Genomic DNA, 72,089 nt, shown 5'->3' on the forward strand with positions numbered 1-72,089 from the left:
AAAAAAAGAGAAAAATAAAAGAAAAATAAAGCTAATTTCCATTGAATAATTGCAGGGTGTAAGAAGGACATTGCAGGTCAGAAGGATCACTCAAAACAAAGACAAAGAAATTTTTGTGCCTTCTAGAGGAAGTTCTATATTTCTACAGGAAACATCCTGTAGAACCTTCAAGCGAGCCAGATTCGATTTTGGAAGGGGATCTAAAGCTTGGAATCTATTGGTTATGCCTGCAAGCATCCATGTTTCCATCCCTCACCCTTCTCCATCATTTTTTCCACCTCATTGTGCTTCTTTTATGAAAACTGTGTTTTCTACAGGAAGTTCCTGTAGAAATTACAAGAAGCTAAAAATGGATTGCACAAAGGTGGTTTGGCGAACACAATAGCTTCCGCAAGGGTTCAGAAGTCCTCCTGCAATCTTAAAACTCCTCCTCCATCATCTCCATACCTGCATCACAGCCCAAGTTCATTTTTCTTACCATGCAACAAAACTGCAGAATGCCTTGAAGCAAAAATACATAGAACATAATTTGTTTTTGCCCTAACTTGAAAACCATGCATCCATTTGAAAAACCGTTTTACAAGGAATTGTATAGGGATGATGGCAACATGCCCGAGCAGTTTCAGCCCATTCCGATGCACGGTTTCCAAGAAATTTGCCTCCATCACCATCAGCCATTTTTGCATTTTTTCCATATCTGTGCATCCGTTTCAAAACTTTTTTAATGGGGAGATGCATATGGGTGATAGTAACATACCCAAGCAGTTTCAGCCAATTCCGATGCACGGTTTCCGAGAAATTGATCTCTAAAATATTCAGCCATTTTCCATTTTTCTCGAAATTTGTGCATCCATTGATCAAGATTTTGCTATGGGAGGTGCATCATGACGATAGGAACATGCTTAGCAATTTTAAGATCGATCTGATCTATCGTTTGGGAGAAATGGCGAAAACAAGTTTCGGTCCTGTGAAAATTCAGTGGCAGCAGCTTGAGGGTGCAAATCTGAGCGTGGAAATGAACTCCTACAGCATGTATCCGGCCAGAGGACACCTACACAAGGAAAACAACCAAAAATCATCAGCCAAGCCCTCATGCAACCAAAGAAACCAATGCATGCAGAAATTACTAGCCACAGCACCTCCGAGCAGCCATTTGACTTCAGGTACGTGACTGAAACTCATTCTTCTATTGCACAAATCTAATTTAAAAACTGCATGAATGAATGGAATGGTGGAATTGAGCCACGAATATAGTAAGATTAAGCAGATAGTTCCTTGTCTAATTCTCTATCAATCAGCCAGGAATCATGCAACGTATGTGTTAGAAAACTCACGTGAAAATTTAAAAAAAAAAAACAGGAAGTGTTGGCCGTTTAAACTCTAGTTCAACTGATCCAGAAGAGAACATGCAATTCATGATAGCACTACAGTCTGCATGTGGCCACGTATGCCTGGAAACTTCACTCCCTCACCACGAATCATGCCGTAATTAAAAAATGCTCGGCTGACTCTCACCACCCGCTGATTCATTTGCACATGCAACGTTCTAGCTTCAGAGGATGACAGTGTTTGGGTTAGATTCACGCAGGTGACTCGGGTCCGATCCCTGGCAACGGCGCCAAAAAGATGGTGGGCTCCAGTGTTGCAGCAATAATGCTGCAACTCTTGGGACTCCCTTCTTTACTCTTATCAACTCGGTAGTTTGTAACAAACCTGGAAGCGACGGTGCTGTATTAGTGTTTTAATACATCTAGACTGCGCTGACATTATTCATCCCAATAGACTGTAGCATACTTCTTTAATATCTTCTCCACAGCGTGGTAATCTGAGCATAAGACTTGATGAATTTTTTATAATACCCAGTATGGCCTAGCATTGCGCGTAGCTGTTTGACACTCCTCGGGGCCTCCAAATTGACTATCACTATGATCTTGGCAAGGTCAACCATTAGCCCTTGCTTGCACACCACATGACCCAGCAAAATCCCAAAGGGGACGCAGAATAACCACTTTTTCAGGTTTAGTGCGATCTGATACCTTCGGTACATATCCAAATTAATCATAGACTTGCTACATGGCGCTTTACTAACCCAAACACTGTCCAGAAATCAAAATATACCTCCAAGAATTTGTGAATAAACTCCTTAAATGCTGCAATGACTACGCGAGAGAATATCACCAGTGCATTCTTGAGTCCAAATGGCATCACAGTATACTGGAAACAACCCCATTCTATTGTGAAGGTTGTCTTACTCCTATCTTCTGGCGTGATCTTAATCTGATGGTATCCGGAGAACCCATCAGTGAATGAGTAGGCCTCCTACCCTCCCACATTATCCAGTACCTCATCAGTAAATGATGTTGGGAAAGGATCATGGATGCAGGCATCGTTAAGCTTTCTTAGATCTACACAAATCCTTATCTCTCCCTTCTGCTTCTTTTCTTGAACCACCATCAGGCTCACCCAGTCAGATTCTTCAACTAGTTTGATGATGCCTTCATCTAGAATCTTATCCAACTCTAAGCAAACGTTTTCCTTGTATTTGGGATTAAAGCGATATGGCATCTGCATAATAGGCTTCGCATCTTGTTTCAAAGTTATTTTCATCACACCCAAATCGCCTATGATGCCCTTCAGGTCTGAAATTTTTGTAGGAAACAAATCTTGATATTCACGGAGCAATTCAACAACCTTATCCACTATGGCATCATCCCAGTAATCCCCAATCTTTGCAAATTTAGGCTCTACTTCAGTACCAATGTTTACTTGCCTAGTCTTCAACGATGCGGTGATATCCAAGTTCTCTATCTGCGGACCTTCAACCATGTGGTGGCTTTCCGCTTCTAAGATATTGATATTTCTTGGATCCTCATCCTCCGCTTTAGCAGTCATATTATAGCATTCTAACGCATGGCACAACTAGGTTCTCCAATCTGGTTGAACCGATTCCAAAGGATCCTGTAGAATTCTGAAGATCATTGCCTTAACCTCCTGCAGGGCTTCATCAATGCTTTCGAATCCATCTTCGAAACTGAAATCCATCACAAACCCTTCCCTTAAGATATCCCACTCTGTGGTGCCATGGCAGAATTCCATTTCCAGGTACCAATTCATAAGGATTATATCTAGAGTGTGACAGAATAAGTGCACCCACTCTAGCTGAAGCTTTGTTCCGTCGACATTAGTCGGCTTTGCCAAATGATCGCGTGGATCATTTCTCCCATCATATTTCTCGGTTAACCACACGTTAGGATGACCAAATCATAACCTCATCATCCTCCTATAATCACGCCATTCATCAAAGTTTCCCTTATGCACACCCCACCATCATTTAGGTGTAGTGCGAAGTGCCAAATATAGTGCTTGAAAGTGATGATTCTCTACGAATTCTCTTTCAAAGAAATCCAAAAACTTATGTACATCAGTTAAAACACCATAATAAGGTAAATTTCTTACCTCTCATGACACACAGTGTAATGATTTAATCATCATGTTGCAGCGCAATGTAGATACTTCATGCAACAAATTCTACCAATGTTCGAATTCTTCATCTGAATCTGATGTACAGGATATTTCGCAGTCCCATGCAATCTATCCATCAGCTATTGGGTTAATCTAGTCTTGATCTCATGCTGTTATTTTGTAAATCTGATCCAAATCATCATCACTTTCTTCATAGTCGTGGACCAATTCAGTATAGTGCGGTCCTTTTGCAAGGTCCAATGGTACTACAACACGGAGTGATTTCCTTTCAAATGACATTGTCCACTTCTTCAAGTTGATGACCCAATTCATATCAATAGCCCAATCAATTCCAAGGAGCACGGGGTATGGATTGTTGTCATCAACAATTTCTGTTAATTCAAAGTCATCTAGCGCGCTCGCACCTTCTATATCTACAGTGACTCCATGTAATAATCCCATAGGGATAATCTTCTGCTGGTTCCCGATCCTCAATAGAATCAGGGACCACTGCAGTGCAGGTCTCCCCATTCATTCCCATGTCTAATTAGGAAAAACATTTGCATAAAATCCTAAATCCAAAATAACATGGTCCATCTCATAGTCTCCTATCTATGTGGTGAGCCTCATCTCTCACCCTATTCTTACCTTATTCTTGCCAATCTTTCAGACTACGTTGTGTCCCTCAAGATCATTCTCCTTACTAGCACACTCGTTTATCAATTCTTGTAGCCCTTTCATAACCTTGCTATCACGCAGTAGTTTCATATAAGTCTCCAAGAAGGTGGTAAGCACATAAGGGTCAACCTCTGTAGGCGCACCGATTTCTGGCAGTTTGTCCTCACTTCCTGAGGTAGAGGCCTTAGTGAAGATCTTATTTTCCTCTATAAATGTTTCCTTCACGTGCTCCAGATCAAACCCAATCTCCTTTTCCGGGGCCTTGTGGACCCATCCATCCTCTTCATGTCGACTTCCTTTATCATCACCATTCGTGATCCAGCTTCTCAGCATGATATTTACATTTGGATCCTCTTTGCGGGGTTCAAACCTCATCATCTATAAGTTTTGGGTAGGATGCTAAGGCTGCACCTTCTTGTCCTGCATTTTGGCTATCAGCACAGGGCGTTCCTCTGTTGTGTGATCAAATGGGTGCAATACTGACACGATGGGCATGTCTGATTCATACACTCGTGCACGTAGTGTCCTGGTGTTCTGCAATTGTATCAAATGACCTATCCACGACCTCTACCAAGTCCTCCTCCTCCTCGGCCTTGTCCATGCCCCTGATATCATCCGCGTGCTCCACCAATGCACTGATCCCAAGGCCAATTTTTTGCTTGCAATTGATACATAGGTGTCATTTCCATCATCAATTCATAGCTACGACAATGGCGCTCATTGTGGCCCACCTATTTGCAGAAATCGCAGAAAAATTGTTGTGGTGTCTGTGCAAACTTTTGCAGCAAATGACAACTATCAGTTACATGTTTTCCAACCACCTGACAAATATCACACCATAGCATGGGTCCCGCACTTGGTCTTGCTGGAGCTCCCCGCCTTAGGAGCATTGGTCCCCCCTTGTGATATAATTCGTGAAGATAGGGAAGTGATCTTTGTCATGCCCCTCGCTCTTACACTTGAGGCACCACACTTCTTTGCGCACTTCTGGCCTAGCCTCCTTTTCTTTCTTTAAGCTTTGCAATTCCAAGTAGAGGTTTTGCAACTGTGAGTGAATTTGTTGGACTCCCAAAGACACGTCCTGAATAGGCATTTCATGCAATCTCAATACGATTTCCAGAGCTTCCGCCTAAGTTCCTATCTTTTGTTGTGATAAAGAAATCTTTAGGTGGGGCAGGAGAGAGGCTATAAACCAATCGCAGTGCTGAATATCTGTGAGATGCATATTAGCTTCGCGGATCACACACTTCAAACTTTGACCTAACTCCCAGGGCATTTAATCGACCCTCATTGTGATTTCCTTAAATCCATCATACTTAGGCTTAGCGAATTCTTTGTTCAAAGTGGCTTGAGTGTCTACTAATGACACCAACGAATTATCGGTGAAGTACTTAATGTACCATGTCAACACGCGATCCTACAAAGAAGTAACCAACTATGCCTTCTTTATATTATCATTCATTATTTGTTGCACTATCCACATAGTCTTCCTAACAAACCAAAACTGATCTGCATCCTCACTTCCTATGCCCTTGAAAACTCGCAGATTCATGGTATTCAACATGTTGAATGGCGATGGATGTGGTGGTGTGGACGAGGGTGTATGTTGTGGAGGTGAAGATGGAGGTGGTGTGGATGGATGATGTATCCATGGAAAACCCTGCCTTATCAAATAGATAGTGCTCTGTGGTGAGGCCTGTACTGCTCCTTCGTCGTCACTTGAAGGAGGTCCAATCAATGGGCTATATTCAGGACCTGCTTTTCCTTGATTTCTAAAGCTTCATCCACTTCGCATAGATCCAAACATTAAGGCAATGACATAACCCATTTTTCACACAAGAGCATTTTAATCCAGGTATTCAAAGATCTAAAATACTTACCTCGTGGTCCCTTGAAAAAGTGTCGCTCTACTTCATTGTAACTAACTGAGGTGTCAACTGCAAACTCTGTAACAAATCCTCCTATAACCCAATCAAGCCAATGGTCAACAACACACGTGATCTTATCTTTAGAGGCTTCCAACCTCTGCACTAGCTCCAAAGTCCACACTATTGGACCGTTAAGCCTCCACCTTCCTTGGCCATTTGCCAATTTAGCTATCCACTCGTATAGTTCAATCGGGAAGGTGCAGAAGAAAATTTCGTGTATTTCTGTGTACAAATATCAATCCAGCCATTGATTTTTTTTTAGGCACGAATTTTTGTTCTCTTGCGCCACAAATTCGTGGATCTTACTATCCAACCACTTCTCAATTTTCTTTTTGGTTAGATTCCAGTGATGCAACATCGCACATCTCTTTATTCAGATCTCAGTCCCAAAAACGGAACCATTTTTTGGCTTAATGGGTCCTAACCCAGGTTCAAATTTAGTTATGCCAGAAAAAACTCTACACTACTAGCCCTTTCGGCATCAATCCACGTAGCGCAGACTGAAGTCTCACCCGAAGCGGTATGGGGGGATGCTGGAACCAAGTTTCCACATCCAAATATCAGTGCGATGTATTTTTATACCCTATATCAACCTCCACATAGATCTATAATACCTTAGGGCTTGGTACTACAATTCCCTTCAAACGGCCTTTAGACCTTCATGAAGGTCTACGACTGGCTTTTGCAGACCCTGAACAGACAAATTAGCTACTTAAGTGCACCTTAGATTAATCTTAGATCAGTATGTACTCAGATCTACCCAAGTGCCCAATAAACCTAACATAAAGTGTTATGATCTTCGTGTAATAACTTAACATTAATTGCGTTCAATTAATAAGACAAGTACAGTAAATTCGCGTATCAATACATCATTATTTCATAAAGACATTATTCATTACAACATATATCACAAGCATTAATAACAGAACTACGGAGATAAAACACAGGAATTTTTACAACAACCTTCTTTATTCATCTTTATTATAAGTTTACAGACTCAAAAATTTCCTACGCACTCAGCTAAAGTGGTTCACACAAACAACTGCAGACACTACTATAGGCCTCTGCGCACTCAGCTGCAGAGACTTTCCCCCCTCTAAGACTTACTTCCCTGCGCTAACTCTCTAGATTCCTTCTGTCATACCCATAGACAAAGACTTAGATATGCCTTAGACTCTCTAATACATACCTATTTATACAATCCCATGGTCCACGGACCATGGTTAGATCTTAAGAATTGACTCAACTTTACATAAATGAGGGTAAAAACAATTTTTACTTCTAACTAACTACGCGCTCCGCATCCACAATTCACGGAGACTTTACATCTTTTTATCATGCTTTACATCAAAACTTGGGATTTTGCCCCAAAACTGACCTAGGGGACCCCAACACAATAGCAAGTCAAGAAACATGTGACACAATCTATATGAGAAAGATACTTGTGGTACTGTTTGATCAGGAGATTGATTCAACTATGATCTATTGTGATAATCAAAGTTTCCTTAATCTCTCTAAGGATCAAATATTTCAAGATTTATCCAAGTATATAGATATCTGGTATGATCGTTTATGGGACTGTGTGCAGAGGAGGAGTATGTTACTACAATAAATTTTGATTGAGGAACAAGATGTTGAAATCTTGACAAAGGATTTGTCAAGAGGAAGTTTGCATTCCACATGTGCAGGATAGGGGTGGTTGATAATCCCATTCTTAATAAGAAGAAGCGTTGAGAAGAATAGAAAGAAATCCTCAATTTGGCTTAGCCTTGGTCAAATTGAGAAAATTTGAAATTTCCACATCAGCAGACAACTTGGATGTAGTTAACTAAGGTGACATCGCTCTTGTCATTAAATTATCTCAGTAAATTCAAGTTAGAGGGCTTGGAGTTCATTTATGCATGTGTGGTTGCTAATTTGTAGCAATCCGGTTTAGGTATTTCTAGTAGTACTCAGTTAAACTCGTTCTAACAATTAATAGAAATAGTTGGAGGTGAGTTGTGTAGTGGGACAAAATTCTAACTTGAAGATCATCCAATTAACTGATCAATCAACCAAAAATAGTTCATGCATACAACGAACTAAAATTTCTCATTTGTGGTGGAGATTCTAAGGAAATGTAACATCAGTTGTAAACTAGTGTTGAGTGTACAGGTGTTGCATGCAATCAATTTGGAGGAAATTCCAAAATAATAAGGGATAATTTCCTTAGGATTCACGCAAGGAAATAAGGGCCTTGGTGAGAAAATATTTGGCTAAATGTTGGCCAAAGCTTGTTCATTGAGCACGAGAACAATTATTCTTTTGCGCGTTGAGCTCAAAGTTGGAGCCATAAATTTTAATAGTTTCTCAATTCATTGATCAATGTGAAAAGGATTGAAGGGTTTTTTCTAGTTGGGTTCCCCTAGGAATCACTTTGTATTTTTGGTTTTTTTTACTACATGTATATGCATGTTGCTATAAATTGTGAATATCATTCAACATATCAGTAAAGTAGAATTGTGTCTCTTTATTTTAGATTAAATTTCTTGAGCAGTTGCAATTCTATCAAATTTCTATATTTGGTGCTTGATCTAAAGTGGAAGATCCAAAACATATTAGGTATCCTGATGGAGTTACAAGAAGGTTTTTTGGTGCAAGAATATGGCATCAATATTTGCAAGGTAAAGGTAAATGGAAACAAAAAATAACAAGGCCTCTAAACATAGAAGAGAAAGAAAATGTTGCACCATACAAGAAGTTCAACGTAGCTAAACAGTGACATCAGTCACAACATAATAGAGGTGATGGTACAAGATGGTTGCAGTGTTGGACGTGTGGTGAGGAACATCTTAAGAGAGATTTTCCATAGAATCAGGGTGGTAGGCCTCAGATTTCTAGTGAAAAAGAGGCGCAAACTATTGGGAATGTTGGGAAAACAATTCCTCATATCTATGCAGTGTGGGATAACAAGTAGGCATAGCACCAAGAAATTTTTATCGAGATGGAAGATAAGATCTGTGATCAAGTTGTTTCCATTTTTATTGACCCTAGATATAATTATAGTTATGTTACTCCTTACCTGATGGATAAGTGTGGTTTAAATAAAGAAGTGCATGCAGAATCATGGTTAGTATAGTTGGCTACAGGCACAAATAAGAGAGTATAACATTGGGTAAGATCTTGTGAATTTGAGTTGAATGGTATGCCTATAGAAACACATTTTGATGTATTGCCATTGGGGTCATATAGTGTGTTATTTGGTATGGACTGGCTTTATATTCATAGGACCAAAGTGGAGTACTATGAAAAAGACATTGAGTGCTTGGATGAAAATGGAGAACAGAGAATCTTACAGGGTAAGAAGAAGGAAACATCATTTAGAATGGTTACAGTTATGCAGGCAAAGCACAGTTGTAGAAAAGGGTGTGCCTTATTTGCAGTGCATATTTCTAGCCATAAAGGTAAGTATGTTAAGGATGTTGAGGTATTGAGAAGGTACCCAATCTTGCAGCAGTTTCAGGATGTGTTTCCAACAGATATTTCAAAGTTTCTGCCTCACTCAGAAGTAGAATTTTCTATTGAGTTGGTACCAAGGGTAGTACCAGCATCAAAGGCACCATTTAGGATGAGCAATCTAGAGTTAGTAGAGTTAAAGTTGTAGTTGAAGGAAATGCTTGACAAGGGATACATTAGGACAATTGTATCACCTTGGGGTGCACTTGTATTGTTTGTGAAGAAGAAGGACGGTACTCTCAGGTTATGCATTGATTATAGGCAGTTGAAAAAGGTGACCATTAAGAACAAGTATCCATTACCGAGGATTGATGACTTGTTTGATCAGTTGAAGGTAGCAGGAGTGTTCTCAAATATTGATCTAAGATCAGGATGTCATCAGGTACACATTATGGAAGAGGACATATACAAACATCTTTCCAGACCAGGTACAACCATTATGAGTTTGTTGTAGTTCCATTTGGTTTTCCTAATGCTCCAACTACCTTTATATGCTTGATGAATAGTGTGTTGTGTCCTTATCTAGACAAGTATTTTATTTTGTTCATTGATGACATCTTGATCTAGTCTAAAAAGAGGAAGATCATGTTATGCATTTAGTAACAGGGTTGAGATTGCTAAGAGAGAATCAGTTGTATGTCAAGCTTATAAAATGTAGTTTCTTTCATACATAAGTACATTACCTGGGGCTTGTGGTCTCCAAGGAAGGTATAACAGTGGATCCAGAGAAGATAAAGGCTATCATGGAGTGGGTAGCTCCTAGAAATATGGAAGAGGTAAGATCATTTATGGGGTTGGAATGTTACTATAGGACGTTCATTAGGAACTTGTCTCAGATTTCATATCCTATTACGTAATTACAGAGGCAAGGTAAGAAATTTGAATGACAGAGGAATTTGCGAACAGTTTTAAGCAATTAAAGAAGTTGTTAACAAATGATCCAGTGTTAAAGATTACAGATTCTGACAAAGAATTTGTGGTATGCACAGATGCTTGCAAGAGAGGACTAGGTGGATTTCTTATACATGAAGGAAATGTGGTATGCTATGAATCATGAGAATTGAATGACCACAAGCATAATTATCTGACACATGATCTTGAGTTCGCAGTGATCATTCATGCATTGAAGATGTGGAGGCACTATCTTCTTTGCAGGTAGTTTCTATTGATGAGTGATCACAGTGGGTTGAGATACTTGTTTGATCATCTGAATATGAATGCAAGGCAAGCTAGATGGTTGGCCATGATCATTGATTTCAATTTTGAGATCAAGTACATCAAGGGTAAGGAGAACATGGTTGCAGATGCTCTAACTAGAAGGAGGATAGAGGTGAATCATATAGAATCTATGAGTTCTTATCGGACAGACTTACAGGAACGGATCTTACAGGCAGGTTAGTAGGATGACAGGTACATGGAGCTTATGCACAAGTTACAACAAGGTACATGAGTTTAGGATGTGGACTATCATCTTACATCAGATGTCTTGATCATATTTAGGGACGAGATATATGTTCCAGGTAGTGGTGAGCTCAAGAAAACTATCTTGAGAGAGTTTCATGTGAAACCATATTCAAGTCAACTAGGATATCAAAAGACATTGACAATAGTGAAGAAGTCGTATTATCGGCCAAATCTAAAGAAGGAAATGGTAGGTTTTGTGGCTATATGCTCTGACTGTCAGTAGGTAAACACATAATGTAAGCATCCAGGTGGACTACTACAACTGATTGTCATTCCATAGTGGAAATTGGAGGTCATTTCCATGGATTTTATCACACTTTTATCGAGGACATATAGACAGAATGATTCCATCATGGTTGTGGTGGAGATGTTGAGAAAGGTAACACACTTCATTCCAGTGAATTCTACTTATTCAACTAGTGATGTAGCATAGGCCTTCATCATAGATATGGTCATATTACATGGTGTTCCAAAGAAGATTGTGTCAAACAAGGATGCTAATATCACTTCCAAGTTTCGGAAGGAGTTGTTTGCAAGTTTAGGGATAGAGTTGGCCTTCAATATATCTTATCATGCGCAAACATATGGATAGATAGAGAGGTTCAATATGATATTGGAGGATATGTTGAGGATCTATGTGATGCATCAGCAGCAAAAGTGGGAAGAGTATCTTCCACTGGTTGAGTTCACTTACAACAATGGGTATCAGGAATATTTAAGGATGAGTTTATTTAATTCGTTGTATGAGTAGAGTTGTAATACTCCCATCAGTTGTAGTGATCCAGTTAATAGGGTGTTGATTGGACTAGACATGTTGGCAGAATGGAATAGGAAATGCATGTAATAAAGAAGAATGTGAAGATAGCACATGACAGACAGAAAATATGTGCAGACCGAAAAAATTTGTTTAAGGAGTTCTAGGTTGGGGAATAGGTGTAATTGCATGTCAAGTCGAAGAAGAGATCCTTGCTGATTGGATCATGTGCCAGGTTGGAACCTTGATTTTGTGGACGTTTAAAGACTCTTGAAAGTATTGAAACAGTATCCTATTGACTTGCACTGCCCCGAACAATGAAATTCCATGATGCTTTCCATGTGTCGTTGCTTAAGAAATATGTTAAAGATGTTGATTATGTCATTGAATAGTCTGTATTGTAGGTGGATCCATATGGATAATTTCAGTCAAAACCTCATTGTATATTGCATAGAAAAATGCTCATGCTCAAGAACCGAACAATCGAGTAGGTTAGAGTGCAATGGAAGAACTTTGAGCCCGATGAAGTTACATGGAATATGGTGGATCAAATGTGGGCTTGATGCAACCATATGGCTACCACACCCTAAACACCTTTGGGACTATTTCACTGTTATAAGCCTTTAAAGCTCCATGCCCACATATACATATCAGAAGCGTAGTTTGGTGCTTTTCCTTTAAAAATGGGACCACTTAAGCTATTGGAACCCATTACATTATCGGAAGTGTTTTATTCCACTTTAGCCTTAAAACCCCGATCAACACTTTTTATCGCAATACATAGAAACACGGGAAATACATGGGAAACCCCGCTCCACACATATATCCGGATCTCAAATATTTTACATCCATGTTCATATATATTGGAGGTTCCACTCTCGGTTCATTGCCTTCCTATTGCATGCTCCGATCACTGATCCCTGATCAGCTGATCTCCGCCATTCATTCCCTTTTCCAATCCAATGGTTCACAACTGTTTTGGGCAAATAATTAACATGGGGATTAACCACCCGATAAAGTAGTTTCCCTATTCACCCTCACTACTACATGTCGAAGGGTGAATGGGATCGGGTGATCACCATTCAATACCGCTTCCAGTTCTTCAACCACCCGAAATACCATGCACTGTAGAAAACTACTTTCGTAATCCAATGGTCACAGTTCATCGTGATCTAATGGCTATGATTTAATCGCATATCTCATAGTCGCAATCCTCCAATCCAGGCTCTGTCCACCCTAAAGCGTCGATCCGATATTCTTATGGACCCGATATGGATATAAGCCACCCTTTATAAGATTTCAAATCTGGATTTCAGATCCGATTTTGTGTTATGCGACGATTCTTAGTGTAAATGGGATTTTCACTCACGGAACTAAAACTATGTAATAAACTTCGTCGACCCAACATTAAACAAGAATATTTCAAATAAAGCCCCAACTTCTATCAATCATACGATTTATGCGTTAAACATAACAAAACAAAGGGATAATCGCCCGACCCAAATACAAAGAATCTGAATTCATACAAGGGTTTCTACAGGCTCGATAATCAATCATAAACACAACATCATTCATTCACAATAAAATAATTACTGAGTCTCGCCTTGGCCCTATTACACAAATGAAAGATCTTTGTTTTCAAAATACAATCCACACACTATTCTTGCTCTCGCTCTACTCAATCCTCTCCTGAATCTTTCCTCTCTGGCATAATTCTTCAAATTAGTGGCCTCTGTTCCTAATCTGCCTGTAGGCTTACAATTCCATCGTGAATCCTATCTCTCTGTTTCAGAAAAGACAAGGAAATACATATATGTCCTACCCAACAATCTCCTTCCACATATGAAGGAATTCACTATATACTTAGAAATAATATCCTACCCTAACTAATCAATATAACTAATTGGCTTGATCTCCACACAGGGAGGATCACTTGCCACTTATTCCCAATTTTGTTCAAAATTAGGCAACAATTAACTACATACATACTTTGCAATTAATAAAATTAAACAACCAATTCTTCCTCCAAACTTTCATTAGCCACAACATTTGACCACACCATCACATTGTTGGCTAGCCTATATGCTCCTACATCAGACTCCCAAGGTTAAAAATAACCATGATCCCCTGATCATGTGCTTCTGATACGTGTCCTCCTTGATCCCATACTTTGTTCGGTAGTCTGTCCCTGGTTATTGTTGTTGTTTGTTGTTCTCCCGGTCTCGATATTTTATGTTGTATTGCCCCACTAGCTATGCTCTCATTGCCTGTTGTTGTCTCTTCCATATATCTTACTGCTTTTTTCTCATCATCACAATTTATGTCAATCTTCCACACTTTAATTTGAAATTTACCATTACCTTCACCTATACCATTCTTTCCATCCAATCTTCCTTTCTCCTTTTGTCCTCTACTTATTTTATTGGAATGTTGTTATATGAGTCTCCACAACTCATCAATTTCTTTGTCCACTTCACTTTTCATATGATGAATACTATTCTTGTGCAACTGGATGTGTTGTTGCATAAGAACATCATAATCCATGTGCCAATACCTTCTCCATTGATCCCCTGCAACAATTCCAGTTCCTTCTTCTGGTTTCTCATTCATGGCTTCACCACTTCTTACTTCAATTCTCAGTATACCTGCAACTCCACAAATTTCCTGAAAACTAAGAATTCTTCCTGCTTGCTTAGGTACTTGGAATACCTCTTCTTCTAGTAACTTAATTTCTGCACCCTTAAGGATCATGGCATCATATTTGTCTGCTTCTAAAATGTCACCTTCAACCTCTTCTTCATCAATAACTCTTTGTGGTACAATAGTAATCTTGTTACTATCATCTCTTGAACTCATTTCTAGTTCAACAATTCCATACTGCAAATTCAACATCAGTCCATCTTTCTGAGACATTCTGGTCTCACCCTTCCTTACTTCGATCTGATCTTCAGAATCAACTCCTTGTTTCAAATTGACTTCACATTGCCTTGTTCCTACATATAAATATTCACCAGAATCAATTAATTCATTAAACACAAATGCTTTACCCTATTTCCTCATTATGCCAACATTTCTGACAACTTCTTTTCCATATTTGTCATCCATGACAACTTCTTCATTCTTATTCAGTTCTGGTTGTATAATCTGATCACTTATTCTTTTGTTTCCTTGCCTCTTCTCCAAAAGACTAGACTCATGCCACAAATCTACCATCTCATTTGGAATTTCTCCCAAGAGCTCTGCACAATCTTTACTAACTCCATTGTCTGCAACATCTGTCTTTAGTCCTTCTTTACTCTGGCTTTCTTCAAGGTCAATAATCTTCAATAACTGTTTAATATCTACAAAGTATTCTATATCAACCTTCAGTAGTTGTTCTCCTTTGGCTTCAATCTTCAATAGTTGTCTAATATCTGCATAATTCACTACAACTATGTTTAACAACTGCTCTTTCCTCTGCATCACAAGATTATGTGAATTTCCTTCTTCTAACTTCTGAAAAATCATATCTTTGCTTTTCCCTTCACTTATGACAACACTAAACAGTTGCCTTACTTCAGTGTATCCTGTATTTACACAGAAAATATTAGTTTCAAAACTATGAAACACCAAGGTCTCCTCAAATAATTTCATCATAAACTCTTCCAGTTGACTTCCACTTCCTGAATACACCATAAGATTCTCCATTTGCTTTGTGTTAGCTTCATCATTTTTCCTGAGAAAAATCTTTGTTCCATATTCATATGAATGGATCTCTTCCTTTCCAAAGACTTCTTTGATCTCAATAATTCCTTTGCCATCCTCCTTTTGAGTTATCACTTGGATGTCATCTGACTGGACATCTTCCTTCACTTGACTGTAACTTTTCTCCTTATTCTTCCTATGACTATGGGTAGTCATCTTTCCACCTGTTGGTTTGACAATTTCCAATATCTGCTTGTCTTCCCTCAAGTTTACATGACCTACAAACACACAACAATTATCAATTTTTAAAATACAAGATCCTTCATCCTCTTTTGATGCTTCAAGCACCAATATTCCATCATAGATCTTCTGGATTTCAGCAGATCCTATTTATTGTGACTCCATTTCTTTTTGTCTCTCCTTCTCTAACAAATCAATATGAATTTGTTCAAGTTCCCTGAACTCGTTCACCAGCTTTTCATTCCACCTCTGTTGCAATAGCTTCCACTTGACCCATTTCTTCGTTCTCCATTTGTGTCTTTGATCTTCATTTGTCTTTCTTTGTACTGCCAGACTAATCTCTTGTTCTTCATTCTGCTACCAATTGATATACTTCTGCAATCTAATGCCTTCCTCAAATTCGTTCTCATGTTGCTAATCATCTCTTTTAAATTGTTGGTTTCTTCCATCTTTATCTTGCTATATTAATTCTTCTATCTCCTTCATGTCTTTGAGGACATAACTTCCTTGTTGTTCTTGATCTTTCATCTCTCCTTCAAATAATCTCTACTTAATTTATGTGATTTCAGCATCATATTTATTAATGTTGTCTCCCATACCTATAATTACATCATTAACTGAAGAGTCTAAACATTTACTTAACTCTATAAATGTTAAAGAAATTTCATCCTTATCATGCATAGTAACCATTTCTTTTTCTTTATCAAGTTTGGAAAACTTCATTTCTCCTTCAGGTTCCTTGAGCAATCTTTCCAAGAATTCTAATTCCATGTGAAATCTTTCCAACATTTCATCACAACTTTCATTCTCAACTTCATTGTTTTCCTAGCAATCCTCCTGAGTTATCCCGTTTTCTGCACTACCATATTGCAAAGTTATTTCATCAGACAAATTCATTTTCTTACCTTCTTGGAATACCACTATGGCATTTTCACTAGACTTCTGGTCCATATCAACTTCATCTGATTGTCTTACACCAAACAGAAATTCATCTATGGACTCTTTCTGCTACAATAAATCAACACCTTCTTCCTCTAAAAGGCATCCTCCATCATACTTCACCTCAAGAGCTTCATTCCTATTTGTGACAGTTTCACCAGACTGTCCATCATCCTCTGCATATCCTGCAAACATACACAAACTATGAGAATTAAAATCACAAGGCTTCATTGCCTCATCTGCTTCCCTTGTCATCATATCTTCTAATTGTTCTAAACTATTCCAATAGTTCATGAGATCTTCAGCTGATCTCTCATTATCCTCTTCACCCAACATTTCACCCTGTTCTAGTCTACAAATGGAAACTTCCATTTCTGCCTCTGCTTCTCTGAGGTTTTCCATCAACCACTTTACCTGTCTTTGTTGTAGCCTTCTTTGCAACTTAGGCCACTTCACTGGCTTCCTCTTCAAGACCCAACCTTTTCTTTGGTTCTCCTCTAGCAGCATTACTAACACATCGAGTTCTTCTCTTATCTTAGCTATTTCCTTGTCAATCTCTGCTTGACTCATATGTTTCCTATGGATTGTTTGAGCACCCTTCTCATTCATCTTGTAGCCTTCTTCTGAACCTTCCATATGACTTTCCATAGCCATCTTCTCTTTTGTGTGAGCTCTACACCTGCAACCAATCAACTTCCTTCTAAGTTGATCTTCTCACCAAGCTTCTCCTTTGCCTGGTCTCCAAGTCCTCTTTCCTTAGAACTTGCACTGAGAAATCTTGCTCTCTCTCTCTGGTTGCTCCACTCACTTCTCTTAAGGACTCCTCTGTCCCTATCTATTCCAAGCCTTAGCTGGAATGAGGTTCTGCTACAATATCTAAGAACTTCCAAAAGTTCTTCTACAGTCTTACTGTTGTAGTCCTGTGCCCAACATTTCCATTCATTCAATTGCTGCAACTTTCATACCTTTTGTATCATAAATCTTCATAAGCAAGACATCCTTCTCGCAGGAAATTTTCTTCCCTTTTCCTGCTCTGATACCAAAATTGATGCAACCATATGGCTACCACACCCTAAACACCTTCGGGACTATTTCACCCTTATAAGCCTTTAAAGCTCCATGCCCACATATACATATCGGAAGCATAGTTTGGTGCTTTTCCTTTAAAAATGGGACCACTTAAGCTATCAGAACCCATTACATTATTGGAAGTGTTTTATTCCACTTTAGCCTTAAAACCCCGATCAACACTTTTTATTGCAATACATAGAAACGCAGGAAATACACGGGAAACCCCGCTCCACACATATATTCGGATCTCAAATATTTTACATCCGCATTCATATATATCGGTGGGTCCGCTCTCAGTCCATCACCTTCATATTATGCACTCTGATCACTAATCCTCAATCAGCTGATCTCCACCGTTCATTCCCTTTTCCAATCCAATGGTTCACAACTATTTCGGGCGGATAATTAACACTGGGATTAACCACCCGATAAAGCGGTTTCCCTATTCACCCTCGATGCTATGTGTGAAAGGGTGAATGGGATTAGGTGATCACCATTAAATAATGCTTACAGTTCTTCAGCCACTCGAAATACCATGCACTATAGCAAACTACTTTTGCGATCCAATAGTCACAGTTGATCGCGACATAATGGCTACGATTTAATCACATATCGCATAGTCGCAATCCTCCAAGCCAGGCTCTGTCCACTCTAAAGCGCCAATCCAATATTCTTATGGACCCGATATGGATATAAGCCACCCTTTATAAGATTTCAAATCTGGATTTCGGATCTAGTTCTGTGTTATGCAACGATTCTTAGTGTGAATGGATTTTTCGCTCACGGAACTAAAACTATGTAATAAACTTCGCTAACCCAGCATAAAACAAGGATATTTCAAATAAAGCCCCAACTTCTATCAATCATACGATTTAGGCTTTAAACATAACAAAACAAAGTGATAATCACCCAGCCCGAATATAAATAATTTGAAAGCATACAAGGGTTTCCGCAGGCTCGATAATCAATCATAAACACAACATCATTCATTCATAATAAAATAATTATCGAGTCTCACCTTGGCCCAATTACACAAATGAAAGACCTTTGTTTTCAAAATACAATCCACACACTATTCTTGCTCTCGCTCTACTCAATCGTCTTGTGAATCTTTCCTCTCTGGCCTGATTCTTCAAATTAGTGGCCTATGTTCCTAATCTTCCCGTAGGCTTACAATTCCATGATGAATCATATCTCTATGTTTCTCTGTTTAAGAAAAGACATGGAAATACATATATGTCCTATCTAACAATCTCCTTCCACATATGATGGAATTCACTATATACTTAGAAATCATATCCTACCCTAACTAATCAATATAACTAATTGGCTTGATCTCCACGCAGGGAGGATCACTTGCCACTTATTCCCAATTCTGTTCAAAATTAGGAAACAATTAACTACTTACATGCTTTGCAATTAATAAAACTAAACAACCAATTCTTCCTCCAAACTTTCATTAGCCACAACACGTGACCACACCATCACATTGCTGGCTAGGCCTAGATGCTCCTGCATCAGTGTTATAGACATTTTTGTGCCTTACAGCATAGAGCATGAAATGTCAATAATCTAAGGGATCCAAAGTCCCTAAACATGTTGTTCTTACCCTTAGAGGAACAAGGTCAGCAAACCACAGCACTGCAAACCAGTTCTCCACTGAAAAACACTCAAAAACAGGTCAATTTTGGATCAAAGCAGCTGCTCCACTAGGCATCTGCGCTGCATAGCAGGTACAACAAAGGCTACCTGCTATGCATAGCAGGTAGAACAAAGGCTACCTGCGTTGGGCGTACTTGGACATGTGGAGGAATCTTTTTCTCAAAGTGCCAGTGCCCAGGAAGCTTCTAAAAAGGCACTTGATCATAAGATTCGCCTAATGATGAGTTAAGAGCTTCTAAAACTCCAAGTGGAAGGCAGAAACTCTAAGTGAAGGACTGAAGAACAACTGGAGTTGAAGAGGACAACAAGTCACACATCAAGATGACTTACCTTCACTCCAAAACTCTATATAAGGATCTCATCCCATGGGATCTAGAGGCCGGAATTTAGCGCGAAGAATTGCTGTTGGTTTGCAGTTGTGAGCATTGGGTGATCGCTTGAGGGAGGTGAAGAAGAGATTTCTCTCCATTGGGAAGGTGATGCTGGATTGGACCTCTCATGGTTGTATCACCGCCTGAACCTTACTTCCATATATTAATAAAGCATTTGAGGTTCTTCTATTCGCATGTGTTTCAATGATGTATTGTCTTACTTGCGTTTTTGATTTATGCTAATCCTTGAATCATTTATGCATGCATGCTTCTTGTAGTTTCCTTTTCTTGTCTTATTTGCAGGATCTCGTGTAGCTGGGCCCGTAAAAAGACTTGGAGCTGGGAGCAAGCGGCAAACAAAGGAGATAGGATCGACCATTTGCGCAAGACATCGGTAAGTGGATCTATCCCTTTTATCTCTTGCATGTCATAAAGATGAAACTTTAGATAGCTTTGCTTTCAGCTGTTGCTAAGGAACCGTCACCCTTAGAGTGGGTTAGGGTCATTCCGAGTTGGATACTTTCCCCCACAACAGACTGGCGACTCCGCTGGGGATCGTGTCTTGTTGGTAGCTTGTGTTTCTTGCTATTCATTTCTTAAAAAAAAGAGTATGAATCGAACTGCATGCGAGTCCTTCGAATGCAAAGTAGAGGGCAGCTACTCTAGCCCAGTGCTGGGCATGTTTATGATCTGAAGAGCTGATCCACAAGGACTCTTTTAAGCTCTTTGTGATAGTGTTCATCTTCCTTTAATCATCCTCTAGTGTATACTTGACTGACAGCCTCTGATTTGGCCAAAAACCGTTCATTTTTGAGCAAACTATGACCCGGAATCTGAGAGAGACGTAACTTGTCTCATCAGTGCAGCTGCCACAAAGGCTACCTGCACTGCAACGCAGGTCCCGAAGGGGCTACCTGCGTTGATCCAGTTTTGCCTTGTGCAACTTGGATTCTCCACTGTCTGTTGCCCAGTTTTCAGTATTGTTTTTTGCAGCCTGTTGTCAACCTGTATACCCAGCTAAAACCACTTCTCTTTGCCTTCATTCCACCTCAGTTGTATGAAGAAACTGTGATTGTTCTTATTGTATTTCTTGCTGTTATTCACTGTTTCCCGTAGCGAAAGTGAACTAGTTTTGCTATGACCTCTTGGATCTAGACCTGTGAGAAAGTGTCGTTGTGATTCTAAGAGCTAGTTTATTGCTGTTCATAGCTGCTTGAGCATTTACTTTCGTTATATGGTTCGAATTTCAGTATTTCTTGTGTTGAAACGAGTGAATCTTAAGGTGTTCTTTTGATTATTGGACAAACACTTGTTGCTTTCGCTTGAAATAGAATTCGAAATTATACAACAGCTTTCTTTTTGTGATTCACCAACATTAAGAAAGAAGAAAAGAAATACTTGCATTGTGCATGTGCATTTTGACAATTTGCATGTCGATTTAGGGAAAGTGCATCAGTGTGTGATCTATGATCTGTTTGAAAAGATGATGTCTTTCTTTTCCTTCAGTAGTTAAGGTTTTCATAAGTTGAAAGAATTGAAAAAGCTTGCTTATCATTCTTAGACTGCATTTAGGAGTTGTATCATACATCACGTGGTGATCCATAAAGGCAAACTGCTAAACAAGATCAACCTAAAAAGAACTGAATTTATCTAACAACGCTTTGAAACATAACGAAACACAATAGAGGTCTAGGTAGAGACGTGAACCGGCGTCGTTAAACATAGTGACTGTCGATCTCTACGAAGGTGGGTGATTCCTCCTGAGGGACGATAGCACTAATACGGACTTGTGCCCCCGCGTACCGTCGCGTATATTGGGGGACCCCTATAGGAATAAAGCCTTTATCCATAGGAAGCCGTGTCGGCTGCCCTACTGATCGCGATGCAGTGAACACAGCATTCACGAAGATCGACCACTCGTACCGTAAAACGTATTCTGTGGTTTCGCAAAAGGTTTGGCACACCCTTGCCTAGAACTCCAGAGTAGTTTCTTTTGGCCTTTTTCAAACTCTATAACTGAAAAAGTCCATCCGAGCATTTGTCGCTTCGGGCTCGTTAATACATCGAAGGAGACTAGAGTCATCTTTAGCTTTTTCTCGACTCTTAAAACATGAAAAAGCAAGTTGTGTCTTAAAAGCGTCTAAAATTAATTCAGTTCGAAAACACATTTCACCCTGTGCATTGTTGGTTGATCAAGTAATCCACAATCATGGAAGAAAGTCAATCGATGAACCATCGTTCGCGGAGGAATATGAGACAACCGTCTTTGTCTCCGGAATCGAAAACAACCCGGGCAAAGCGATCTCGTTCAACTGGTTCCAAATCTCCTGTCAAAGTTAGAACAAGTGTTCCAACGACATCTGAGGTTCCGATTACTCCAAACATTTCTGGAAACCCTGCCCCTATTGAAGAAGTTCAACAGCCCCAGAGGGACAGTAACACTGATCCTAGTCTGAGAGCAAATACTTGTGTTACTGAATCGGTTCCATCAGTGCTCGGTTCAGAGAGTCTTGCTCTTCAAACAACTGTCGCTGTCGAAACAACCCCTTCTTCGGCACCAGAAATCTTCTACGGACCTGACGGTCTTCCTCTTCCACCCGGTCTGATCGCAATAGAAGAGATTGTAGAAGATCCGCAAGCAACTACTCCAACACATTTTGGAGCAGGGATCACTCTACTTCCTACTACATCAGAAGCTATCCTATCACCTAGAGAAGTTCCTGAAGAATCACTAGGCAATCTACTGGATAGACTAAAAATGTCTGAACAACCGTCGACATCTAGGACTGTGCCAAATGACACAGCGACAGCAGAACTCCCTGCAGTCACTCCGACAATGTTCGTCGGCATACCATCTGTCCCAAACCCTCAACAGCTGGAGGGGGTCCCTTCGGGGGCCATGACGACAATATGTTCCGTTCCTGTTTGTTCTCCCGGGATAATACCCGGTAACTCCTATGTTGGAACTCAACAAATCGATCCTTTCGGGAATCCATTTGGGCAATCCGGTCCTCGAGGTGTAATAAATCCTCTCGGTTCCGGACCACCACCGTATGGGGGGCAATATGCTTTCTCATTACCCCCTCCGGGAGGTTACCCATACGGGAGTTCACAACCATACCCAAGTTATACTAGAATAACTACCAGTGGTTGGATACCTATGCCATCCCAACAACCAAGAGTTGTGTATTCTATGCAACAACAGATGCCTGTGACGAACATCCCGACGACACCAGCAATTGTGACTGTGTCGCAAGTTCAAACGATACCTGTTGCATGTCAACCTCAGTTTTCTCAGGTTGTAATGCAACAACCCTTTGACCCTGCAACCCAACCACAATCGCCGACTGGCGGGGCGACACAAGCACAAATGGGTACCCTTACCCCTCACCTTGGCCCAGTGGTAAGCATCGCACAACAACCAATGGTATCACAACCATGGTTGGTGCAGTATCAACAACCGCAGTTCCAGCAAGTGTACCAAGGTACCGAGCAGCAAATTTTTGCGAACAATGGACAACAGTACCTACAATACGGTCAAAACCAACCACTCTATGGTGGAGTAGTCCATCAACCGTATCAATCATATCAGCATCAATTAAATTATGATGGTATGCAAAGACCAACTGCTCAGGCGATTCTATCGTATCCTGGGTATGCTTCACCTAACTTGAGTCAGCAGCTGCTATTCGTGGCAACTCTGAAGTTACCCGATCTACATCGGTTGACAAACGATCCTATCACCTACGCCCCTTGGTGGCCCATGATTCCTCACAAACTTCCATCGGACATTCCTAAATTCAATGGAAATCCAGGTGAACCCCCGTCGAATCACGTCATGACCTTTCATCTGTGGTGTTCATCAAACACTCTGAACGATGATTCGATAAGACTTCGCCTCTTCCAGAGGACATTGACAGGTCCGGCGGCCAAATGGTATGTAGAATTGCCAAGAACCTCTTTCGACAATTTCAGCTCCTTAGCCACGACTTTCTTAACCCATTTTCAATTACCTATCAGGTAAGAAACAGGAACCGAGATACTGACCAACTTCAAACAGACGACCGCTACTCACATATCTGATCATATACATGAGTGGCGTCGTCGACGTAGGATGGTGAAAACATACGTTCCTGATCAGCTACTAGCTGAATGGTTTATAAAGTCTCTACTTCCGGCTATAACGGAAGATGTGGCCAAGGGGGGAGTCGTAACAGAGGAGCAGGTCATTGCTCGCGCTCAATAATTAGACTTAGTATATACTCAGTCTGGCACGCTCTACGAAAAAATACCTGATGCCCCCAGACCTGAATTTTCAATTCCTCCCCCTCCTAAATCGAATATTGACTCTCATGCCGGAGATGGCGTGATTGGCACTGCAAGCGCGAAGTCGAAAAAGGCTTCACCTCAGAAAGCCCGTAAGACTTCAGATCGAAATGCCCATGAAGAGATTCTTGCTTCGGAAGTAAATTCCATATCAGCAGATAAAGGCAAAGAAACCAATCAACCAGGAAGCAAGAAGAAGCAAAACAAAGGGAAGAAGAAGCAACAGGATGATCCGTCACCTAAAAAAGCTTCTTCAAGCTCTCCTAGGAAAGGGAAACAGAAAGGGAAGCCACCTGGTCCATGTTTTATATGTGACGAGGATCATTGGACACAAGATTATCCATACAAAGCTGAGCTCAAGAGATTCTTTAAAAGTCCAAAGAACCCAACTGTGTTGACTGACCCATTTCCCAACCCAGGTCAAAATATGGTTGATAGTGGAAATGCTTCCCCGTCGCAAGTGCTGATGTTGTCAATCTCTAAGCACCAAAATGATGCTTTGATTTCGACAAGGAGCAAAGATTACGGGAATCCGCAACTGTCGAACGAAAAAGGTAAAGATCAACCTAGTAGTTCGACAACAACTTCGACAGAAGTTGTCCCACCCATAATGCCAGAATTAACGATAAAACCACCTAAGGGCGTAGTACACAAGTCGACGTTTAATCCTCGTGCCAGAGCGGCACAGCATTATAACATAGTGGAAGATTTGGCTCAATCGCCGTCCGCTATGTCGACTCTAGAAGTACTACAAAATTGTCCATCCCAAAGGCAGGCATTGTTATCGGCAATAGGGGGGGTTGATCCTAAGGATTCCAATCTTGTGTCCTTTGATCACAAAGGGTATGACCCTCAGCTACCAGCTCAACTAGCTTTCCTTATTCAGGTAAAGGCCCTCAACAAAACTGTTCATAGAACAATTATTGACGAGGGGGCATCGACATGTATTATGTCGATGAGCTGCTGGAAAACGCTAGGGTCACCAACCTTGTTGAGATATTCGACAACACTAAAGGCTTTCGACGGTAGGACATATACCCCTTACGGTATCCTAAGTAACTTGAAAGTTGAACTAGGAGGAAAAATAGTAGAGATTGATGTTGAAGTCATAGATGGAAATCTGGATTACAACATCCTACTGGGAAGACCATGGATTTATGCCATGGCAGCTGTAGTGTCGACTTATTTTAGGAAGATCACTTTCCCGTTTGAAGGAGGGATTACGGTCGTCGACCAACAGAACTTCCTCCTTAATGGTTCACAAGTTACGGGAAGCATTCCCATGATCCATGAAAGCGACCATTCAATTCAAGATATAGGAGTAGGCCTGTTGAAAGACCCCACAATGATGGGGACTTTCTCGCTACCTAATCATATGTACATAGGAAATGTACCATTGGTGGCTACCTGCAACATGATATCTTCCACGAAGGTCGCAAAAGACAATGTCATCATGGATTGGGCAATGGTGTTACACCCGAGCCCAATCGAAATATTGTAGCAATCAATATTTCAGGCATGGGAGGCGAGCCCAAATCAACGCTCGTCAAGCATGTGGGTAGATAGGTCGGGAGAATGTGGAACCCCTTTGGATCCTTGGTCACGAGTGCATGCAAGTGACGAAGGAATCCTACAGTCAATGATGATTGAGGGCGCACCATGGGATGATAACTACCATCGTTCCCTTCCAAAGGAAGATACTCAAGGCGACCTGTATCACCCTTCAGTATTTGAATTCCTAACAAATACTGTAAATACGGTGGATTCCGAGAGAAACATATCCAATATAGAAGAGACTATAGCCATAGATATCTCGACAAAAACATACATTGTAGAGAATATTTATGTCGGCAAAGGTTGTTCCCCTTCAGAACAAGAAATATATAAAGCTCTTTTCCGCGAATTTAGAGATGTCTTTGCTTGGTCATATGATGAAATGCCAGGCATCGACTCAAGTATCGTTGAACATGAAATTAAGATGTATCTTGATGTCAAACCAGTGAGACAACGGCTTCGGCAGGTGCACCCCAAGAAAGCCGCTGCCATTAAGGCGGAAGTTGAAAAGCTCCTCCATGCTGGTTTCATCTACCCGGTTCCTCTAACCGATTGGGTATCAAATATTGTCCCTGTTATGAAAAAACAAGGAACAATACGAGTGTGCGTCGATTATAGGGATGTAAATCAAGCCTGTCCAGAGGAAAACTACCCTACACCCTTCATCGACCAGATAATTGACGAATGCACCGGATGTGAAATCTTTTCGTTTATGGACGGATTTTCCGGGTATAATCAAATTAATATCCGCCCACAGGACTAGTCAAAGACTGCATTTATCTGTCCATGGGGCACTTTTGCTTATCGAAAATTACCCTTTGGTTTAAAGAACGCAGGGGCGACGTTTCAGAGAGCAATGAATTATGCTTTCCATGACATCAAGAACATCGTTCAACCTTATCTCGACGATCTGCCGGCTCATTCGCAAAAGCGGACTGATCACCCGCATCATTTAAGAGCAATATTTCTACCTTGCCGACACTACAAAATAAGACTCAATCCACACAAATGTGTATTTTGCGTCAGTTCTGGTCGTCTACTTGGCTTTATAGTCTCCAAGGATGGGATTCGTCTCGACCCTTGCAAGGTGCAGGCAATCATTAATTTGCCTCCACCTTCAAACTTGCTTCAGATTCAAAAACTCCAAGGGAAAACAAACTTTTTGAGGAGGTTCATTCCAAATTACGCAGAACTTGCTAAAGGTTATACCCATCTCCTGAAAAAGGATGTACCTTTCGTCTGGGACCAGGTTGCACAAGCTTCCTTTGATGCTTTGAAAGAAGCGCTAATCAAGGCATCATTAATGTATGCCCCAGACTATCTTAGGGATTTTAACCTGTATCTGGCTGCAGCTGATACGACCATTGCAATGGTTTTAGTTCATGAAGTCGATGGAAGTGAACACCCTATATATTATTTAAGTAAAAACTTAAATGATACAGAAAGTAAATATTCTCATGTTGAAAAGCTAGCATTGGCAGCTGTTCAAGCGATACAAAGATTTCGACATTACGTCCTCTTTAGGAAGACCACTGTATTGTCAGATTGCAACCCCATGACTTATATACTGTCGCGACAATTGCTTGGGGGAAAATATTCAAAGTGGATAGCTATCCTTCAAGAGTTTGATCTGGAATTTTTGAAATCCAAATCAAAGAAAGCTTTAGTGTTCGCAGAATTATTATGCGATCTCCCATCATCGTCAAACGATGAAACGTCCAAAGAATCGATCGTGGACGAAAGTTTGTTTCTGATATCAGCAAGTGACGAGTGGTATGGAGATATAATAGTTTATCTCCAAACCCAAAAGTTTAGGCTAGACACCTCTCACTCAGAACAAAAACGCATTCGATACCAAGCAAAAGACTACATGATCGTCGGTGATATGCTTTACCGTCGTGGTGTCGATACGGTCCTGAGAAGGTGTCTAACCCATGAGGAGGCCGAAAAAGCCCTGAATGAATGTCATTCAGGCACCTGTGGGGGGCATCAATCTGGATATGCTACAGCACAAAGAATCTTACGAGCAGGATACTTCTGGCCAACCATGTTCAAAGATTGCATAACCGCAGTTAGAAGTTGCCATGCATGTCAGATGTTTGATAGCAAAACCAGAAGACCCCCCGCTCCTTTACAGCCAATAATAGCTGTGGGGCCTTTCGCCAAGTGGGGCATCGATTTCATGCAATGTAACCCCACCTCGACCGGGGGGCATGGGTATATTATAGTCGCAGTTGACTATTTTACCAAATGGGCCGAGGCGATGCCTACATTGGATAACACTGGTGAAATAGCAACCCTATTCTTTTTTAATCATGTAGTCGCCAAATTCGGCATGCCACAGGCCATAGTAACAGATCATGGATCGCATTTTCGCAATCACATGATGGTTGAATTAACTGCCAAACTAGGATTGTCTCACGACAGCTCTTCTCCGTACTATCCGCAAGCTAACAGACAAGTTGAAGCGATCAACAAAGTCCTGAAGCGCATGCTGCAAAGGATGGTGGGGGTTCACAAAAGAAGATGGCATTTGATCCTGTACTCGGCTTTGTGGGCCTACCGAACATCGGTAAGGAATGCCACTGGGTTCACACCGTTTCAACTGGTGTATGGCCTGGAAGCGATCCTACCAATCCAGTGCGAAATTTCGTCCCTTAAACTCGCAATTGATCTCCTCCCCGAAACCTCAGAAGAAGAAGCTCGTTTCTTAGAGTTAATCCAGTTGGATGAAACTTGTCGTGATGCCGCCTTGGCCAACGAAGCCCATAAGAAATGAGTCAAAACGCAGTTCGACAAAAATGTCAAACCTCGTGTCTTCTTGGAAGGTGATTTGGTCTTGCTTTATGACCAAGAATCCGATAAATTGGGAGCTGGGAAATTCAAGTCCTTATGGATGGGCCCTTATATTGTTAAAAGTGTGTTAGCAAAAGGTGCCTATGAGTTAGTAGATTATGACGGAATCCCACTGGCGCAACCCCGCAACGGGTTGTACCTTAAGCGTTACTATGCCTAATAGTAACCTGTATGCTTTTGTTACATTTTTGTTTTCGCTAAAGCGTTTGTTCCGGTTGAAGTAATCCACCTTTTTACACTTGTTGTAGATGTCAAATCCATTGGAACCATGGGTTGGATATGCTGACGGAGCGAGTCGTAGTTCGAGGAACCTATCCTCAGCAGCATGGGCCATTTTTAACCCAAGCGGCGAGTTAGTGAGTTTCAGGGGGGTGTGTATTGGTCAATCAACAAATAATATCGCTGAGTATAGTGCATTGATAGAACTCCTCTCTGATGCCATCACACATGGCATACGCCGGCTAGTCGTCAAGCTAGACTCACAGCTCGTGGTACTACAGCTCAAAGGTACCTACTCTGTCCGAAATCCAGCTATTTATCGCAAGTTCCTAAGAGTTAAAATCTTGGAAAGACAGTTTGATTTTATCCAATATCAACACATTTCCAGAAACTTAAACACATTAACCGACTCATTAGCAAACTATGTGTTAGACAGACATTTGCAAATTTGATAAAAAGAGAAGCATCATCGATGTTTCATACATGGATCACATAAAAAATGGAATAAACCCCGAAAATCAAAAATATATATAACTGTTTACGGTTTACATATAATGTTCTGTAACCAAGACAAAATCGGTCATATGACCCCCAAACTCAAAAATGGCTGGGGGGCACCCATAGCCTAGTGATGCTCATGAAAACATGCCACGACCTGTGCGATCATGTGCAGAAGACGAGACCATCGTCTAGGAACACCAGCAGTATGTCGCTGCAGTCGCAGAGGCAACTCGTCAATCCGTACATCCGGAATCCCGAAGGTAAGACCCTCGACCTGTTCCTGCACAGCTGCAAGAGTCTCGGCCAAGTCAAGGTCACAGAGAATAGCTCTCCCTGGAGCCTCCCCTGCTGGGGCAGCGGCCGGAACTCCCGGACGAACTGTTGGACGGACGGGGCCCACATCTGCATGCACACATGAGTTTGATTAGAGTCTTGATAGAATAAAGCACAAGGACATTATAAAGGAAAAATAGTAAACAGTGATAAGGTCAAAATATTTACCGAGATCACCCCACTGCTCGCCATCTGGTAGTACCAAATCCGGATCACCTCGGAAATCCATGCCAATATATGGATACTCGGAAGAAGCCATATCCTGCCGCTCGAACCACCTAAAGAAGGCATCAGTGAAAGTAATCTTGGATTGACCTGCATGTCTAGCCATGTGGTCAACCCACCTCTGCATGCGTGGCTCAGTAGGAAATGGCAAGTCAAGGACAATGCACTGAGGTTGCATCAGGGGTATCTTCTCCAAAGCGAAGGCAGTCAAAACTGAACCAAAGCCAAAATTCTTCAGTCTCCTGTCCTTTACTTTGGTCAACTGGTTTTTCATCTGAACCAGTACTGCATCACACCAGTTGAAAACTTTCGGCTGAAGACACTCCAGGGCATGCTGCACATATGACCTGTTGGCAACATGAGGGGATGCACTACCGGCCATCCTACAAATCGTGAATAGAATAGACCTGAGAGACCTGTCAGTAACATCACAGATGGAAATCTTGCCGTCTCTGCTCGGCTGGGATCCCTCCCTGCAATACTGACGGATATAATCTTTCACGGAATCACTCCCTCGGGCCGAACCGGACAAGGAAATGGGGGCACCCCGCCTTGACAACCCAGTCAAGAAGTAAATGTCCACTATGGTCAAAGGGATGGACTTGCCCCTAATCTGGAACACTTGGTTAACAGGATCCCAAGCGTCAAGCAGGTACTGCAGTAAACGTATCTGTGCCCTCATGCTAGATATGCGGAAGAATTTTAGCAAGCCACAGTTCCACAACGCGCTCACAGTAACAAGATCATGGAGGGCAATCATGTCCTCCTCTTCATGCTCTCGTTCTCGCCACGTAAGAGTCATTCTGCTCCAATAAACTCTGCAAAACAAACAAGAGGAGGAGTAAGATCCCTGACTCAGTAAAGAAAATGGCAAAAATCTCATGAAAAATTGTGCAACCAAGAAGTTTTCTACGCCCAACGAAGGTAGAGAAGGGTCTACCTGTGTTGGGAAACAAACTGCCTTTGAAAATGAAGGCCCCAACGCAGGTTTCGATATAGGGCACCTGCGCTGATGGCAGAGCCCCCTAGAGAAACCCCAGGGGCTCATGGGGGCAGGAAAACAGGCATGAAACTGAGAAATAAGACCATGAAAAGATAGAGCTAGGGCTTAGCTCCTACCTGGTGAAAACGGCGCTGAAAATCGTCCACAGAATCTCCCGAAAACAGCTGGTGAAAAATCAAGAGGAAGAGGCACCTCCAAAGCTCCAACAAACCAAATGCACATGAAATGGTAAAATGAGAGGTAAAAACATCTTTTAAATGCTTTTTACGTAGTTCAAAGTAAAATATTAGTATTTTTACTTCATGTTATCCGTTTCTAACAAAGTTTGTTGCAGCAATTGATGATACAGTACTATCTCTGAAAAGAAAAAGCTAGTCATGGTAAAATATGAATTTGATCTTATCAAACGAGCAGTTTTGGCAAAGTTCATGCTCGTTAAAAAATAAACGCAAGAACCGAGCAGTTTTAGCGCATAGTTCATGCTCGTTAAAAAATAAACATAAGATTGAGCAGTGTTTTGGCGCATTCAAGCTCTTTAAAAAATGAACCCAGTACCGGTAAATAACCATCTGAGACCGTAAATTCATCAGCCATAAAAGCCTTGGTCGTGTTTGTGCACCGTCACCTCCACTTGTCATTTGGCCGATCATTCACATCCACTTGATTGTTTACCTATTTTGAGGAACAGCTGCGAAGAGTGATTTCACCTAGCCATCCTTGTGACACTGCCGTGATTGGAAAATTCCAACCTGTACCTGGAATCTGCTGCTATCCCTGTTTATCACTCGTTCCTCAAAAGACGAGTCTTCTTTGAGCTTTTTTCACTGACTCGTAAAATATGAAAAGTTTGCCGAGTTTTGGCCTCCCAGCTCGTTAAAAGGACCGGAAGAGCTATCCCTCCTCTAGATTTTAATCTTTTTGGACCTGAGGGATTATTGCACAAAAAGATCGAGCGCTTGTCTGGTTCGGCTCGATAAAGATATCGAACATTCATCCCTTCTGTATTGTTTTATACTTTTTCGGACTTAATGGATTAGATGACGAAAAAGGACCCCTGGAGTCCACTTTATGTACCCTTTTCAGACTCTCTAAAAATGAAAAGGACCGAGTTGTCTTTGTTGCTGGGCTCGTTAAAAATATTAGATAGCGACAAACTTGTCTTTAGACGAGAACGAGTTTCCCTATCGCTAAGCTCATTAAAAACATAGCGATGGTCTTGCCCGAAGGGCAGGTTATAGATCAAGCATATGTTATCCTCCTCAAGCTTGACAAAAATAAAGAGGTACTGGTCAGAAATGACTGGGGAAAAATTGGGAAGAACCTCAAAGCTTAATGGTAGCAAGTCGCTCTTGAACATGACACTTTTGCCTCCGTAAATATCGGGTTGGGTTATTATCATTCACCGGTCCCTTCACCATGGTCTCGCCATACCATCCATACATGGGGTAATGCTACCGATCCATCACATCAGTGTCATTATATGTTCAAGAGATGTCATTCAGAAAGTTTCAACTGGGTCCCATCCACTACCGTACATCATCTTTCATCCTTCCATGACCGCCACCCTGAATCATATTTCACAGATCGTTTTCACCATCATCACTAGCTCCATTCCATGTCACTGATGTGGGATTCATTAAGGCCCTCCTTTGACGGATCACTTCTTGTCGACATCAGCTCACTATCCAAGAAGTTGATCTAGGAACACCCCCTCAGTACTTTGAAGCTTGCATGCCTCAATGGCAAGTTTCTCACTCCCGGCGATAGGTATACATTAATGAACTTCGACCAGGAGACTTTGCGTGGTGTTCGACGTCAAATCCTATATTCACACCACGTGAATTGTGCTGCAGTACCTTGAGGGTCATCATCATTATCGGTGATTCCTCTCGCGCTTGTTAACAGTTTACATTATTGACTGGTAATCAAGCGATGTCTTTCCATGTTCGACTTCAAGAAATTCTCACATGGATCGACTTGTACTAAAGTGAAGATCGGACAAGTTTGAAGACCCCGGATCTAGTTTCATCCATCCGGGCTGTGATATATATTCAGGAGATAAAAACATAGACATGTGCAGCAGATGATCATCCTACTAAAAAAGGATGATAATTAAAAGCAGAGAATTATCAGTCTATTATCAGACGATCGTCTGTTTATGTACAGCAAATGTATTTATAAAGCTGAGCATGGGAAATGCCTGCCTCAGCTAGATCATGAAAAGAAAGTATGAAAAGATAATGTATTGTATTGTATTTTGTTACAGGTCACCTCCCGACGATTGAATGAACTTCGGATCCTCCTAATAAAGCATTTCACCCGATAAACGACCTCATACTTTAGGGGGCAACTGTTATAGACATTTTTGTGCCTTACAGCATAGAGCATGAAATGTCAATAATCTAAGGGATCCAAAGTCCCTAAACATGTTGTTCTTACCCTTAGAGGAACAAGGTCAGCAAACCACAGCACTGCAAACCAGTTCTCCACTGAAAAACACTCAAAAATAGGTCAATTTTGGATCAAAGCAGCTGCTCCACTAGGCATCTGCGCTGCATAGCAGGTACAACAAAGGCTACCTGCTATGCATAGCAGGTAGAACAAAGGCTACCTGCGTTGGGCGTACTTGGACATGTGGAGGAATCTTTTTCTCAAAGTGCCAGTGCCCAGGAAGCTTCTAAAAAGGCACTTGATCATAAGATTCGCCTAATGATGAGTTAAGAGCTTCTAAAACTCCAAGTGGAAGGCAGAAACTCTGAGTGAAGGACTGAAGAACAACTGGAGTTGAAGAGGACAACAAGTCACACATCAAGACGACTTACCTTCACTCCAAAACTCTATATAAGGATCTCATCCCATGGGATCTAGAGGCCGGAATTTAGCGCGAAGAATTGCTGTTGGTTTGCAGTTGTGAGCATTGGGTGATTGCTTGAGGGAGGTGAAGAAGAGATTTCTCTCCGTCGGGAAGGTGATGCTGGATTGGACCTCTCATGGTTGTATCACTGCCTGAACCTTACTTCCATATATTAATAAAGCATTTGAGGTTCTTCTATTCGCATGTGTTTCAATGATGTATTGTCTTACTTGCGTTTTTTATTTATGCTAATCCTTGAATCATTTATGCATGCATGCTTCTTGTAGTTTCCTTTTCTTGTCTTATTTGCAGGATCTCGTGTAGCTGGGCCCGTAAAAAGACTTGGAGCTGGGAGCAAGTGGCAAACAAAGGAGATAGGATCGACCATTTGCGCAAGACATCGGTAAGTGGATCTATCCCTTTTATCTCTTGCATGTCATAAAGAAGAAACTTTAGATAGCTTTGCTTTCAGCTGTTGCTAAGGAACTGTCACCCTTAGAGTGGGTTAGGGTCATTCCGAGTTGGATACTTTCCCCCACAACAATCAGGGCTATGTATCCTTCCCTATTCATTGGTTGAGTGAATGTTTTTGTTATATGATTTGGTGTGATGTTTTGTTATATGTACATATGTATATGGATGTAAATACCACCATGAGTCGTGTTATAAAGCTCCAATAAGTGTTATTGATATCATTTCATTATTGTTGTCATGTTGTTATGTTGTCATATTGGCTTTCCTTTCAAAAGGTTGATCATAGTAAATATTGCGTCAAGCTAAGTTATAAAGCTCCATGGGCATTATGTTTTTCTTAAAATAGTATTGTTGGTTGTAAGATAGTGTTCCCCCAAGGGGGAGGGTTTTGTAATAATGCCAGTGAAAATTTCATGTAAATAAAAGTTAATAAAGGAAAAATAATAATCACGGTTATGGGACACTTATTCCAAGTTGAATGTTCGGCAACACATCCTAGTATGTATTTTCATTTGGTTTATTATGTCTAAGGAAATTGGCAAAGGCAATGACAAAGGCTTTCGAAAGGCATGAGGAATTAATTGGCATTTTATTTATGAAAATAATGGAAATTAGGAGAAAAGGAAGGTGAAGGGTCTAAGGTTGCATGTGAGGAGGAATATGAAGGAAAATAGTGGAAAATTGGAGAAAAGAGAGGCCTCATTAATAAAAATGCTTCTGAGGATTAGTTGGTGTCTTTTTGTCGGTTCAAGTTTGGAGCTTTCTCTTTAATTCCTCTCTCTCATACTCTTGGACACTTAGAGTTTTCTTCGAGCACTCTAGCATTGGATCAAGACGAGAAAAGAAGGAAAAGGGAAGAAAAGATCAAGTAAGGAAGAGTAGGATCAAGAAACTACAATGGGATTATTTGTAGGTATCAATTTGCATGTATGATCTCCTTGCTAGTTTTGGTAGGCATGGTTATGCATGTGTTTTATTGTTTCCCTTGTTGTCATGGACATGTGTTTTTCAAGGTGTGACAGGGTTCTTCAGTCATGCCTTGCCATTTCCAGATAGCCATGGCGTGATGGGTTCAGATGTTTTTTGTTGAGATGGATTTTTGGATGGACTTGAAACTAAGTGACATGGATCTCTGAAAGAAAGAACACATGGAATAGTGACCCCTGAACTAGACTATGAGTTTCGTAAAGCTAGATTTCTTGCTACCTTGGTGGGCATAGGAATCCTTGAGTGGTGAATGACGGGATATACAGTAAAGCCTAGAGATGGGTGCTCTCCATTAGGCCTAGGAATCCCAGGATGGGATATAAGGTAAAGCCTAGAGGGTGGAGGCTTGATTGGGCCTAAAATCCTGGGATGGGATATATGGTAAATTCTAGAGACTAGAGTCTCGATTAGTGCTTGGTGATCTGCTGTAGATTGAGGTAAAACCTAGAGATAAGGTGACAGGAAAATTCCTCACGGTGTAGGTGGATAAAATCGGTGGCATCCATGATTGTTTTGGCCTAGTGATACAGTGAGGATTGTGGTAAAGACTGGTTATATTAATGAGGGTGAGGTGGTGTAGCTTGGGGAAGCCCTGGTTGAGTTTTAGTTATGAGTTCCACATTCATGCTTGGATTATGGAATGGGGGTAACTGGCTGAAGAAAGATTTGGTTCAGCTAATCTATGGTCGGGTGGTTTATGGAAGTCCCATACCTGGTTGGGTTTTGGATTCATTAATAAGAGTTCCTTTCCTTGGTATTCTATGAGAAAATGTATTGGTTCATATGTGGCATTTATGTTTGACGTTTCCTTATTATTTTTGTTATTTATATGTTGGCTATGAGTATGTTTTATGATAGTAATGATGTATGGATCTCATCATGTTTTGATTTGTAAATGAATGAAAAATGAATATATGACCTAATAGATGATAATGCAGCTAATGTGATAAGGCATCAATTATTCTTAGTGATTATTAGATAAGTATGAGACCCCTATGCTTAGATATGTTTTTATGACTTGTAGATTGCATAATTGTGACGTCTTTGACAAAATGCCTGTCATGGCTAGTAGGGGTCTACTCAAGTATTTTGTTAAGTATTTTTATTTGTATCATTGTCTCTATGTTACTTTTCATTCCTAAAGGTTTCATGGAGTTCTGGACTGTGGCCTAGTCTTGTCCCTGAAAAATAGCACATAATCTAGGGTTGCAAGCTTAGAAATAGCTAAAAATACCTCAGTTGCTTGCATGCCCATGCTATAAGAGCGATTGGAGGGCCCCATCCGCATGCATGCCCATGTCATGTGAGCAACTGAGGCTCTAGGGAAGTGAAGTGTCAAGTTGTCTCAGGGGTTGATCACCTAGAAGGGTTGGTTGGCTCTTGTATCTTATGTGACATGTGTAGAAGGTTAGATTGGTTGTGTTGTGTTGGTTCCACTTCTTTAACTATACATGGGGAGTGTAATCAAATTGTAGTAGCCTCTTGTCACATGTTTACCCTAGCGGACCGATTAAAGTAGGTAACTGTGGGAGGAGGGTGTTACACTATTCTTTAAGAAGGGGTTGTGGAAAAATATTATGTTTGGAAAATATATTAAGTAGTCAAGCATGGATGAGTGGATCGCAATGGGCGTGCCATCGGCATGTAGACCTTTAGAAATATGGAGCAGTCTCAGGCTTTCCATTCCATGGCTTTGCAACAATCTATGATGGAGGGTCAGTGATGGGTTGAGAATTAAAGTGGGTCTGGATGCCATTAAAGGTCTCAATGGAAGTCATCTACTCCCTATTTCTATCATTAATGAACTCAAGTCTCGGCGGTTGGATACTCTTGCTAGCTTATGACAGTGGTCCAGGCAATTCTATGCTTCTCATACTTGGCCACATGCATAACATATTAGTTTATCAGAGGATATGTTGGATGGAATTGGAAATTTATCACAATCTCCTATGCATGGTGGGAATTAGCATCTCACAAAGGTCTGATGTTCTTGTGTGGGGATACACATTGGGAATGATAGGATCCTGGTCAAGGAAGCTTATGATCACATCACATCGACATCCCAATTACTATCTTTCTCAAATACTACCTCTCTACTATGGAAGTGGGAACCTCCCTTGAATATCAAGTGTTTCTCATGGTTTTCCATTCACAACTGTATTATAACGTGGGACAATTTATATAAAAAGCATTTTCTGGGTACTAGCTGGTGTTGTCCATGTAGACGGGAATATGAGAACAACATTCATGTTTTTCTATGTTTCCCCTTCACTATCAAGATATGGGTGGAGATGGCCTCTATATTAGGTGTCCCTCATATCAATGATGCCTCCTCCATCCATCAATGTTTCAGTCTATGGAATACAAGAGTTGAATCCCATAGGACTGTCCCCCTCTATGTCCTTTGGGGATATGGAGAGCCAAGAATGCTTTAATTTTTATGATAAACTCCCTGTGATTAAGGCTATTACTCTTGCCATTGTGGATATTTTCCAAGAAATTGGTCCCTGGATTCAAAATGCATTTCATCGTCCTATCTTAAATGTTGATTTGGCTGGAATTTTTCCTATTTGTTCCTTCAATGGAGCCTCCTTTGAAGGGGTTTTTGGATGTGGTGTCTCGCTTCACTTGGACCCTTCTGTTCATTATCATTTTTTCTGGTATGGTGGTAGGGGGGAAATTGTAGAGCCGAGTTGTTTGCATTGTGGAGTGCTCCTTAGTGCTCTTCTTGGTTGGGCATTGAAAATATTATTATTATTGGTGACTCCCTAGTTATGATAAATTGGATTCAGGGTTGTTTCTCTTGTGGTTCCAGTTCCCTACAATTGGAATTAAGTGATTAGGAATAGTATCCCTTCTTTCTTGGTTGTCTCCTTCCAACATGTCTATCAGGAGTAAAACATGGAGGTTGATGCTCTCTCCAAACTCGGACTCTCCCTCTATCTGGGATTTATGATTTTTGAAAAGTTCACTAATGGAAGTAGTTGTGGAATATGTTTGTTTGAGATTTAATTCTCATATCAGATGTTGTTTTTTTGGTTTAATTTTTTGGTGTTGTTCATTTGGGTTGTGAACCTTGCACATTCCCCCATTTTTCTCGCTTTCTATATCTTCTCCTATAGAGGAATAGTCATGTGGACAAACTTCCATTTTTGATGTGTTGATTTGTAGATTTCAAAGTCAATTACTCATTATGATCTTATAGATTCATGCAAATGTAAACTTTCTTTGTTAAGGAATGTAAATTTGTCAACCAGTGATAAAATATATTCAACTTGGGAAAGGGAATTCTTAAATTCAATCTTGAGATCGAATCTAAACTTAAAATTCACCTTAATTAAATGTATTTTTTGTATTTTACTTCATTGGACAAGGAGGACAATTTATAACATTCCATAGCATTTTTTATCAACTCTAATTAATTTCCATCGTTGTATGGAATTTTCATGCCTAACTATGGAAGGAGGGATGGAATATTTTCATATTCATTAACCCATGACAGAGAGCCAACTTTGAAATGAATGTGGTGAAATTATTGGTTTTTGTACATATTATGAGTATGGTGATGTCAATGATCAAATGGTGGTTTCTTTTTTGGTTTCTCTATTTCAACTTCTATTGTACTTCATATGGATCTTCACCAGCTAACTTGCAACCAAAGAAGACATGAAAAATAACTCTCTAGCCAAAAACACTCCTACCACAATTATCGCCAACCTCTAAGAATTCACCCCAGGAGATTCCACATTAGCTCCTTTCACTTTGATCATATTCAAGCAAGCAATTTGCGATCCAATTTTGTTCCCCCTCATACTGTTCCCACCTACAACCAAGAAAAGAAATTACAAATTAAATCATATTATGTGTCTACTATTCTAATCAAAACCCAAATTGAAATAGACACCCCGACCCAAAGATAGTATTAAAAAAACATTACTGAGTGTAATTTTTCTAATTATCTCAATACAAGGCACTGTGGTTGAAACATGCAGATCCTTTCTAGATGCCTCCATCATTGTAATGTAATGAGAGCTCTCAATGTTCTAGGCAGGATCTTGGCCCGTTAAGGTAAATGCATCAGATACAATATTGGATGCATGGGAATTGAAGCCCCCCATGGCACCGTCCAGTGCATATAAGTTCTTAAGCATGTTCAATTCTAACAAAGCTGGAACAATGATCTTCAAGAATTTTCTAACAACTTCCTCGGTAATGACTACCTCACACATAACTAATTTCTCGTGCCCTTAAATCTTGTTCATAGTTGTGGGTTTCTTGTCTGCACAGAAATTACTTGATGACCGGCCAAAACAAATTTCAATAAAAAATAATAATTTAAACAAAACCACGATAAAAAGGAAATAAAAAAAAAGTGCAATGAACCAAGAGTCCATAGGACTAGTGGAATGGGGGATGGCGCAAAACCCAAATTTCAATCATAATCACTTAGACTTGTGTGGCCTAAAGAGACTCAACAGAAACATTTATAACATCCATATCAGGAAACTCCTTCTAACGGAAATCTAAAACATTATGCACCCCCTTGGACACCATATTCATCCCCATGGCATCTCTAGTGGAACAACAAAACCTCATTTACAGATTGCTTCCTGCAATTGCTCACTTGATTCCTTGCAGCCTGGAAAACTTGTTGGTGTTGTTATTATATGCATAAGAACATCAGATCAATGAGAAAGATTCAGTTTATATTACTCACAAAATGGTTACTTTCTCATATACAACAATCTGATTCTCTTGAATGATTGATCATAGCATTAAGGGATTTTAGAGAGATAAAAATACTAGAGTGTGTACGCATGTGATCTAAGAAAAAAAATTATCACCATACTTAGAGAAGATGAGACAAGCTTTCGCATTTATTGGGACTTTACAAGTAAAACATAAGTTGTGCAGCTCTCCTAATAGTGGGGAATCGAATGACATGAGCCCTGGTCATGCCATCTCTAAGAAGAACGCTTGTAGCACCCCCAGGAATATGAATAACCTTACAATCTTTGTTGGTGCTGACCACCAGGAAACCCTTGGCAGTGGCCATGGAAACCATGTTTTCAATGCCATCAAGTAAAATAGGCCCTGCAATACCCACAAGAATATACACATACCCAACAGGAAGTTCATAACATTGGCCAAGGATGGATCCATAATCAAATCCATCCAAGGGAAACCCATCCATACATCTCCTATTTATCATCTCCAAATTCTTTCTTCTCACCAAAGCAGTTGTCCTACAGTCTCCCCCAAGATCTGATTCCAAGGAATAAGGAGCTAGTTTTCCATAGCTCATAGCAGTTGCAATATCTTCATCCTCATTATCCCCCAGCGATGATGCTAATATCACCCCATTCCCCTTTAGTTGTTGTTTCACTTGAGGCGGAGGAGGTCGGTAAGGCTTCATAATAGGAACACAAATTCTTCATTAGAATTTGGTTGCAAAAAGGGAAGAGGGCTCATCATGAGATCTTCCACCTCCTCCTTCTACAACTGATCAAACTCCTCATCACAAGTAGTTGACCCCTCACCTCCATTTTCCTTGGAGGTGGTGATAAAATTCTAGAAATAGTCAATGGCAAAGAATCCACTCAAGTATATGAAGGAGGCATGTTGAGTGACAATGGCCAACATCTCCCCAAGGCTCATCACATGAAAAGAGGCATCAAAGTTGTTATCTTCTCCATCCATCTCCTCATGAAAAAATAGGAGGGAGTGAAAAACATGAAAAAGAACACCTTATTCATCATTCCCATGGGCAGTAGCAAAGCATCAAATGGCTTTTGCTTTGATTTGGTATAACTATTACCATTCATGAACTTTTTTGTAGGCCCAACTCTAACAAGTTTAGCAGTATTCTAAGTCGATGCATCAATGGAACAATCCATTTCATCTCCAACTTTTTTCTAATTTCTATGCCCATCTTTTCTTTCGCTGAAACCATAGTATCCATTACTCTAAAGTAAAAATTCTCGATCGAGCTATTCAAACATTGGGTCAAGCTCTCAAATGTCCAATACTCTCAGTCAAGCTATTAAAACACTCTCAGTCAAGCTCTAAAATGTCTTGCAGTCTGTGAAAATGTTGCATGTACACCACCAACGAGAAATTTAATAGGAAAAAATAGCTCGATCAATCCATAATTCATGGGCATTAAATAAATACAATAGAGACAATATTAGATGCATGGGTATTGAAGGCCTCCATGGCACTAGCCACTGCAGATCCAATTAAGTTCTTAAGCATGTTTAGTTCTAACAAACCTGGAATAGTGGTCTTCAAGACCTTGCTAACAACTACCTTGATAATGACAACCTTACACATTACTAATTTCACACACCTTTCAATCCAATTCACAATTGTGGGTTTCTTGTCTGCACATAAATTGCACAAAAATTACCCTATGAATAGCCAAAACAAATTTCAATAAACAAAAAAAATGGAAAAAAAAAGGCAATAACAAAAAGTGTTGTGAACTAAGAGTCCATAGAACAAGTGGAAATAGGGATGACCCAAAACCCGAATTTCAATCAGAATCATTGAGACTTGCATGGCCTAGAGAGACTTGCTAGAAACAATGATAACATCCATACAAGAAACTCCTTCTGAAGGAAATCTAAAACATTCTACATGCCCTTGGACACCATATTCATCCCCATGGCATCTCTAGTGGAACAACAAAACCTCATGTTATAATTGCTTCTTACAATTGCTCACTTGATTCATTGCGACCTAGAAAACCTACTGGTGTTGTTATTATATTCATAAGAACATCAGATCAACGAGAAAGATTCAATTTATATTACTCACAAAATGGTTACTTTCTCATATACAACAATATGATTCTCTTGAATAATTGATAGATTAAGCATATGTAGCATTAAGGGATTTTGGAGTGATAAAACTACTAGAGTGTATACACATGTTATCCAAAATGACAAAAAATAAATCTAATCACCATACCTATTGAATATTAGATACAAGAATTTTATTTATTGGGATGTTCCAAGTAAAAATTGAGTTGTGCAGCTCTCCTAGATGTGGGGAATTGAATGACAGGATCCCTAGTCATGCCATTTCTAAGAATAACACTTGTAGCACCACCAAAAAAAGAATGCCCTTACAACCTCTGTTGATGCTCGCCACCAAGTAACCCTCGGTAGTGGCCATGGGAACCATATTTTCAAAGCCATCGAGAATAAGAGGTTGTGCAACACCCACATGAATCTACACATACCCAATAAGTAGTTCATAATATTGGCCAAGGATGGATCCATAATCAAATCCATCCAAGGGAATCCCATCTACACATCTCCTAGTTTCCATCTCCAAATCCCTTCTTCTCACCAAAGCAACTCTCCTACAGTCTCCCCCAAGAGTCAATTCTAGGGAATAAGAAGCCACTTTTCCAGAACTCACAACAACTACAATATCTGTAGAAAATTTGTGATAAGTTAACCCGATAATGCAATATAAATCAAAGCAGAATACTATAACCTACTTCTACTATCATTTTTTGAAAGCTTAAAGATCAATTTAAACAATATAACCAAAAGAAGAAGAATCAATGGCAAAATACACATGAAAATACTTTGTGGAAAGTCTCAGATAAAAACCCCACACTATTGTATTATCATAAATGGTGGAAATACATAGGAATTATACAAAGCCTTAGCTCTCGCAGCTAGCCATCTCTCCGCACAATCCTCATAGATGCTCACAGACAATCTTGGCTTCTCTTCATCCTTCCTCTCTGCCATCCAAGCTCCTATTTCCTTGCGTTGTTCCTTGTGGATGATTAGCCTATTACCAAGTGGAAAAACAAGCCTTCAAAACTATGCAATCCTCAAGGATGAATCCTTGACTACATGCATGAGTTTTCTCCATGAGAAAACACATGCAACTGATAGTACACTATCCTTGAACATTATTCTCAATTGGGTCTTTCTCAGAATAGACATGCATGAGTTTTTGATGAGGGAATCTTCAGTTAACTGGAGTAGCACTAGTTAAGTGCATTAATGCATCAACTGAATGTTAACTCACTATTAGTTCCTCAAACAGTTTGGAACTAATTTAACTAGACTTAACTCAGTAAACTGAGTTAACTAATTACAACTCAAATATAACTCAATATTATCTCCTTAATTTAAGGGATAACTCTTGCATGACTTCAAAAAGACTTCTAACTTGAATTTCTCCAACCAATTAATTTAAAATAACTTAATTAGTTATTTCCAAGTAGTTGTTAAGACTGAATTCGATTTTAATTCACAATTTAATTCAAGGACAAATTAAATTGGAATATTCTTGTTGCCATATTTCAATACTCCCTCTCAACAAGAAATTGATTATCTGCCACCCTGATCCTTTCTCTATGGAACTCGAATTTACACTTTGACAATGCCTTTGTCAAAATGTCAGCATCTTGTTCCTCTGTCGAAATATACTACAGCAACATGATCCTCCTCGCTACACAGTCTTTGAGATGATGATACCGAATGTCGATGTGCTTGGACCTATCATGAAATACTAGATTCTCAGATAGTTTGATACAACTCTGGTTATCACAATAGGTCATAGTTGGATCCATCCTCTGATCAAACAAACCAACTAGGATTTTTCACATCCAGATGGCCTCACATGATGCCTGACTTGCAGCCATGTATTTTTCCTCTGTTGAGCTAAGTGCAACCGACCTCTGTTTCATGTTGTACAAAGAAACCACCACTGACCCAAGGTTGAAAATCCCTCCTGATGTGCTCTTCCGATCTGATGGACTCCCTGCCCAATCTACATCAGTGAAGCCCTATAGCTTCACTCCCTCTGTCCGTCTGTACCATAATCCATACTGAGATGTGCCTCTGACCTATCTCAATACATGCTTTTCCACCTTCCAAAACATCATGGTAGGCTAAACCATCGCTTGACTTAGTTGGTTCACCGCAAAGCACAAATCTAGTCCTGTGTTCATTAAGTACATCAATGAACCCACAAGCTGCCTATACACAGTAGCCTCTACCACTTCTCTTGAAGTAGCAACCTCCTTCCTCCAGTTACCTGCTAGAGGAGTCTGCATGGGCTTGCACTTCTCCATGTGGAATCTCCTGAGTATCTCATTGGCATACTTGCCCTTGAGACACAAACAACTCCCCATGCTTCTGCCACACTTCCATGCCAAGGAAGTAATACATCAGAACATGTCTTTCATCTCGAATTCTCTTGCAAGGTCCTCCTTGCAAGACACAATCAACTGATCATCACCAGTCAATATGAGATCATCAACATAAAGTACGATGATCAACAACTTACCTTTCACCACGATGTGGTACAAGTTCACATCCGCTTCACTCTTTGTGAAGCCCAACCCAGTGAAGTAGTTGTCTATCCTGGTGTACCAAGCACAAGGTGCTTACTTCAGCCCGTACAATGCTCTCTTGAGTCGGCACACATGTGACTCACGATCGAAGGTCTCAAAACCTTCTGGCTACTCTATGTACACCTCTTCCTCAATTCGGCCATTCAAGAATGCAGTCTTCACATCCATCTGATGGATCTTCCAACCCATCTATGCTGATAGTGCCAACATAGATCTGATAGATGAGTACCTTGCGACAGGAGAAAAGTCTCATCATAGTCAATCCCCTCAACCTTTGAAAAGCCATGGGAAATAAATCTTGCCTTATTCTTCTCCACACTACCATTTTCAGCTTGCTTTACCTTGTAAAGCCAACGGGAACTCACAACTGACTTGTTCTCCAATCTCGGAACCATGTCCCAAACACTGTTACGAACTATGGAGTCATACTCCTCCACCATAGCATCAACCTAAATTGGCTGCTGCATTGCTTCCTCAAAGGAAGATGGCTCAGTCTCAACACATTCCCAAGCAAGGGCTATGTATCCAGTGTACTCTCAGGTGACCTCCTCTATTTTTGCTGAGAAGATGGTGCTCCCACATTCTCTCTCGCATCCTCCAACAATTTATCATCTTCTCTTATGTGCTTCCATCCATCTCTGGAAGACTCTTCTTGAGTGCATGTCTCCACTCCTGGAACCTCTGCATGTAGCTACTCTGCATCAATCTGAGGCTCCTCCTCTGTAGGAACCAACAGTTCCTCCACATCCTGTAGTTGGAGCTCCCTCTCAAGGGAAACTCACATGGCCTTCTGCTAATCAAACTTGAGATCTCTGCAAACCACTGTCCTCCGACTGGTAGGCAAGTACACCCGATAGTTGTGAGGTGTATCAGAGTACCCCACAAATATCCCCAACTTTGCTGTCGGCTAAAGCTTCTTCTGTGCATCCTTTGTCACATGGAAATATATGGATGAGCCAAAGATCCTGAATTGACCCACATCTGGACTCTTACCGAAGAAAGATTCCTCTAGTGTCTTCATCCCAACTATGTGATGCAAGCTTCTATTCCGCAAATAGACCGCTATGTTGCATGCCTCAGCCCACAAGTGAAGTGGTAGGCCTTGGTCATGCAACATTTCTGGTGCTGCCCCTACAATAGTTTTGTTCTTCCTCTTGACTAGCCCATTCTGCTGTGGGTTATGAGGTGCCTTCAACTCTCATTTTATTCCTTCTGCTGCACAAAAGTCCTTAAACTCTTGAGAGACATATTCTCCACCATTGTCGCTTCTCAAGGCCTTGATCTTCTTCCCTGACTCTTTCTCGACTAAAGCTTTGAACTTGTGAAAGTTTGGTCCTTCTTCTGCATGAAATAAATCCAGCATTTAAGAGAATAGTCATCAATGAAAATAACATAATACCTTTGCTTCATTGTGGATGTCGTCGAGAATGGTCCACAAAAATCAGTATGAACTCGCTCTAAGATAGCCTCTACTCGACTGTCTCGATCATGAAAGGAAGACTTGGTGTACTTTCTCAAGGTACAACCTTTACATGTGTCAACTTGCTCAAGTTTACCTTTGGGAAGTCCTATAGATATATGTTGCATTATCTTCAAAGCCTCATGATGCAAATAGCCCAACCGCTTGGGCCACAACTTGCCAATGTCTTGGCTTTGCACCAATTCTGCTTTTGTACTCAATGTTGCACAATCATCTACCTCTATTTTATAAAGATTCTTCACCTGAATCCCTAACCTCTTGGTCTGACCCGTGGCTATGTGTCTTAGAAATGCCTTTCCTTTACTGAAGACAACATCATAGCCTTTTTCCTCCAACATTGCGACCGATACCAAGTTCTTCTTCAGTCCAGGCACATACATCACATCTGTCAAGGTGAGAGGAGCTCCATGATCCCACTGAAAAGTAATCGTGCCCACTCCTGAAACACTATACCTTCCGTCATCACCCATCTCTATGCGCATCTTGAGGTCTTTCTCCTCTAAGGCACTGAATAAATTTTTATCATTGGTCATGTGGAATGAGGCTATATTTTCAAGATACCAGACACAACCCATCATCGATGACACCATGCATGCAATGAGGGTAAAATCTATTTTGAACTGAGACCCTAATGTCTCACTTTTTGATCCTTCCGAGGATCCCTTCTTGGACTTATTTGATGGGAAATTATTCACATAATGTCCCATCTTGTGACAATTAAAGCATCTTACTTTAGACATGTCACCCTTCTTCCCTCCATGAGAAGAATTTGATTTGAAATGGGAAGCCTTCCCCTTCCCTTACCTTGCCTTACTTTCTAAGGCTAGATTTTCTTCATCATCATTCTTGGATGAAGAACCATCTCGTGTGCTCCTCCTGATATCCTCCTTTATAAGATCTGACCACAGTCATTCCTTATCCGGTAGTTTCTCCCTTCCATTCACAAATTCCTGATAGCTATTCCAACTCTTTGGAAGGCCAAGGAGAGCGAGGCTCACCATATCATCATTGGCAGTAGTTATTCCCACACTGCCAAGCTCATCTCTGCAAGTGGTGAGCTTGTTCAAAAATGTGGAAATAGTATCGCCCTTCTCCATCTTGATTCTTCGAAGCTTATCCTTGAGCGCCAATTTCCTCTGGTTGCTACTGTTCTGGTAGAGGTTCTTCAATGTCTTCCACATTGAAAATGGAGTATCCTTCCCATGGAGACTCGAGACAATATGGTCTCGAACTCCCTCAAGGATGATCTGTCTCGCCTTAGCCACACACTTATTCCACTCAGCCAACTCTTGTGCATTAGTTGAAGTTGGCTTTGGTATTTCTTGATCAGTGAATTCCTTTAAGCCATTGTCTTCTAATACAACATCCATTCTATCTTTCCATGCTATGTAATTCGAGCTACCTTCCAAGGCATACTCGAGTCTCAAGCCATAGAATGCCATTGGCCAACCTTGAAGTATGATATGAATTTGATTTACACTTGCAACCCCGAACTTCAAACTTCGAATTCTCTTCATAGTATATTGTTCACAACTCTAATACCATGTAGAAAATATGTGATAGGTTAACCCGATAATGCAATATAAATCAAATCGGAATATTATAACCTACTTCTACTATCAGTTTGCAGAATCTTAAAAATCAATATGAACAATATAACCAGAAGAAGAAGAATCAATGGCACAATACACATGAAAATACTTTGGGGAGAGTATCAGATAAAAACCCCACACTATTGTATTATCATACATGGTGGAAATACATAGGAATTATACAAAGCCTTAGCTCTCACAGCTAGCCAGCTCTCAGTACAATCCTCACAGATGCTCACAAACAATATTGGCTTCTCTCCAGCCTTCCTCTCTGCCCTCCAAGCTCCTATTTCCTTGTGATGTTCTTTGTTTTTGATTAGCCTATTACCAAGTCGAAAAACAAGCCTTCAAAATTGCGCAATCCTCAAGGATGAATCCTTGACTGCATGCATGAGTTTTCTCCATGATAAAACACATACAACTGATAGTACAATGTCCTTGAACATTAATCTCAACTGGGTCTTTCTCATAATTGACATGCATGAGTTTCTGATGAGGGAATCTTCAGTTAACTCGAGTAGCACTAGTTGAGTGCATTAATGCATCAACTGACTGTTAACTCACTATTAGTTCCTCAAACAGTTTGGAACTAATTTAACTGGACTTAACTCAGTAAACTGAGTAAACTAATTACAACTCAAATATAACTCAATCTTATCTCCTTAATTTAAGGGATAACTCTTGCATGACTTCAGAAAGACTTTTAACTTGAATTTCTCCAACTAATTAATTTAAAATAAATTAATCAATTATTTCCAAGTAGCTGTTAAGACTAAATTCGATTTTAATTCATAATTTAATTCAAGGACAAATCAAATTAGAATATTCTTGTTGCCATATTTCAACAATATCTTCATCCTCATTATCACCCAACAATGATGTTAATATCGCTCCATCCCCCTTTTGGTTGTTGTTGCACTTGAGAAGGAGGAGACTGGTAAGGCTTCACAACATCAACACCCAGTTCTTCATTAGAAATATGTTGCAGATAGGGAATAGGGCTCATGGGCTCCTCCACCTCCTCCTTCCTCACCTTATCAAACTCCTCATCCCAAATAGTTGAACCCTCATCGTCATTGGTCTTGGAGGTGGTGATAAAATTCTGGACATAATCAATGCCAAAAAATCTGATTAAGTATATGAAGGAGGCAAGTTGAGAAACAATGGCCAGCGTCTCCCCAAGTTGAGCGACAATGGCTAGCATCTCCCCAATGGCATAGAAGTTGTCCTCTTCTCCCTCCATCTCCTCATGAGAAAATAGGAGGCACCGAAAAGCATGATCAAAAACACCTTGTTTATCATTCCCATGGGCAGTAGCAAAGCATTAGATGGCTTTGGGTTTGATTTGGTGTAACTATTACCATTCATGAACTTGTTTGCAAGCCTAACTCCAACAAGTTTAAAAGTTGCACATGTGGATGCATCAATGCAAAAATTCATTTCATCTCCATTATTTTTTCTATTTTCTATGCCCATGTTTACTTTCGTTGAAACCATAGTATCCATTACACTTAAGTGAGAAATAGGGAAGAAGCAACAACAAAACATTTTTGTTTTGAACAAATAAAGATGATCAATATATGCACTCTTCCCTAACTCTCTAGACTCAGAAATAGGAGCGAGGTGGGTAATGTTTATAATCCCAATGCCATAGGAGCAAGGTGGGTAATGTTTATAATCCCAATGCCATATTTAATTATAAGTAGATATCTAGATAAATTATGATAATATTATTTTTTTCACTTGACTTATTAAATTTAGGTCCTATATTTCTGCATTATGGTCAATTCATTGATTCTCCTCTTAATCTATTAAGTTGTTCTCCTCTTAACTATTCCAACCTGCAACAATAAATGTTTTCTACAGTTCAAGGTTTTGTGTGGATTTCATGGCTTCCTGTGACATTTTGTGCGTTTATACTATATAGGTTTTCTTGGGAAAAAAACCTATGAGAAGAGTAATAGTAAATGACTTGAACAAATATCAATCAATATGGAAAACTGAAATAAATATTGTTACGCTTCAATCAGTATGAACAGAAATCAATCACTATGAAAAATTGAAATAAATATTGTGATAAATAACCTATTTATGTTGTGCAAAAACTAAAATAAATATTGTGATAAATAACCTATTTATGTTGTGCAAAAACTAAAATAAATAACCTGAATATAATGTGCACTCTCTCTCATGGTATGTTTCTAGGGTCAATAATAGTTTCAATGTTTAAAATGCAAATTCAACAAAGGTTGAAGTTATTTTATAGTTATTTGCTATTGAATTTGATTTATAACAAGAATTAATATGGATTGTGATCTCTGAAATTTGAATATATGTTCTCGATTGATTTTGATGTGATCTAATAACTAGGAATTTTTTATGATAGACCCTTGTGCTTTGATCTGTTTAATGGATAATTTAATGGGTTGGGTGTCATTTATTGAATTTAGCGGGTCAAATTTTTTAATAACCCAACATTTATGGCTAATATTTATCAACTTTGTATACTAACCCTTTGAATAACCCTTTGAAGATCTATGGCATCACCCCCTAATATAACATGAAAAAGTTTGCAGGTAGTCATCCTCCATAAGTTCCCACTTAGGATCCATTAGAGCATTCAAAATTTGGATTGTTTGAGGTATTAGCAATCGGAGAATGGAGATATTGAGCAGCGCTTAGTCCAAGGCTAATAATGTCTGATTTAGGAGGTTCAAATTTGTGACATTGCGAGTAGCTTTAATTTTGTTTTATAGAAGGCCACCTTAGAACAAAACCAGTGTAGGTTAAACAATGGAAACTATAAAACTAAGGCGTAATTTATGCATCTTCAATGTTGTCCCCTAATTCGTGGTATTGTAGATCTTTTTAATTTGTACTTAGGAAGCTAGGAAGCCAAAAGTAACTCCAAACTTATATGAAATCCACATTTCTAAAGTCACATGGAAGGCTCACACAAGCTGCCTACAAATAACAGAAAGGAGGAGTTTCTGCAAAAGCAATAACAAAACTGCCTATCAAGATAACTTGGACCAGGAGATGGTTCCAGTAAAAAACTACAACATCTACACAAAGAAAAATGCACCTATTTCTTTTATAAATATGTCTGGATACACACAAGGCACTATCAAATAGACAATTCTATTCCAAATCAAAGATTTCTTCAGACAAAATATCATTCCCCCAACCCCAACTCACTTACATCACTGACTGTTATCTCCCCAACCAACATAACACCATAAATAATTACACGAATAAAATATATGATCAAAAGGGTATATATGGAAGCATATCAGTATCAGTGGTCACTATTGTAAAAACATAAAAAATAATGTCTATCAGGACCCATAGGCACTGATGTGAAAATGATAAGGATAATTCCAAGGAGTCTGAAGAATACAAGCGAGAGATAGGAGGCCTAATAAGCTCTAAGTAAGGGGTTTCAGTCCTGAGCCCTGAACTTTACCACAATTAATTAGAAAATAAATAAAAAGTACCTAGGAGGATCTGTAAGGGTTGTTTCAATAAAACAAAGAGTGATGCCTATTGGGATCAGGATATATAGGGATCACTATGAACACTGAAAACATAAGAAGAATGCCATCGACATCAGCATACATAACAATAAGAGGAATACTTATCAATTTCAGCAAGCCCCGTTGCAAAACAATGAAAGGAATACCTATCTGCACAGAGCAGGGTTGGTACAACACTACTTACCATCAATGTAACTAAAATGCTTGCAGTGGCTAATGGATCCTTGAATGGCACTTTGTACTTCCATCAATGTGCTCTCACTATTCCCAAGTCCATTCGTTACAACGAAATATGACTTAATCCACGATGTTAAACAAAATTTCAAATGTGAAGTTGAATAGTCATTCAAATACATGGATGGTTAAAACATCAAAATCCTACCTCTGTTAAATAATTTTAGTCAAAGTCTGGACTTCTCCATGATCAATTTCTCATAATCAAATTGGGAAGAAGATTGGTATAAAAATTCTCTAAGGACTGTCACACAGTTGTAGAATTTTAATTAGAAATGATTTTACAATACACTGATGATTAATAAATCTTGCAATGGTCTCAACTTCTTAAATTGGTGTGTGAATTGACTAAAAATGGCATCTCCACAATAATCCATTTTGTTCCCTCTGCAACATTGTATTAATAGAAAGATTAGAAGAAGTATGAATACAAATTTCAACGCTTACTTCGTCGAGGCCTCTGGGGGCCCATCGAAGAGCATTTATTTATCAGAGGCACCATGTATTTGTTGAGTTCTTCTTTGAAATTTGAAAGGCATGGCTGATGTGCGGATAAATGGTGTGCAGGGAGTCGACGCTGGGTTGCGACCGAGCGAGAGCTTTGAAGGGCTTTGTTTTAGCAGAGCATTACTTATCCCAGGGGTAGCGATCGAGTGAGAGCTTTTGAAGGGCTCTGTTTTAGTAGAGCATTTCTTATCCTAGGGGTAGTGAGTTTGGTTATTTGATTAGTTTTTGTAACTGACTCATAACTGTTTTAATCTGATGGCATAGACTATTTTAATTGTCTAACACTAAATCAACGTTGAACGAGGGAACAAGTGGCATGGGAGGGGATTTGGTCTGAGAGGGAAACGTCTTACGACGTAATTAGCACGTAAATCACTAGGAAAAGGAAGGACCAAGGGGCTATGAGATAAATGAAGATCTTCCTCTATTCTATGTAGGCCCATAGTGGTCATACTATGAATGCTAATAGGCCCAAACTAAATAGTTGAAAGGTTGAATACTGATTTCCTATATATGGAGGAGAGTGATCGTCATGTACTCTACCTTGGTTTGAATTTAGTTGAACCCTTAGTGAATATTTCCCTCAATGCATTAGAAAAAATTTAAGGTAGTTGTGTCTATGGTTGGGTGGAGTAGGGCTCTCCCTTCTTCAGTTTTCACCAAATTATTATAAATGAGGTAAGTGCACTATTTTTTTTCTAATGAATTTTTTTTTCCAATTTCTCCGTGAAGGTTGTTATACTGGATCACTAAATATTATGTGATGATGAGTTTAATCAATGTAAAATTGTGCTTGGTTATTAGTTTTTATTTCTGTTATGAATGACCGTTGCATGTGGAAGTATTTCCTTAAAATATGTTTTCTTGTGATGGGTATGCTACATATATTGTGTTGTGGAGAAGAATCAAAGTGTTTATTCAAGTTGTTTTCTATTAGTGTGACTAGCCTTACTAGGCCAACCTTGGACTATAACAATTGTGATGCATCTTTTCTTGATTGAGAAGACTTGTCAGATCATCAATGAGGAGAAACTTGTATTCCTATAGAGATAATCTAGAATGTTAGCCCCTCTATTTTTAATAGTTGGAGTTGTCAGTGTGATATTGGTGGTTATAGCCCAAAGGAATAAGAGTAATCTCCTCCAAGTTGCGTGAAATTAAGAACATTTTTCCATTAGCCATTTTATGTATTTATTTTTGAAGATGTCTTGTTGAAGACATTCAATAAAATGTCTTTGTAGGTTAGAGAACAATTCTGAGCCTTTAGAAGTTTTTGGGAAAAAAATTTCCATGTTAGAGTTATTTTTAATCCTCTAAAATTGGCATGTGATCGTAGTGAAAGTTTTAGAAATTCAGGGATGATCCTTAGAGTTTTGGGGACTGCTTAGTGGAATTTTTGTAATTTGAGGATTGTATATTTTAGCCCCAACACTTAGTCATATTTTCCAATAGGGTTTTGTGGCTGAGAGCTTAGGTAGGAAGGAGCTTAGGTTTGGAGGACAAGATATTAAGCCATCAATGTTTGGGGTGTCAAGAGTTAGAAATTCTTTGAGCAATTTCTATTATGAATTCACGAATATGATAGATTTTGAACATATATCATTTAATGGAAAGTATCCTTGACAGTTGTTGGTTATTATCAAATTAGGAAAAAGTGTCACGTTGTTTTGACAAGATCTATTACGTTGTTCTGGTTCGATTTCAGATTGATCTCCTCTGCGGTTCATGCCATTGTAAAGTCGATCAGGCTAACGAGGCTAAATGGGTTGTTTCAGAAGAATAATGTATAATTCAGTCCTACTGGCCCCACCAGGTTATACAGTCTTAAGAGCAATAATGAATAAGTAAGCCAACATGCTTTGAAAGTGATTACTCACGTAATATTAGCTAGACCTAAAACAGCTCCTGGGCATGTAACTACTGCTGGGTAAGGAACTGCTATGACTGGGTCGTAAGGAACTACTACTAGTGGGCCAGGAACTGCCGCTCGTGCTGCTACTTAGTATGAATCACTTCATGGAGAAATGATCACATGGGCTTATTTTATTATACCAAACTTTTCCTGATGCCCTCCTCTAAAACAGATATAGCCCTGGGTGGTAGAGGTGTGGGACCCGAGTAACCAAGAGACAAGTACGCTTCCTGCTGCCGGTTCATCTTGCCACTAACAGCACCAGGCCATGTTGCATTATATAAGTGAATATGAAACAATGAGAGAAGAAACTACCAGCATGTAGTACCGGCATCTCCTCTTGGATTACACTAATTGACACGAACTAGAGCTTCATGCACCGACTAAAGCTTCCCTGACTATACTTCCTTTTCATGCACTGACAGGAGCTTCGTTGTATCTGAGCCAAGTATTCCAACCGATGATCCCAGCTGATGATCCCCCATGAGCGTAGTATTCCAGGAGCCCAGGGAAGCAAATCCCGGTAGCTAAGCTGATTAGCCCGTAATAAAATAGATTTCTGTGCCCCGATAAAAAAAAAGAATATCTGACCCGATCACAAATTGTTTTTATTGGACAAACATGGCGAATCGAGTGAAAGCCTATTGAACTGGACTAGCTTCAGTGCATTAAGCTGCATGGACTACCTATGAACTGTAGAGAGTGAAAGAGAGAGTGAAGGCCATACAGTAAATCCTACTAGAGAGAATCTAGCTTCAGTCTTAGTAACTTGCCCTAAGGTATTAGAGAGAGACTACCTTAATTAAGGTCTTGCTTACGGTAATAGCTCTACGGTACGGTAAATAGACTTAAGGTCTTGCCTCCGCTTCCGTATTAAGCTCTAAAGACTTCCAAAGGTCCACTTTAGAATGCCTTAAGCCTACGCCCAGGTCACTTAGCCCGTAGATACTTGCCAGAGACTTACCATAGCCTCCTCAGTCCCCTCTGGCCGCACCTTCCCGGCCAGCCAACTCAGAAGACTAACCAGCATCGCTCAATCATTCACTATTGAGTATCAGTTCCTTGCGTAGCGTCCTACCCCTGAAGATGTTTTGTTAGTTGTGTCTGTTGTAGTAGCGCCCCACATCGAAAGTGCAATCAATTTGCTCACAATCAATGCCTTTCGCGTCGACATGTCTGTTGTTTAGCCAGCTTAGAGAAATGAAATATTTCTTTATATATGTTGCGGTAGTTTGAAATGAGATGTAGAATTTCAGGATGAAATAACTAGAATTGGTAACTAGATATATTGTAAATCAATCTCATTATATATGTAATTACGCTGACACATCGAACGTACTCCCATAGTACTGCTACCTCCGCTGCTTGATCATTCACTGGCTCTGGATCAGAGACACGGCCAATCCAATAAAATGCAACTGATGTTTGATCTCAATCAATTGGTTCCTCAGCTGAAACCACCGGAGCTCCCGGCTCTGCCACCTATGTATATGCTTGCTTTGATGCTTAAATTCCAATGAGGTGATGCTTATGATTTGATAGCTCATATAGGTGTCATTATAAATAGTAAGGCCTTTATGGTTTCTGGTAGCGGGCAGAGTAGCCTTTCCTTGCTGCTGATTAAGAATATGGTGAATCAACTGCTTCGGGGTCAACAAATGGATCTGGGACTTATGAATTTATATATGAATTTTTCGCAGTAAGGAGCCTTTGCCTTCCCTATTGCCTATGCCTTTCCCACTTATCCTGTTCCCACCTTTTTATCTATCTTTGCTTCTGGCATTGTAACAGGCTCTAGCTCTCGAATCGAAACATCTGCCTCCATCCCTGCTGCGGGTAATTACCCTTAAACTATTGGCTCTCAATCTGGCTCCCCTTAAATTATTGGCGGCTTCGTTGGCTTCTTTGCTTATTTCCCCACCACCTCCGGCCACAAGGGATCATCTTCTAGCTTTTCGGAGTTGATGTTGTTCATCCGCGGCTTCCTCGTAAGGTTAGTAGAGGTTTTAGTCCTCTCCCCGGTCAGTTGAGTGACTATATACGTAGAATGTGCATCTAGCTCGGGTTCCATGGATCCAATGGAGGCTTGGTTCGTAAACCTGAGAGCTATCCTAGGAGTCCTCACTACGGGTATTTAGAGGTACGCTGAGCTATATACATTTTTTCTAGTAGGTCCGGTCAATAGTCTGACAGCAGTAGGCTTTCTAGTCCAGCAGCGGGGTCTTATGCACTGGGTTTGGCTGTACTGGGTATTCTCGCTTCACTTCTGGCTGGAGCTGGGTTGGTGGAAGCTGCCTCGGTTGGACTTAATGTTTCAAGGTAAGCGGTCTTTACGTTACGTAAGTGAATCCCCCGCCTAGCATTAGAAGCAAAGGAACCACCAGCATCTGAGCTAATTGACCGAATCCCAGCTTCCCCATAAGCAGTTCGAGAGCCAGCAACACTTTACTATCTTGCCCCAGCCTTAAGGGGAAGGATAAGCACTCTTCCGAAAGATAAGGGAGGGAGAATAGCTCCAAAAAGCCTTTAGGGGGCAGTGGAGTCACTATCCTTCCAAAAACCTTAAGGATGCGTAAGCAGGCTCGACTGTTAAGGCCGCCATCACCTTTAGGTGCTCGACTGTTAAGGATGCGTAAGCAGGCTCGACCATAGGGAGAGGACCTTTAGGTACTCGACCATAAGCCCCCCACCCAATAAGTAAACCCAAGAGGGAGAGAGATAATAAATCAAAGCGTAACTACATATATAATATATACACAGGCTCGCTTGGGAGGTCCCCGAGCAAGACTGAGATAGGAGGACCTTTAAGACGGTTACCCCTATCCCTTTTCCGGTATCAACAACCCCTTCCCTTTTCTATACCTTACCTTCTGTGTTTCCTAAATACCTACCCACCTTCCGACTTCCTTCGACCTTTTCTGCTTCGCTCGACTAATCCGACCCACCTTACCTGATTGGGGGGGCCAGCCAGCCAACTAACCTACCTATTTAGGAACCACCTTCCCACTTAGAACTTTCATGTAATCTTTAGTTCTTTATCATCCATTCATAGTTCTGTACCAATAATCATCAAACTACCATGCTTTCGCTAGTAACATATTAGTACATGCACTGATATGGCACAAGATGATTAGTTCTATCATTCATTATAGGATGATAAATAGAAATCAATTTCATTAGTAACCTAACATCATGATAGGGAAATCCACTAACTAACTAATATGATTATCATTCGGATTTAGTAACCTCAGTCCATAATGACAGGACCTCAATCCAATCAGTTCCATCGTGCATGATAAACAGGAAGCTCAGCTAATTAGACAGGCAGGGTTCGTTCTGTTCCATCATTACAGGCAAAGGAGAATCTATCTCATCTATGATATAGCAGAGATAAGGTTTGGGCTCAGTTTGTTAGTTCCATTTAGTCTTTTATATCAGTTAGTTCCATTTAGTCCATCTCTATCCTCCTTTCTGCATTAACATTTCTCTATTTTGCCCGCCCATTTCTAAACACAGATTCAATTTACCTTTTTTAAGTAACATAGGCATAGGCACATTCACCCGTTTCATTAGTTGATCCAGCAGCATACGCAACATAAGAAGTCAAGGTGGTGGCACCTCGCTCAATTCCATACCTTACGGCATCTCTTCATGTTTGAGAACCAGTACCTCGCCCAGATGAAGCAGATTGAGTTCCAGTTTGAGTTAAGGAAGGGGTGTGCCTCCATCTCTCTCGCTACATGACTTGCCTAGAGCAGTCAAAGCCTAGAGCAGAACTTGCCTCATGAAAGGATGTGAGTGCGTATAACTACTTGCCTTATGACATTCAATTTTTTCAGGAAGGCGTAGCCCATACCATACCATCGCATATCACTCCTCCAGCAACATAGCACAACTTAGGGCTTGTTTCCTATCCAACCCTAGAGCAATACTATAGAACTGGATGCCATTCTATCTCTTTAACCATTAGGTGCTCAGCCCCCTGCATGGTCACTCTGGAGTCTATTTTAGGCCTTCCTATCATTTATTACCCGATGTGTATATTCAGGTATCCGGCAACTCCATGCATGAGTTACTAATTAGGTTTTTCTCTTTTTTCAGGAAGGCGTAGCCCATCGCATCGCTATAACTACATAGCACCGCTATAGGGTATGATTCCCTCACACCCTAGAGAAATGCTATAGCACTGCTCCGGCAACATCGCTTTCATTACAGTTATCTATCCCAGCGTAGCCTCTCCATAACTGCTCTAGAAGTGCCCCAACCTAATAGCAGTAATTCGGGATTTACGCGTACACATGAGGTCTCCACTTGCCTATTAATAAGAAAAAGGAAACCAAGTTCACCCAAAGGTCTGGATTCAGTTTGTGTTCGACTAGTGAATTTGAAAAAAGAAAGCCGATCTCAATCCGCGGGTCTTAATTCGCCCAGTCTTTTCAACCCGCCATGACTTCCTCTATTTGACCAAGGATCTCTATCCAGCGTTTATCCTAGGCTGCTCTTTCCACTACTCTACCTGGCCTGGAAAACGACCTCGATATAGTTTCTTTCTTGGATAGAAGAAAGGATAGGGTGAGGGATTTATCGCTCATCCATCATATGGATGAGGGTGAGCCTGTCGAACTCTCGACCTATGGGAGAGGTAACGTGCGAGGAGAGGCCCGGTAGGGTGAGCCTGCTTGCGCATCATGACTGGAAGAAATGCATAATGACATATGCCCATAGCAGCATTTTCTGCTAAAGCGTAATGACATATATAATGAATGTCACTATCTCTGGTCTCGAAGTCACCTCTAAGTCAAGAAATATCAGGTTGGAAAAACCACAATGACATATCTAATTCATGACTGGATTCGAGAGCGTAATGACATATCTCATATATGCATTATCTGCTAAGGCATAATGACATATCTCATTCATGACCAATATAAGTACGCCTATAAGAAAGCGTAATGACATATATAAGAAATCGTAATGACATATATAATTCATGACCAGCAGCCACTCCTCGGCGATAGCCTCTTTTCTTTCCTCAATCCCACCCATTATAGACAAAGAGAGATAGAGATAGAACATGCCGATGCCTTAAATAAAAAACCCATTCTGATCGGAACAGAAGATCTAGTAAATAGAAGGGATGGGTTCTCGGTCCCTTTCGTCTAGTGGTTAGGACATCGTCTCCTCATGTCGAAGACACGGGTTCGATTCCCGTAGGGGATAGGTAGGTACTCATTCCCGGTCTCATTGCTGAGTGACAGGCTGAGAAGCACACGCACCTATATGCATATCCATATATCATATCGAGACATCCATAGATGGGTAGAAGAGATCTATTTATATCCATATATGCATATATCTACATATATCTACATATATCCACACCCATATCCATATATCGATATGGATACAGATATAGATCCATACATAGATACGGATATGGATCTCCATCTTACTTACGCGACTTAATACTGGCTGGCCTGGTGGGGGGCTTAAAATGCCCACGGTAAACTATATGGGAATTGGGTACGGGTATGTACAGAGCGTGGAGCCATCCTGCCTAATGGGTGCGCGCTTTTAATACATTACGCCTTCTCTTCAACGCGTTCTTGGTTGGGATGAAACTGACCCTGCCCACGAGGGGGAGATCCGACTGACCCTACTAAGAAAGAGGAGACTCAGGATGCGGGGCCTGCGGCAGAGCCACAACACGGGAAAACGAACAACGAGATCATTGATAGGTATAACTGGCTCGTGGCCTGTTGAACGACTACAGCTAGCTATAGCGAGAACCTGAGATCGCTGATTAAGGGGAAATCTATAAGGGGCTGCTATGTACACTTGGGTGGGCCATAAGAGCCCCCATTGTCAAGATGTATGTATGTATGGAAAGGACCTGAGCGCTCATCCTGGCTCGCTCCGGCCGGTACCTATAGATATAGGGGGGATAACGAGATGGATCAGATTCCTAAGGGATCATTGACCATGGGACCAGCCGAATCGACGTCCCTGCCTCCCGGAGAACAGCTGTTGTCAATGAAGCGACCTGTACATTCCGTGAAAATGAGAAAGGATTATGGGGGACCTGGTCCTCTGGTCCTGCAGGCAAAAGGAAATCCGCGAGAGGAAGGAGTGGATACTAGGAAACATATCCCATTATGTAAGGGGACAAAGGTTTCCATCCGTGCAAAACCAGCAAATAGCGTATATCTTATCTAAGAGTATAGTAGTTTCCCAAACCGATAGGGATAACGGGAAAGGAAGAAGGAGGAAGAACCGCGAGGTTATCCCTTCCCCTACCCCCCGACTAGTATAACCTTGCGGAATCACCCGAACCCAGGCCTTCCTACAGTAACTTAGTGCTGCGCCGCGCTAATTTAGCCCAAGCCGGAGATGAAAAATATATCCGAATCCCTTCCTATTCCTTCTTCCACATGTTCAATCTTTTTCCAGCGGTTTTCCCAGAGATCTTTCCCATTAACGCCACTCTAATTCTGCTCATTCATGGAGTTGTATTTAGTACCTCTAAGAAATATGATTATCCACCGTCAGCAAGTAATGTGGGTTGGCTTGGATTACCCAGTGTTGTGCGCCTAGGAGGGTTTCAACCCGTCTCGACCAAAGAGAGAGGAGGGCAGCGCGCTTCGGAATGCGAAGGTTTCAAGTCTTTATCGCCCGGAATAGCTCCCTCACCTAATGCATGCGCGGGTTCGGACCGCAGGGAACCGTAGCATGGGGGTACTATCATCGTTTTGCCGCCGCAAGGCTGGCTAATCGCAACAGGGGCGAGGTAGCTCCCCTCAGGATGTTCCGGAAGGCGCATGAGTCCGAACGCTATTATTAATGTGCGACCGACCCGGGGCCGGATTAGTACCTGTGATTAACAGGTTCGGCGTGGGCTGGAAAGAAACGGCGGCAGCGGCGAGTAAACGACCGAACGTGCTGCAACCTAGGGATCACCAGGCTGCTCTTTCGCTCTATAGGGATCGGGGCGAGAAGTGGGGCATAGCACAATTTGGGAGGGAGGAGGGTTTGGTTCACCCGCCAGCCAGGGTGACTGATCCTGCCGTAGTGTACTCCTATTGCACCAGCAACCGATGCTTGTCGAGCATACGACGATGCGTGAATAGCCTTATTCTGGGGCTTTTTCATCGAATATTGAATCGAGGGAGGAAAGGGCGGTAGATGGTAATGCGATGTCCTACGCCGCGCGTCCCCGCCGAACCCGTGCTGCGCCGCGGAAAGGGCATCGGAAGATGGGCGAATCAGGAGAATGCCATACCAACCAATATGGGTTTCAATACTGGGTCATATCGTATGATACAACTAAATGGAACCAAGCAGCCGAGGAACTAACTGGATAGGACCTTCCTTATAGATCGAGCACAGGATAGGCAAGAGATCCTGTGAGTTATGGGGAATATATGCTCCGGGATCTGCCGAACAGCTGACCCCCTGCCCTGACCCGTACAGTGGTTTTGGGTCTCGTGGGCTTCTGCGCTATTATCCTGGGTGGGCATACATAATAGCGCATATTAGTATTAGGCTCAATATGCATGCGCAACGAGGCGAGGAAGGAATAGGCAGGCACCACTCTGGATCCAAGTGGATGCTACGCTATGCCTGACCCGCTGAGTGAGCGATCTATGGCGATTCTGGACGCACGCACCGGAGCCTCACCTATATGGGATATCCAAAAGGCCTCCACGGGAGAAATAGAAGGTGGTTTTTCCAGAGTTTAGATCTGATCGATTCCTCCATCTGGCTGCTTTCTCTCGTAAAGCCAAAGACGCCCCCCGTTCATTGAGGACAAGGTACAACTGTTGGTAATTCCTACCTATAGGTAGGTAGGTAGGGGCGAACTCGAAGGCGTCTGGACATGATCGAATAACCTAGATCCGGGCTGGGATAGTGGCATATGCCATATACTCCTGCTGGGGGGCATCGAATGCCCATCAGTTCCGAAAAGGTTCGCTCATGCGCATCCTACCTACCTACGGCTAGTTCGCGCAAATCTGAATGAGTTATCACGGACGAGCCACATGCAGGGAAACTCGCATGTGTGGTTCTGGCCGCCTTCGGTATCTAATAACCATGCTTTTGCTCGCCGCTGGCGCACCTCTCCTTGCCCTCCTATTTGTCGAGCAAGGGAATAACCTAACTATCGCCCATTTTTTCCGGAATCATTTTTTGAGGAAAGACGATTCTACATATTTTTGCCAAATCTTTCTATTATTAAGTACGGCTGGTACCATCCTGATGTGTTTCGATTATTTCGAACAAGAGAGGTTTAATGCTTTCGAATCCATCGTATCAATTCTACCTCCTACTCGCAGTACGCTCTTTATGATCCCGGCTCATGATTCAATTGCCATGTATTTAGCTATTGAGCCTCAAAGTTCATGTTTTTACGTGATCGCAGCATCAAAAAGGAACTCTGAATTTCCCACGGAAGCCGGCTCGAAATATTTGATTTTAGGTGCATTTCCCCCTGGAATATCATTGTTCGGGTACGACCGGACAACTACCGATATATGTTATTCCCGTCAACATTACGGCTTATATTATGGGTATATGTTATTCCTGTAAACATTACGACTTATATTATGGGTGGATATTGTATCAAATTAGAATTTCCATCCGTTATGGCAATATTAGCCAATATATGAATAGGGGGGGGGGACGAATCTATTTGATTCTATATAGATACATATGTATTGGTATATACAGGTACGTCTAGGTATATATGGGTGGGTATATCTACCAAAATATTTCCCCTCCTCGCCAAACGTCCTTCAGCGATGGCGACGGGCGGCTATGTCTTGATCTATATCCCTCCTACGTGCACAAACAATATGAGGGACTCTATAGAGATTCCCCTTGGTCTAATCCCACGACGGAGAGTATCCCCGGCGTCAAGTTCGGATTGGGGGGAGTAGAGCGAAATGGATCTCCTTGGAGGGGTATTCCGAAGGTGTAACCAGGGCAAGGCAACGGCGGGTGCAAAAAAAAGTGAGTTCCCGATACTGAAACCAGAGGAGCGACCAGTTGGTTCACCAAACCCCAACCCAGCGTCACACGATATCCCTCCTGGTCCGACGAAGGGATCCAGTGCCCTTATCCCGACTCCTCCCGGAATAGCGTTATCGGAGCCGAGCCAGGAATGGCCGAAGTGATGAGTGGACACCCACCACTCTCGGTTAGAGAGGCCCTCTTCAAGACATTCAGGAAAGATGCTCACAGGGGCTAGAGACACTCATAGGGACTTCTACCGCGCACGCGCTGGTAAAAACCACCCACCTCGACCGGATCTACCGAACGGATCAGGCCCGGTCACGTAAACCACCAGCTTCACCAACCAAATGGTCTTGGACAGAGACCTGCTGCTTACTGCCCACGGAAACATCCGATCCCCGATTCGAGAAACCTCACTACTTATGCGTTTTCAGCATAATATCTTGCTTGCCTTTGCTTGCCGGATGGGGGGGATTCATTCGCCCGTCGGCATCGGCAGCAAGCAAAGAGGTTGCGTGCATCAATCAACAAACAAGAGAAAGGCAAAAGGATTTCTTTACAGGCGGATCGGCAGGATAGGCACGCAGGCAGATAGGATTAATAACAGGAGAAATGACAATAATACTGATCACCTATCGGGCATAGATAGGGCAGTTTATCATCATTTTTTTTTCTTTTTCGGTTTGTTATGGAGCGAAGCGGAGCGAAGCGGAGCGAAGCGGAGCGAAGCCGCTTGCCCGATGCGGACAAGCTTCCAAATCGATGGCGGCCCCCCTCTCAAATAAGTAACTAAGGGCAGTCGAGTGTACTATCCTTGATGCTTATTGGGTGGTGGGCATCGGAATGAGTGAGTGACCCCTATAAAGGAGTAGGGGCGATGGCGGCCCCCCTCTCAAATAAGTAACTAAGGGCAGTCGAGTGTGCTATCCTTGATGCTTATTGGGTGGTGGGCATCGGAATGAGTGAGTGACCCCTATAAAGGAGTAGGGGCGATGGCGGCCTTTTAGTCGAGTGTGCTAACGCACCCTATCAGTGGTGATAAATTCTATGAAGCGAGGTTACGAGCTTGCTCTATTTTACTACTATTTCTCTTGGGTTTCACTTATTGGACGAGGGGGCCCAACCTTTATCGCTCACCTGGGACTGATTCCTTTGCTTTTTTCCGCTACTGGGCTGGACCTGGGGGTTTGGGATAAAGAACTTGCTAAAAGTAGGTTCATCCTTGCCCTCAGAAGCGCAAGCCCTCCGGACCTTGTTGAGTTGAACGGTGCTAAGGAAGTACGACAGTAGCCCCGGAGAGGAAGCTAGTGAAAGGCCAAGCTTGGAAAGGGCCACGGTGCTAGGTCGGTTTAGTTTGTTTAAGGCGGGACGAAAGGTGGTGCTTCCATACTTAGAGGATATCTATTTTCAGAGTTGAACGGGACTTGGAATTGTCCTGACTTGCCTATAGGTTTCGGGTATGGGAGCCCCAGCCATTTAGTTGGCAGGAACTTGGCTTGCTCTTAGTGTTCGTGAGAGCAGACAGTTGGCTCCTTTATTATATTGTTGCTTCCCGAAAGGGGTTCACATCCGATTCAGGCCAATATAACCAAAACCACCCCAAAGGAAAGGCCTACGAGTCTACCCGATGCCCATGGATCACAGATAGCTGTAATTCTTCGATAGAGTTGGTTCCCAGTGACAGAAGACTATGCTGCCCTTCCGGCTATAGTAAGGAGAAGAGATATCCATCCCCCTGAAAGGCAAGCTCAATATTAGCGCTCGACCGTCGGGATAGACCTTTTTCAACAAATATTCAGGAGTTCTCGACCATTAGGGAGAGCCCTTATTGACTTCCCTTACCAGATATAGATGTAAGAGTAAGGTAAGAGATCTACCAGAGGAATAGACCTTATTGACTTCCTGGTAGACATGGGCCACTAGACAGAAAGAATAGAGCCTTTCATGGACCTTATGGGCATCTTGTTTATCAAGGCATCTCAGAAGTACTCCATTGTAGTTTGTTCAAAACAGGATGCCATTGATCAGTTGGTACTCGGTGGACCTGAGTCGTAAAGATCTCTTCTATTTCGAATTTAGATGACTAGGAGCCATGCTGTGTTGCAAATACTATCTCAGTTCATTATACCAAGAGCCTGTGTCTGTCGGAATAGATAAGATTTCTTGTGCATACATCGAGATTTCTTTCTCCCAGCCTTCTTCCCCAGAATCAATCGGATCCGGTGCTGCAGTACGCTACCTGGACTGGACGCTAGCTGGATGAGGGAGAGGCAGTACGCTACTTTCGCTTGATGGATGGGGGAGAGGCTGCTTGGCGAGTAGTTGGGTTGGTTGTTGGGCGACAAAGAAGGGAGTTGCTATCTGATCAACGAAAACCACCACATCATATATAAGGCGTTTACTCACACGGATCGAAGCAAAATAGCAAATTCTAGTCCCTCCATCCTTCGTCCTATAGGCATTTCTCTCTGGGAACTCTGGGCTGGGGGTCAGAGAGGAATTGGAAGCTTTACCCTTCGGGGGAAAGGTGCACAACTCAACTAATACCATGCCAAGACCTTAGTAACTCCTAAGTTTATGGGTGTTCCTCTCCATAGTGCACAAAGACCAATATGAATGCCAACATGCCAAGCAAACCCATGCACCACCTCAATGAGCAACCAAATAACATAATGAGCCATAATACTTAGGGAAAACCCTCTCCTGGACAGTCGAGCGTGCTTACGCACCCTCACCATATGAATAGTGAGTCCCTCTCCTCTCCTTATCAGTCGAGCCCCCTAAAGGGTCCTTGACAGTCGAGCCCTCTCCTTAACAGTCGAGCGTTCGTTACCTCGTCGCTTGTCCGCATCGGGCAAGGGAGAAAGTCCTAAACCGCCGCCATAGTGAGTACTTCTCCCGTTGGTCGAGCCAGCTTTCGCTTCCTCTCCTCGACCTCGTAACCTCTCCGTTGTCGAGAGTTCGGCAAGCTCACCCTCACCCTACCGGTCCTCTTTCTTAGATCTTAGGGACGGAGTCACTCACTATTCATATGGTGAGGGTTTTCGCACGAAACCAAATCGAACCCCTGCCGTGGGAGTTTGTATATTTCTTTCCCATTCAATCCCACGGTCCGTACCCAAATGATTCGCCTCCGCCCTTCCATTTGGTTCGTGCACCCGGTTAAAAAATAAGTTCACCTTAGGCCTCGTTGATATCCGGGAGGACAAGCCTTAGATCCTTTATAAGTCAAGTCTGTTGCTCATCCCCGGGCCTGAAGGGTCCTCTCCCATCCTTATCGGTTATGGGAGACTGTCACATGCAGGAAGGTTGAACCCAGAGTTAGTGGCTTTGGCTTTGGCTGTAACCATAAGGTCGGCGAGGCAATCCCGCCTGGCCTAGAATGGTTCCGCTGTCATAATGAGTGTTGCGGGATGTCGAGCCGCGGCGTAGTTCCGAAGAACGTAGTATCGGAGGAACGGAGCCGACCCATACTCCCTCTGAAAGACCTCACCATCGGAATAGTGAGTGGTTCCGCCCCTGAATTTGAAGAATCTGAAGAAGAATCAGAATCTGAAGAAGAATCAGAATCTGACTCAGAATCCGAATCGGACTCAGAATCAGAATCGGAAGAATCAGAATCGTGCACCCATCGAGGATACGTCCACCCTTACCCTAAATCTGCCATCCTATGGAAAGACTTTTCACTGTATGCCTGTAGGCAGGACGTATCACCACCGGATGATGGGAAGAGGTCTACCAGCGTACCCATGGAAGAGGCAGAATTAGAGCCTAATAATGGAAAACGGATGAAAGTATGCAAGCAAGCGGGTGACACGAGATATATTGAAGTAGGATTGCTCACCCAGTAAGGACAAGGACGAGTAATCCTTAGCATATTGGAGGTGGAGAAAGGCACGGAGATTAGTTAGCCAGCCAGCTAGGACCTATGGGTGTAAGGTTGCACCCCCTCAATAAAAAAAGAAGAAGGATCAAGCTAACAGAGTCGTGCCAATCTCATTCCGTAAGAGAAATCAATAGTTGAACTAATAGAAGTCAAGGGGTTCTACCCACCTTACCACTTGCGATGGCTGTGGACAGGAGCAGTGATGTGAGTGAGAATTGGGTCTGCCCACCAAGAAACCTGTCTTTTTTGTTTTTTTCATAAGTAGTGGTAGATTGTTCCCTTTCCTAACCGAGGAGGACGATCCTCTCCAACTGTTTTCTTCAAAGCCCGGCACTTTCATTGGATGTCGTCCAAAGTAGGCCCAAAGTAGGCCACCTAAATAATAGCAAGAAAATGAGCCTCTTAAATCCAAGTTTTTCAGTAAGAATGACTTCGTTCCTGCCTCTCTTAAATCCAAGTTTTACCATCCAGCCGTGTCTCTTAAGTTCTGGCTTGAGTTCCTAAATCCGGCAGTTCCACGATCTCTGCTAAAGGGAAAACCTATTGGCTACTCGACCATCCATCCAGCCATGTCATCCAGCAATCGTGAAAGCATGGGGAGCTACGACAAGTCCTCGGCTAATCGACCATCCATCCGGTGCTGATAAGATAAGTAAGTAGCAGCAGTACCCACGCACTAAGCTATTAAGTAAGAAGTGGTATTGGGAAAACAAGTGCTAGGTATTCAGGTGGGTAAGTGGTTCGATAGCAGACACTAAAAGAGAAGTATGGCTCTTTGTTTCTAGCCAGTGCCCCTAACGGCCAGTCTTGCTTCAACCCTATAGACTCTCTCCTTTGCCTCTGTCCCAGCGTCTCTGCGTGTTTATATCTGTCCCTCTCTGTCCCAGACCAGTTTCTATGCTTTATTAAAGTGCCGGCCAGATACGATTTCTTTATTAACACAACACTCGCACAATCCCAGCTTTTCTCATTGCTTCCCACCTTGCCGGAAGACCTGGGAAAGCTGCTGCATTCATGGAAGTTTGACAGCTCCGTTGGGGGATCTCCGAACAGCTCTAGTAACTCTTCAGAAATGAAATGGGGGGTAGGCACTTACTGCTTTGCTAGGATGCGCAAGCAGGCCCTCACCATATGAATAGTGAGTGACTTCCGTCCCTTTTTTTGACTTATTTTATAGGGGCCACCCAATAAGTAAATTGAACCTTTAGATGCCTTATGGAAGTGGCACAGGAACCAGAAGCCGGATAAGCCCTAGCCTCCTACCACATGATGCCTACGATATATTTACTTACGTTGATTCACACAATAAGAAGAGGAGCCATAGGCCAATCAATAATGTTAAGGAGCTGAGGACAATTGATGATGGATTTTGAAGAAAGAGCTGGATGATGGATAAGGATTCTGCCTGCCCATCAGGAGTTGCCGGGATATGAAGAAGGAAAGGTGCGGGATGGGGACAGCCTTGATTGATTTGATCGATGCTCAGTTGAGAGGAGCCACAGGTAGGGATGTCGCTGGATAGATTGATTTCGGGCTGCGAGAAACAAACAAGTGATGCACTTAACCACGGGAATGGGTGCGCCAAATGAAAACCCATACGGGTACGCTCTTATACCGAACTATTGTTGATATTGGGATTGCTAGATTTTCTTCATTGAGCAATAATGAATGAATGGCTTCTTAGCAGTTGGCTCAGTAGCGGGAGTAGCATAGTAAGCAATAGGATGGGCAAAGGCACCTAGAACAGCAGCTTATCCAGCACAATATCCAGAAGCTACCGTTTCACCACCACCGGCATTTCAAACCTAGCATATCTTCCTGTCCCAGTAGCAGCTTTAGAAGATATAGTTCCAACGGCCTTTTCCAGCATCCCTTAAAGTAATTGAAGTGGAACCACCAGCAAAAACATATCTACATATATATGTTATTGGTCTAGTTCCTCATGACCGTGAGCGTGATCCAGCTCCGGATGATCCAGGTTCAGATCCAGATATCGAGATCGAAACCCAAGAGCAGGAGCAAGTCCAAGGCCAGCAGCACCCTACGACGACAGCGACGGCCACGACGGCCACAACAGCGATAACCACAAGCCAGAATAATGATAAACAACGCCCCTCAAGCAAGCTAGTAGAAAGGACGAGAGACCAGGCCGACAACCAAGAACAACAGGGGGATGGAATGGAGCAGCGAGAAAGAAGATTCAGTTATTAATCCGTGGAACTCAATCTATTTCGTCTGGCGGTCAATGTGTCGATCAATAAGCTCTACGGCTATGACTGTTTCTGTATTACTGTAAGGCTATGACTGTTGCTTATGTAAGGCCGCTATGTCAGTTGCTTTCTGTATGTCCGCTATGACTGGCTATGACTGGCTATGTCTGGCAGCTATGTCTGGTGCTTATGTATGGCTGCACTGGCTCTGTAAGGCTATGACTGGCTGTGTCTGGCTGTATGGCTATGTCAGTTACTTATGTGCATCTTGTATGGCTCAGGCGTATGACCCTCAAAAGGTGAATTGCATATAACAAGCAGTAGTAAATCGCTCTTGTTGTGAAGGTATCGCTAACATAGCTATGGTCGCATGCGCATAGCCTTCATTCACTGCACATAGTGCCTTCCCGGGGTATGGGGGAAACCTCCTCTATCGGGCATGTTGTTAAGGGGGACTTCTCCTCACTCGGGTAAGGTGTATCGAAAGGGGACTTCTCCTCTCTCTGGTCTGGCAGTGCGGACTTCCCTTTCGATCAGCAGGCGGGTAGTTTTGTGATTCAAAGTGTCGATCATAGTGCCGTGTGCCATCCCTGCCGTGTGCCGTGCCGGGGCTGTTTCGACGCGGTCTGTTGGAAACTTGGCTCTATCTAATCAGTTGGAGAACTTGGGGGACATCTCTCCTCATCTGGTGGCGGTAAGGATGCGCAAGCAGGCTCGACCATAAGGGAGAGGACTTGACTCTCCTCTGGTCTGGCGGTGCGGACTTATCTTATTTAGATCGTGTATGTTGGAAACTTGGGGGGCCATCTCTCATCTGGTGGGGACATAGGGGCAGTGAGAAAGCAAGCAAACGTTGGCAAATTCATCATCTCCAAGGATAGCAAGATGAGAAAGGCAAGAGACTTCCCTTCGGCAAGCAGCAAGTTGTATCGATCAGCAGGTAGGTTTTATTCGCAGTGTCTGTCGATGATTCCGCCCCGTGGCGTAGCGTATCATCCCCGTGTTGATTCGATGTGCTGGTTATATATGTCATTATGGTTTCTCATTTCTTTCTTCCAGTCATGATGCGCTTTAAGGCTCAACCATATTCTTTTTTATCAGCTCCCTTGGCGGAGGTTTTGGATGCGTAAGCAGGCTCGACTGATAAGGACCCTTTAGGGGGCTCGACTGATAAGGAGGGGAGAGGACATTATCCCAACTAATTTGGCCATTTTAGTTTGGCGGAGGTTTTGGACATTCTCCCTCTCCCCCTGGTCGAGCGTTAAAACCCTCACCATATGAATAGTGAGTGACTCCGTCCCTTAATTTACTTATTGGGTGGGGGCCTGGTCGAGCGTTAAAACCCTACGAGATTGGCCATTTTAGCTTGGCGGAGGATGCGTAAGCAGGCTCGACCATAAGGGAGAGGTTTTTGAATATTGAGCAACGAATGAATGCATAATGACATATATAATATATGCATTCACGCTCTCTCGATCGAATAGGGTGAGGTACAACCGAACTTTATCTCTCAGCCTAACTGGATCCACTCCCGATGATGCGCTAGTTAGGGCTCCGCCGCTCCATGATGCACTGGTTAGGCTACGCTGGTAAAGATGCGCAGGTTAGGATGCGCTTTCTCTCTCTGAACCGAACTGGATCCACTCCTGATGATGCGCTAGTTAGGGCTCCGCGCTTACGGAAATAGCGTATATAAAGACACGATGTCGAAATAAGAGAAATTCGTGTGGCTGTTCTCTCTTCCAGGATGCATAAGCAGGCTCGACTGTTAAGGAGAGGAGAGGAGAGGAAATATTCTTGTTAGCGTGGTTGGTATGTTAAGAGGTGGGGGTGTGACCTCTAGACCCCTGGAAGTTGAGCATATTCTTTTATTTCTTTCAGACAATCCCTTCACCCAATCAATCAACTCATCCTACGTAGAACTATGATTGGGTTTCACGCGAACCTGACGATAGGAAGGTGAGGGCCATATCATTATGGTTGATTCTTATAACGTGTGCTTTGAAGTGTTGTGCTGAAACCCACCCCACTAAGAAACCCCTCCATTCAAACACGTCACGGGGTCACAGAATCATCATATTATATATGCTTAAACCACTGCTGGTCCTGGTGGTGGATAAGCTGCTGCTGGTCCTGGTCCTGGTGCAGCAAAGACAGGTGTTGGCTGCAGCATGATTCTATAGTTTCGGTGGAAAAAAGCCTTCCTTCATTAAGGTCTTTTCAAAAAGAAAATGGTAAGCTCTTGCTCGCGCATTTGGGCTCTTCCCGCGGTAGAGCCTCTCGCCTATCGCGTATAGGCTTCTTCACTCTTCTATAGCGCTTATCGAGGGAATTGAGCTTAGCCCTTTAACCAGCGCTTATCGAGGGAATTGTTTCTAAGCCGACAAAGGCACTGTTTCGCCTACCGACACCGCTCGCTAACCGGTTACCGTCTCTTACCCTTCAATCGGCGGGCCTTGGCTTAGTTTTAGAGGTTAGTTACACATCTATCTCACTTGTAACTACCTGACATAGGCTATCAGACTATTGAGATTACCCCGAAACCAGAGTAGCCAACGGCACTCTTTATTGTGTGCTCTGAGAAACTCCTGGTTAGAAGTCACCTTGAGTCCGCTAAAAGACTAGGGCTATGGTAACTAAACCGGTGTCGGCTACCGTTGACTGCTTCTTTTAGGGTAGGGCTATTACCCCTAAGCCGAAGCGCTGGACTGCACTCGATAATGCTTCTTCTATTTAAAGACGAAGTCCTCGCTCGTGACAACTAGACTTGCACACTCCTTACTTCTGCTATAAGCTATCAAAAAAATAGGGCAGGGAGCTTGAGCCTGCTTGCGCATCCTAAGTTGACTTATTGGGTGAGGGGGAACCTGGCGTATCAGTTATCAATTCTACCTGCTCAAACTGGTCAATTCAAGAGTGAAAGGGTGGCGTTACCCTCTATTGGGCCCCTACCCCTTTATAGAGACTCGCTCATCCCCATACGTCATGTTATACTCTCCAATTTCCCAGTTCAAGGTCCAAATTAATGCATCATATCAATTGACTAATCGATACGCCATCTTTGCTTACTTCATTTCCCATCCATTTCATAGAGGGAAAGGAAGGGGTTACCCATCCCAATCATCCCAATTGAGAAGGGTAACAAAAGAAATGTACCTTAGGGAGATGTACCTTAGAACGGAGTAAATTGAAGAAGAGGTACAAGGGTTGATGATACATTGAAGAGTCAACAAGGTGGCTAGATAAAGGGGG

General features: G+C 41.8%; 2 pseudogenes; both read right to left on the reverse strand.

The window, feature by feature from the left end:
• Positions 1 to 14,829: 14,829 nt before the first annotated feature.
• Positions 14,830 to 40,496, reverse strand: LOC149154866 (3-hydroxy-3-methylglutaryl coenzyme A reductase 1-like; annotated as a pseudogene).
• Positions 40,497 to 41,242: 746 nt separating this feature from the next.
• On the reverse strand, positions 41,243 to 42,849 carry LOC149154867 (3-hydroxy-3-methylglutaryl coenzyme A reductase 1-like; annotated as a pseudogene).
• Between the last annotated feature and the right edge of the window lie 29,240 nt (positions 42,850 to 72,089).

This window comes from Pinus tabuliformis, chromosome 9, assembly GCF_031772625.1.
Source record: "Pinus tabuliformis cultivar Carrire ecotype Pingquan chromosome 9, CPIR1, whole genome shotgun sequence".
Classification (NCBI taxonomy): Eukaryota; Viridiplantae; Streptophyta; class Pinopsida; order Pinales; family Pinaceae; genus Pinus; species Pinus tabuliformis.